Raw genomic sequence first — 72,089 nt, 5'->3', positions numbered from 1 at the left:
TGCAGGCCTATCTCAGCAACCCAGGGTGACCTGCATTCTCCTGGCACAAATTGCTGTGGTGCTGCCGAATTCTTGGGTGCAATTGGAGTCCTGGTGGAGTGTGTCCCAAGTGATCCTCTACTCTGGTGATCCCTGTTTACCAATCTGTTACATAGTCACAGGAGCAAATATAACGGCAGAGACCCACTCTCTTGTAGTTGTATTTCAGTATGTAGTTCTGTGGCCCTGATCAACTCTGGATGCAGGCTGTCCTGGCTGTCTCCTCCCACAGCTGGGTATATAGCTGGCTTTCTGAGCCACTTGGAGATGGTGTGCTGTGGCAGAGAATGTTCCCAATCTGGAGACGGAAACCAGAAGTGAGAGTGGAATTTTTTAACATTGAAATTTCCAAATATATGAAATCTGAAATAGTTCCAGAGCTTAACAGTTCATTACCATGAAGAGCTACACTCTGATCTTAGGCTAAGGCAGTAGCAGGAGGCAGGACTCCACGCCAGACTCTCCCCTTCCACAGCAGGCCAAGGCTTTGAGCTGGTACCTCGATATTCAAGTTTCTATGGCCCATCACCAGTTTCCTATTTATATATACTCATCCTTATTCACCTGCCCAAAGAAGTACATCAGGCAGCCCTCAAAGCCTAAAGGCAAGCTAAGATTTGTATGGAGTATTTTCTGACTGACGATTCAAACTGGAATGTGACTACCTGGCACACTTACTCATGTATACACACAAGTAAGGACATGCATGGGTACAAACATACACACACACACACACACACACACACACACACACACACACACACATGCGCACACAAGTACATGCATGCAGGTAAAGGGAGACAAAAACCAAGCAGAATGGAACCAGCATGGAGCTGTAAGTAGGTAGTGAGGACCATGCAAGGAGACAGGATTGTGGAGAAGCCAAGTCTAATCTGGTGATTTTTCCAAGTATGTATTTTGGATTTATGTTTTATTTTGCTTTGCTTTGCTTTGCTTTGCTTTGATTTGCTTTGCTCTGCTCTGCACTGCTCTGCACTGCTCTGCTCTGCTCTGCTCTGCTCTGCTCTGCTCTGCTCTGCTCTGCTCTGCTCTGCTCTGTTTTGTTTTGCTTTGCTTTGCTTTGCTTTGCACCTGTCTTGATATGTAGTGCTGGCTATCCTAGACTTCACTATGTAGAACATGATAACCACCAGGCTTGACTCCAATTTGTTATATATAAATCCTACTCTTAACTTTGGTTTTCATTCTTAAGCCAAATTAATTAATTCCAGAAGAGAAATGTGAGCTAAATTTCTTTTCTATGTTTTTCACATGAAAACTTAAATATTAATACTTATGTCTATTGAAAGTTCTCAGTCAGTTTAAGCACATTAAACTTCATTTAATGTGTTAAATGAAGACATTGTGTTTTAAATGTGATAAGTAATATGAGTAAAGTAAAACATAAAAAAATAAAAAAAAAAAACAATCCATAGAATAACCGTGCAAAACACTAACAGCCTCAGGCAAAGCAACTCCAATATTAAAGCTCTATGCAGACACTGGTGAGAAGCATCTGTTTTAAATTGGCACATACCCTTTCAAATGAGCCTCCATTTACTGTTTATTTCTACCATCCCAGGTTGGCAAATTTTTCCAAAGCTAATTATAGTCTGTCAGCCAAAATGTATTTTCAGTGGCATTTAACAAATTCTAATCAGTCAGTATTCTGAAATGTGATGTTTAATTGATGTGAATTCAAAGTATTATCACTGTATCCCCTCATATCCATCCTTGGAGTTCAAAAGCTGCCACAGACATCAAATATCCTTTGAACACAAAAGTGATAATGAGAAGAAGAATTTCTTACCAAATGCACAGGATAGAATAGGTTTCTTCCCTGCCCTACATCAAAGAATCTAGGCAAGAAGAACTATTCCAACGGCCAGTGAATCAAAAATTCAGTTTCCTTGCTAAGTAAACAATTTGGAATCCCTGTCTCTTTACAAGTTTGTTTTGTAATCTTTAAGTAACAGTTCAAATGTAGTTTTTATTTGTTTGTTTGTTGCCTCTCTGAACAAGGATGAAATATATCATCTGCTGTAAAAATTATATCATTCTTTTGTAAGGCATTGCCTATGAATATATTTCCTGGGCATGAAGCATGCACCACTGTTAAAAAGATTGTGAAGCAAAGGTTTGATCAGCCGCACCACACATCTTACATGTCACTCCCTAGAATGATGTCTCACACAGTGAGAGAACTAACCATTTCTCTGGTTAGCATGTCAGATTTGACAACTGAAAAAGCCTTCCTGCTCTTCTTCCCTTTAGCTAAGCATATTACCTCTCAAGTGAGCCATACTGTACTTAAAAAAAAAAAAAAAAAAAAAAAAAAAAAAAAAAAAAAAAAAAAAAAAAAAACAGGCAGGAAAATGAAATTTGTTGGATTTTCCTTACTTGCATTTACTCTACTTGAATTTTATGTTACTTGCATTTTACTCTCTGCTTGGACTATCTTAATCTAGTCTGGTTAGATGCTCTGCTTTTCTTATATTTTAGAATTTTAAGTTACCTGTTTTCTCCTGAGTTTTTGATCTTAGCCATTCTGACTGGTATGAGGTGAAATCTCAGGGTTATTTTGATTTGCATTTCCCTGATGACTAAGGATATTGAACATTTCTTTATGTGCTTTTCAGCCATTCGATAGTCCTCAGGTGAAAATTCTTTGTTTAGCTCTGTACCCCATTTTTAAAGGGGGGTATTTGGCTCTCTGAAGTCTACCTTCTTGAGTTCTTTGTATATCTTGGATATAAGCCCTCTGTCGGATGGAGGGTTGGTAAAGATCTTTTCCCAACTTGTTGGTTGCCATTTTGTCCTTTTGACAATATCCTTTGCCTTAAAGTAACTTTGTAGTTTTATGAAGTCCCATTTGTCAATTCTTGATCTTAGAACATAAGCTATTGGTGTTCTGTTGAGGAAATTTTCCCCTGTGCCCATGTCCTCAAGGATCTTCCCCAGTTACTTTTCTATTAATTTCAGTGTGTCTGGTTTTATGTGGAGGTTTTTGATCCACTTGGGCTTGAGCTTTGTACAAGGAGATAAGAATGGATCAATTTGCATTCTTTTGCATGCTGACCTCCAGTTGAACCAGCACAATTTGTTAAAAATGCTATCCTTTTTCCAGGGAGGATATGGAGAAAGAGGAACACTCCTCCACTGCTGGTGAGGATGCAAGCTGGTATTACCACTCTGGAAATCAGTCTGGTACTTCCTCAGAAAACTGGGCATACTTGTGGAGGATCCTGCTATACCAAACCTGAGCATATATATACCCAGAGGATTCTCCAGTATGTAATAAGGATACAAACTCCACTATGTTCATAGCAGCCCTATTTATATTAGCCAGAAGTGGGAAAGAACCCAAATGTCCCTCAAAGGAGGAATAAATACAGAAAATGTGGTATATATACACAATGGAGTACTATTCAGCCATTAGAAACAATGAATTTATGAAATTCTTAGACAAATGGATGGAACTGGAGAACATCATCCTAAGTGAGGCAGCCCAGTCTCAAAAGACCACTCATGGTATGTACTCACTGATAAATGGATATTAGCCTAGAAGCTTGGAATACCCAAGACACAATTCACATATCAAATGATGCCCAAGAAGAAAGAAGGAGTAGCTCCTGGTACTGGAAGGACTCAGTGTAGCAGTGTAGGGGAATACCAGGACAGGGAAGTGGGAAGGGGTGGATTGGGGAACAGGGGGAGGGAAGAGGGCTTATGGGACTTTCAGGGAGGGGGGATCCAGGAAAGGGAAAATCACTTGAAATGTAAATAAAGAATATATTGAATAAAAAATAAAAATATATTATTTCGAGCAAAAAAGAAAGAAAGAAAGAAAGAAAGAAAGAAAGAAAGAAAGAAAGAAAGAAAGAAAAAAAGAAAGAAGGAAAGAATAAAGAAAGAAATTTAAATTACAGCAGCTATTGTACCCTGAACCAACAAGTTGACATTTTTTTTCTCTTTCCTTGTGTGGTTTCATTTGCCATCTTAAAGACCAATCACTATCTAATTATGTTTTAATTAGTATTAGAAAAAAACAAACCTGTTTTGCTTCTCAGTGTTTCACATGTGATTAAATGTTTTAAATGTCTCATCCGTTACAGGTAACCATTTGGGGTTGTATCTCTCCAGCCTTAAATCTTAATCTAAGTAAAAATGACCCCATTGTCTATCCCAAGTCCACAGTGCTTCTCATTCCATTATAACACATCCCATGCAAACATTGGCAGCTAACGAAAGATATCAAAATAATATCTAAACAGTTGGAGGATTATCTCAGTGTTTAAGACTACTACGGATTGCTTTTCCTGGGGACCAGGTTTGATTCCCAGCATCTCACAACTCTCTGAAACTCCAATCTCTGGTGATCAAATATCCTTTTCTAGCTTCTCTAGGCACTAAGTATACATATGCACAGGCAAAACACACACCCCCCACACACACATACACACACTATTTAGTAATATTAATAAATAAAAATATAAAAGCTATAACTAAAATTTAATGAAAGTTTTAAAATATTGAACCCTGAACCTGATCCCATACATATTTACTTGGAGGCAACAAGACTAATTAAACTCACAAAAAGAAGCATTATGTTTGAAATGTGAAGTTCACATTGTCAATGTTCTACTGGCTACTTGCTATAATGGAAAATAAGCATATCTGATTAAGAGTGTTTTCTGGTACTTGTACAGAATGTTTCAGAAGATCTTAGCATATTTGTCAGTGTAGTCAATGAAATATACCCAGTCTTTGCAAATTTTCAAACAAGTATGGGCATACTCCAAACCACTGAGCTGAACAAACTCTCGTGGAAGAAAGTCAGTTCTCTTCTTCACAAGTTGACCTTGGACCTACCTCAATTTATCCAGGCATGAAAATGGAATTTCTAACCATAGCATTCTCTGTTTTCAGGCTTTTGAAACCAAACCAGCCCTTTTCCATTTCTGGATTGTACAGAGATGGCACATGAACCAATGCATCATCAAACTCTACACATCATAAATCTCTATGCTCTTTCTTGTTTGAGGGACATTAATCACTGTAGTCAAAGCAAAGTTATACCTCCTCCCTACTGTTTCCACGAGGATGTCTCCACCTCTGCTCCAAACCTTTCTACTCCCTCGGTCTTCCAGTCTTTTGAAAGTTAGTTAGGTTCATCTTCTCTGACTGAGTACAGACCCAGCAGTGCTCTGTTGTATGTGTGTTGGGGGGCCTCATATCAGCTAGTGGATGCTGCCTCATAGGTGTTCCATGCCTGAGAGATCTATGGAATCCAGGTAGAGTATCAGTCTGGAGATTCCTATGTCTTATTTACATTATAAATATCTGTCTTTTTTTTTTTTTACCACAATTAAGTGTTATTTTTACTTCTTGAGAATGAAATTTCTTCTTGAAATGGATGGAGTATCCTTTTAACATTATTATTCAAACAGATCTAAGCTGAAAAATAATGTATAACAATATAATAAAATATGAAATTGTTACAGCTTCATTTATTTAAATAAACTCTTTTAGTCTTAGTAGCAACACAAGTACGGCTATGTTATTTCCAATTTACTATGGGATACACATTTATTTTTTCTTCCAACTAACTTCTTTATAAGATATAGAAACTCTTAGATGTATACTTCCTGAGAAAAGGCTACCTCCCTTATCATTACAATCTAATAGATATAGGTACAAATTAATGTCAAATCAATAAAATTTGTTACTAATTATAGACATATTTCAATGTTATAATTTACAGAGATAAATCATTGACTACTTAATACATTGTAATACTTTTTAAAATTAAATGAAACTTTCTGCTATTTTATGGATTCTATCAAATAAAAATCAATTATGGAATTAAGCTATAATCCCTAAACTATTTGCTCTCCCACTTCTCATTGTCAACTTTTTGGTTATAGTAGGACAATGACTCTGTTCTCAATGGATATAACAAACTGGAAAGTAAAGAAGATGTATAGTGGAGCCTTTTCCAGAAATGGTCTCTGAAGGTAACATTTGAGGTGACAGAAGTGACGGTCCTTGGGAGATTCAAGGACATCCCAGCATGATACATCTGTACACTATAGGGGACATCAGTGGCAATGTAGTTGATATTAGATAGTGATGGAATGAAAAGTGTTAAAAATATTTAAACAGTGTTTCTGCTCAAGAAAGATTACAGTAAAATTAATTTCCCTTTCTATTTCATGTATTAATCAATATCTTTAGAAGACATGGTACTCGGAATTCTGTATAGTTTGAAGCACTGAAAGACTAATCTTAACTATGTGAATAAGCAGAGACTGGAAATGACAGGATATTCAGTGAGATCAGCCATGTGTACAAAGTAATCTTTACCATAGCTTTTATAAAGGAATTGTGAAAACTTCTATGCTAGTCATTGGTAATGTCATTAATAAAAAGAACATGAATGAATTCACTATGAGATATTGGAAATCTGAGGGAGAAAGTAAATAGAAAACAAACTTAATCACTTATCTTAGACATCAGAACACAACTTTAAAAATACTAAAGAAATATATAATTGTCTCAATTTTTATCTGTCCTTTATAAAATATAGCATTATATTTATTTTTTCTGTGTTGTTTCCATTTATCATCACATGACAAAAATAACTCCAATTAAACATAAATAAAGACTTATTTCATCTAATGTTATTGGAAGAATGGTATCAGTAGAGCTGGAAGAAGCTGCTCTAATGGAATAACAGGAGTGTGAGGGAATAGCTTAAGAAAGAAACAAGCAGCATAGATAATCATAGATTATGTTAAATTGGGGGGGTTCTATACAGAAGAAAAGCAATAATAAAACCCATTAAGTACTTTTTGGTATATGTGAAATATAGAATGAGTGAAGGGTGTTCAAGCTATTTGAAAATACAAGTAATACTTTGCAGGAATGGCAACAATGAACTTTATTTTATATATCAAAACTAATTCATAAATCAAAAATTAATATAATATTATTTACTTAGAAATAATATGATTAATAAATAAAGTACATATTCACTTAGAAACTGAAACTTCTATGACTTTTATTCTCTCTAATAGGGTACAAGTGTCCAACTGAAGAAACTCTTTTTTTAAAAATCATGGGTCTCAATGAATTTAATGTAGAAGAACAAAAACAAGAATATTAGATTTGAAGGAAAGGCTAGAATGGCAAGACACAGGTAGAAAATTGCTTTGGTTCCTCTAAGAAAGGGAACAAAATAGCCATAAGAGCAATAAGGGAGACAATGTGTGGAACAGAATGCTCATCGATATGAAGTAGTAGATAAACTAATTTTCTACAGATTTGCTTTCTAACATTTTATTTTCATGTATATTGTTAGTAGATTTATCCCCCCCCCAATTTATGTATTTGCTAATCCTCTCTTGCTAAGAATTTTGCCTGAAAGAGATAATTAAGCTAAAATTAAAACTTTTAGTGAGGCCCTAATTTAAGAAAATATATATAGCAAAAAGTGCAATAAAGGTCCCAAAGTGCACATGAACAGAGGGAAAACAGTTTTAAGATGTAAAGACAGACTAGCCAGAAGGAAAAAAGAAACCAGAGAAGCTAAGCCAGTGATGCCACGATCTTTGAGGAAATTAGCTTTGTTGATTAAGACATCATCTTTTTGTCTGGTGATACATAAAATAACACCCTTTCATCTATGTGGATAGAAGAGTTGATAGATGATAGAATGATAAACAGATAATAGACATAGAGAAGACAGAGAAAGGGTAGAAAGGATAAATGAAAATATGATAGTGGAGTATCAAGTGATAGATGATAAATAGTAATTAGATTATACATTAGACAGATAGACAGGCAGACAACTAGCTAGACAATCTGATAGAGATGATCCAAAGAGTTAAGTGTAAGGAACATTAATAGCTTGATAGAAACTACATGAGAAAACATCAATAGTTTTGTATGTAATGAGAAGAAAATTATATTATCAACTAATATACATTAACTAAAACATAAATACTTTTCTTTTTTTTTTTTGCTTCAAGAATTTTTTTTATTCAATATAATTTATTTACATTTCAAATGATTTCCCCTTTTCTAGCCCCCCCCCACTCCCCGAAAGTCCCGTAAGCCCCCTTCTCTTCCCCTGTCCTCCCTCCCACCCCTTCCCAGTTCCCCGTTCTGGTTTTGCCAAATACTGTTTCACTGAGTCTTTCCAGAACCAGGGACCACTCCTGCTTTCTTCTTGTATCTCATTTGATGTGTGGATTATGTTTTGGGTATTCCAGTTTTCTTGGTTAATAACCACTTATTAGTGAGTGCATACCATGATTCACCTTTTGAGTCTGGGTTACCTCACTTAGTATGATGTTCTCTAGCTCCATCCATTTGCCTAAGAATTTCATGAATTCATTGTTTCTAATGGTTGAATAGTACTCCATTGTGTAGATATACCACATTTTTTGTATCCACTCTTCTGTTGAGGGATACCTGGGTTCTTTCCAGCATCTGGCAATTATAAACAGGGCTGCTATGAACATAGTAGAGCATGTATCCTTATTACATGGTGGGGAATCCTCTGGGTATATGCCCAGGAGTGGTATAGCAGGATCTTCTGGAAGTGAGGTGCCCAGTTTTCGGAGGAACCGCCAGACTGCTTTCCAGAGTGGTTGTACCAATTTGCAACCCCACCAGCAGTGGAGGAGTGTTCCTCTTTCTCCGCACCCTCTCCAACACCTGCTGTCTCCTGAATTTTTAATCTTAGCCATTCTGACTGGTGTAAGATGAAATCTTAGGGTTGTTTTGATTTGCATTTCCCTAATGACTAATGAAGTTGAGCATTTTTTAAGATGCTTCTCCGCCATCCGAAGTTCTTCAGGTGAGAATTCTTTGTTTAACTCTGTACCCCATTTTTAATAGGGTTGTTCGGTTTTCTGGAGTCTAACTTCTTGAGTTCTTTATATATATTGGATATTAGCCCTCTATCTGATGTAGGATTGGTGAAGATCTTTTCCCAATTTGTTGGTTGCCGATCTGTCCTCTTGATGGTGTCCTTTGCCTTACAGAAACTCTGTAACCTTATGAGGTCCCATTTGTCAATTCTTGCTCTTAGAGCATACGCTATTGGTGTTCTGTTCAGAAACTTTCTCCCTGTACCGATGTCCTCAAGGGTCTTCCCCAGTTTCTTTTCTATTAGCTTCAGAGTGTCTGGCTTTATGTGGAGGTCCTTGATCCATTTGGATTTGAGCTTAGTACAAGGAGACAAGGATGGATCAATTCACATTCTTCTGCATGCTGACCTCCAGTTGAACCAGCACCATTTGTTGAAAAGGCTATCTTTTTTCCATTGGATGTTTTCAGCCTCTTTGTCGAGGATCAAGTGGCCATAGGTGTGTGGGTTCATTTCTGGATCTTCAATCCTGTTCCATTGATCCTCCTGCCTGTCACTGTACCAATACCATGCAGTTTTTAACACTATTGCTCTGTAGTATTGCTTGAGGTCAGGGATACTGATTCCCCCAGATTTTCTTTTGTTGCTGAGAATAGTTTTAGCTATCCTGGATTTTTTGTTGTTCCAGATGAATTTGATAATTGCTCTTTCTAACTCTGTGAAGAATTGAGTTGGGATTTTGGTGGGTATTGCATTGAATCTGTATAGTGCTTTAGGCAAAATGGCCATTTTAACTATATTGATTCTACTGATCCATGAGCATGGGAGGTTTTCCCATTTTTTGAGGTCTTCTTCCATTTCCTTCTTCAGAGTCTTGAAGTTCTTGTAATACAGATTTTTCGCATGTTTGGTAAGAGTCACCCCAAGATACTTTATACTGTTTGTGGCTATTGTGAAGGGGGTCATTTCCCTAATTTCTTTCTCAGCCTGCTTATCCTTTGAGTATAGGAAGGCCACTGATTTGCTTGAGTTGATTTTGTAACCTGCCACTTTGCTGAAGTTGTTTATCAGCTGTAGGAGCTCTCTAGTGGAGTTCTTTGGGTCACTTAGGTAGACGATCATGTCATCTGCAAATAATGATAGTTTGACTTCCTCCTTTCCAATTTGTATCCCTTTGACCTCCTTATGTTGTCGAATTGCCCGAGCTAGTACCTCAAGTACAATATTGAAAAGATAAGGAGAAAGGGGGCAGCCTTGTCTGGTCCCTGATTTCAGTGGGATTGCTTCAAGTTTCTCTCCGTTTAGTTTGATGCTGGCTACCGGTTTGCTGTATATTGCTTTTACTATGTTTAGGTATGGGCCTTGAATTCCTGTTCTCTCCAAGACTTTAAGCATGAAAGGATGCTGAATTTTGTCAAATGCTTTTTCAGCATCCAATGAAATGACCATGTGGTTTTGTTCTTTGAGTTTGTTTATGTAGTGGATTGTATTGATGGATTTCCGTATATTGAACCAACCCTGCATTCGGGGGATAAAGCCTACTTGATCATGGTGGATGATCGTTTTGATGTGTTCTTGGATTCGGTTGGCAAGAATTTTATTGAGTATTTTTGCATCGATGTTCATAAGGGAAATTGGTCTGAAGTTCTCTTTCTTTGTTGGATCTTTGTGTGGCTTTGGTATCAGCGTAATTGTGGCTTCGTAGAAGGAATTGGGTAGTGTTCCTTCTGTTTCTATTTTGTGGAATAGTTTGAAGAGTATTGGTGTTAACTCTTCTTTGAAGGTCTGGTAGAATTCTGCACTGAAGCCATCTGGTCCTGTGCTTTTTTTTGGTTGGAAGACTTTCTATGACTCCTTCTATTTCTTTAGGCTTTATGGGACTGTTTAGATGGTCTAGTTGGTCCTGATTTAATTTTGGTATTTGGTATCTGTCAAGGAAATTGTCCATTTCCTCCAGATTCTCCAGTTGTGTTGAGTACAGGCTCTTGTAGTAGGATCTGATGATTTTTTGGATTTCCTCATTTTCCGTTGTTATGTCTCCCTTTTCATTTCTAAGTTTGTTAATTTGGATACTTTCTCTGTGCCCTTTGGTCAGTCTGGCTAAGGGTTTATCTATCTTGTTGATTTTCTCAAAGAACCAGCTCCTGGTTTTGTTGATTTTTTGTATGGTTCTCTTTGTTTCTACTTGATTGATTTCGGCCCTGAGTTTGATGATTTCCTGCCTTCTACTCCTCCTGGGTGAAATAGCTTCTTTTTGTTCTAGGGCTTTCAGGTGTGTCATTAAGTTGGTAATGTATGCTCTCTCCATTTTCTTTTTGGAGGCACTCAGGGCTATGAGTTTTCCTCTTAGCACTGCTTTCATTGTGTCCCATAGATTTGGGTATGTTGTGTTTTCATTTTCATTGTGTTCTAAAAAGTCTTTAATTTCTTTCTTTATTTCTTCCTTGACCAAGGTGTCATTGAGTAGAGTATTGTTCAATTTCCACGTGTATGTGGGTTTTCTGTTGTTTCTGTTGCTATTGAAGACCACTTTTATTCCATAGTGATCAGATAGGAGGCATGGGATTAGTTCTATCTTCTTATATTTGTTGAGGTCTGTCTTGTGACCAATTATATGGTCGATTTTGGAGAAGGTACCATGAGGTGCTGAAAAAAAGGTATATTCTTTTGTTTTAGGATAGAATGTTCTATATATATATCAGTTAAATCTAATTGGTCCAAAGCTTCAATTAGTTTCATTGTGTCCTTGTTTAGTTTCTGTTTTCCTGATCGGTCCATTGAGGAAAGTGCAGTGTTGAAGTCACCCACAATTATTGTGTTAGGTGCAATGTGTGCTTTGAGTTTTAATAAAGTTTCTTTTATGAAAGAGGGTGCCCTTGCATTTGGAGCATAGATGTTCAGGATTGAGAGTTCTTCTTGTTGTATTTTTCCTTTGACCAGCAAGAAGTGTCCCTCAGAGTCTCTTTTGATGACTTTGGGTTGAAAGTCAATTTTATCTGATATTAAAATGGCTACTCCAGCATGTTTCCTGAGACCATTTGCTTGTAAAATTGTCTTCCAGCCTTTTACTCTAAGGTAGTGTTTGTCTTTGACCCTGAGGTGTGTTTCCTGTAAGCAGCAAAATGTAGGGTCCTGTTTACGTATCCAGTCAGTTAGTCTGTGTCTTTTTATTGGGGCATTGAGTCCATTGATGTTAAGAGATATTAAGGAATAGTGATTGTTACTTCCTATCATTTTTGACGTTATTTTTTAAATTTGATTGCTTAACTTCTTTTGGGTTTGATGAAAGGTTACTATCTTGCTTTTTTCAGGGTGAAGTTTCCCTCTTTGTATTGGTGTTGTCCTCCTATTATCCTTTTTAGGGCTGGGTTTGTGGATAGATATTGGGTGAACTTGGTTTTGTCGTGAAATATCTTAGTTTCTCCATCTATGGTGATTGAGAGTTTTGCTGGATATAGTAGTTTTGGTTGGCATTTGTGTTCTCTTAGAGTCTGCATGAGATCTGCCCAGGACCTTCTAGCCTTCATAGTCTCAGGTGAAAAGTCTGCTGTGATTCTGATAGGTCTTCCTTTATATGTTACTTGGCCTTTTTCTCTTACTGCCTTTAGTATTCTTTCTTTGTTTAGAACATTTGGTGTTTTGATTATTATGTGACGGGAAGTATTTCTGTTCTGGTCCAGTCTGTTTGGAGTTCTGTAGGCTTCTTGTATATTCATGGGCATCTCTCTCTTTAGGTTAGGGAAGTTTTCTTCCATAATTTTATTGAAGATATTTGCTGGCCCTTTAAGTTGTAAATCTTCACTCTCATCTATGCCTATAATCCTTAGGTTTGGTCTTCTCATTGTGTCCTGGATTTCCTGGATATTTTGGGTTACAAGCTTTTTGCATTTTGCATTTTCTTTAACTGTTGAGTCCATGGTTTCTAAGGAATCTTCAGCATCTGAGATTCTTTCTTCTATTTCTTGTATTCTGTTGTTGATATTTGCATCTCTGTCCCCTGATTTCTTCCCAAGGCTTTCTATCTCCAAAGTTGTCTCCTTTTGAGTTTTCTTAGTTGTTTCTACTTCTGTTTTTAGATCCTGGATGGTTTTGCTTAGCTCCTTCACTTGCTTGTTTGTGCTTTCCTGTAATTCTTTAAGAGATTTTTGTGTTTTTTCTTTCATGACCTCAGCCTGTTGACCAAAGTTCTCCAGTATTTCTTTAAGAGATTTTTGTGTTTCGTCTTTCATGACCTCAGCCTGTTGACCAAAGTTCTCCTGTATTTCTTTAAGTGTGTTTTGCATTTCCTCCTTGTTGGCTTTTGTATTCTCCTGGATTTCTTTCAATGATTTTTGTGTTTCCCTTGCAAGGGCTTCTAACTTTTGATCCATTTTCTCCTGAATGTCCTTCATGTGTTCCTGTACCAGCATCATGACCAGTGATTTTAAATCCAAATCTTGTTTTACTGGTGTGATGGGGTATCCAGGACTTGCTGGTAGAGGAGAATTTGGTTCAGATGTTGCCATATTGCCTTGATTTCTGTTAGTGACGTTCCTGCGTTTGCCTTTTGCCATCTAGCTCTCACTGGTGTTACTTGGTCTTGTCAGTGCTGGACTCACCAGTGCAAGCTGCCCCTTCCCCGTTGGCCTCTGGTGCACAGCTTACACTCTGCACTGCCTGTAGACAGGGTGCTGTTGTCCAGGCTGTTCAGATCCCGAAGCAGGCACCTGAAGGCTCCCGCTGGGGCCCGCAGGATTTATTGGAGCACACCGACTTCTCCCAGCTGGCCGCCCGGAAGCCCCCACTAGCCTCTTGAGGGACCTGGAGATGTGGCGGCCACCCAGGCTGATCTGAAGTGGAGAGAGTTGAGCTGGGGGCTTCTGCCTGAGGCCTTGCCCCAGATTGTGTCTGTGGACCAGGTGGAACCCGTGTGCACCCCCAGGGAGCTCCGAAGGTGAATGTTGCTGTGACCTCCCCTGTGCTCCGCTCACTCCGCTGGGCAGCCAATTTCCCCAACCGGGCTGGCGCACACTAGGTTAGCCTTGTCGCCCGGGCCCTGAGTCCAGGCAAACGCCTGGGAGGCCAAGGTCCGAGCAAAGTTCCCCTAGGGCTATGTCTGTTATTTGGGTCCGCCAGGTGACCCGGATGGCGGGCGTGCGCGTCCGCGCTCCCCGAAAGCACCGGGAGAGTCTGTTGTGCTAATAATCTCCTGGGCGGGTTGACACACAGATGGCCCACCAAGCCGCCCAGTTCTTGGGGTCAGTCCTGTGCCTTTTGGGGCCTAGACCCCCGTTTTGTTAGCCTCAGGCTACGCTTGTTAGCAGTCTCTGCCCTCCCGAGCACTCTGGCTCCTGTAGGCAAAATGGCGGCGCGTGCGCCGGCCGGGGCAAAAAAAAAAAACTCCTGGCTGGGTTGGCGCCCCGATGGCCACTCGAACAGCCCAGGGCCTGGGTGCAGGCCAACGCCCGTCTGGCTCAGACCCCTGCGGTGTTGGGCCTAGGATTATGTTTGTGTACCTCAGTCTGACCGATCTCTGGAGCCCGGGATCAAGATGGAGGTGAGTCTCTCCTGACTGGAGGGAAGCCGAGTTCTGAAGTGGCTTCCGTGCAGCGAAAGGCTCCGCAGAACCGCAGTTGCTTGCCGCCCGGCTGGTCAGCGAAGGTCAGTGGTCGTGGGCGCAGGGCCTAACTGGACCCTGTGTCGCCTTGGTTCCACCGCTGATGGCCCTTCAGCTGGAGCAGCCACTGCTACTGCCGCCGCTGCCGCCCAATACTTTTCTTTATATTACTTTTCCACAAAAAATTGTTATGGAAATATCCTGGAAATGTTTGTACTTATTTTATGAGTGAATAGATTTCAAATATGATTTTTCAAACTTATATTTGTTAAAAGTAAAAATATGCTCAACCTTTATAAATTTTTTATATTTTTTCAAAATATCTATAAAGTATGTGTATGTATTCCTATTTGTTTAAAAATATGTAGAGAATTAATGCACTAGCAAAACTACTTAAATATAACTCATTTTTAATTTTTTCTATAAATTAATAAAATGCCAATTATATAATATTATGTATAATTCCTAAGAATATGTTTTTTGTAATACTAGTATTATTTCAGCTTTTTAAAAATAAAAATCTAGCTAGAGGCTATTGTAGAACACCTGAACCACATTCAAATGAAAAAAAAATCAGTGTTGTGGTTATGCAAAATGGCTTCCTCATGAAATTTATTTTCCAAATATGATAATTTTCCAAATGAGTTAAAGAAATATATTTTCTAAAATCAGAGAATTATTTTATAATTAAAGTTTCTCTGCTGCCTTTATAGTTTTAAAAGAAAGTATAGGTGTTAAATATTACAAGAGAGATCAATATTTTTTCTCATGTGGTAAAATATAATGACAAGGTCAATGAAATTGTATGGTATCAGTCATAGCAGTGTATTTGGTTTGTAAAGGTAAAGTGTAAGAAGTGAAGTCAGAAATAAATGTGTATTATGATTTTTATTATGTTTAATAACGAATGATAATGTTAAGAGATATTCATGTTGTATGGAAATTTCCTTTCAAGTTAAAACTATCTTATAGGAAAGCTCATTAAACTTTGGATGGATGCTCAAAAAGACATGGAATAACAGGATTTTCTAAGAACAGGAAAATTATTCAGTCCTGCATGGAAGTAAGTTAAGCTCAGGAAGTAAATAAATCATTGTCAGAAAGTCCCTGAAACTAAACACATTCACTTGGCTCCTCCACCTACAAACCTATAAGCAATAGAGAGTACTGATAGTCACACTCAGACATTAAGTCTGCCTAAAAGTGTCACATAACAACTCAACAACCTAGAAACAACTTTTTATTTTCAACCTATTATATTGCCTGTATATTTTGAAGTATGTTCCAGATTCTCAGTTTTTATGAGCTGTTGTCATTGTGGGGTAGGCTTTGAGCAATGCAACTTTTTATGAGTGATTTATGATTGTATAACTAATTTTCCATCTATAGTCTTGTAAATAACCTCTAATAAAACTGATAGATTTTGTAATAACATGATATCCTATTTTTTTTGGCGTGTAATTCCTTGCTACAGGGTTTCTCTGTATAGCTCTGGCTGTCTTGAAACTCACTCTTTCCAAGCTGGCCTCGAACACAGAAATCTGCCTGCCTTTCCCTCCCAGAGTGCTGGGATTACAGGCACGTGCCACCACTGCCCGGCTGGGAATTTCATATACATAAATATTTTTGGTTAACTACTCAAGTTTAAGAATCATGCTTTGCCAGATACTGGACAAGAGAGAGAGAGACCACCAAGACTTGGAGCAGAGACCTGGTAGATTGGTACTATATTTTAACCATTTCCCACTACATAACAACAATGCACTATCTAGAACTATTTTTTTTTTCTGTGCATAAAATTGTTTTCCTCTAATGCTACAAATATATTATCAGTTACAAAGAAAATCACTTAGGAATACATTTGAACATAGATAATGTTCTTGGTAATTGCTTCATAGACACTTTGCATTTTTCATGTATAATATAAGCCTCATATGCCATTGAGTGTTTGAAGAGCATTAAATTAGTAATTAATTCCAATTACCTGTATTTACCATGAAGACTAAATGGAAAATTTAACATTGCCAGTTTGATGTTTGATTTAAATCTGAATTTCTTGTATTTTATGAATCATGTTGACATGCTATCATGCCAATTGGTTGTCCAATGCCAAACACCCAGCTCTGTAAAATACATACAAGTAACATTGTATCGATTCAAGAGGTTATATTTGGGAATATATAAAAATATACATATACATATATACATATGCATACACATATACATATATTAATGCAATATCAAATATTAACAAGAAGATATCATGAATTTAAAGGAGGGTTAACTACTCTCCCTATAGGTATATGGGAGGGTTTGAAAAAGAGAAAAACAGTAAAATATCAATAATAGATAACAAAAAGATTGCCAAATGAAAAACAGTATTTGAACAGCCACCACAGTAACATGCCTTAAGAGGCTGTGGGAGCACAAAATTAAAAAAGAAAAAAGTATTTGAATGATTTTTTCTTTAATTGAGAAAACCATGTATTCATGTTAATTACACCACTGCTCATAAAAAGTAATCTAAGCACCCTTTGTACCTCTCAACAAATGGATGGATAAATATAATATATACACATAATATTGCTTTATAATTTATACATATTATATTGAAAAATGATACTATTTTAGGAAATTACATGGAGCTGCAGATTATCATGTTATATGAAATAAGCCAACCTCAAAGAAACAAATATCATGATTTTTCTTTCATAAGTAAGGAAAAAGAAGATGGATGTGTAGTTTAAAAGGACCCTTAGGCTGAAGCAGGAGTACAAAAGACCCAGGTGTGTAAGAAGTGGTACTAGAAATGAGAAATATACATAATTATTCCAATTGGCTCAAAATTATTCCAAAACATATCAAACTGAATCAATTTAATAAAAAAAAAAAACACAAGGTAAATTAAAATTTACCACTGTTTCTCCCAGTATACAACTGAAGAATTCTTTAATACTGGCTTTCTGTTTCTGAGAAAGAGTTTTTAAAAAGTCTGTGAATTTTTGTAATTGATGGAAAGTTAGAATTTAGATAGGCAATAGAATCTATAGATAAATACATTCAGAGATAATATATAAATTTTATGTATATGTGTGTTTAAATAGATATATGATAGATATGATAGATAGATGATAGATACATAGGTAGATAGATAGATGATAGATAGATAGATAGATAAATAGATAGATAGATAGATGACAGATAATACACAAAAGCAACCATTAAGCAATTATAAAAATATCATATAAATCAGTTAGAGGAGGTCTTAAGCCACTTCATTTAATAGTTAGAAAAGAATAAAAACAAAACATAAAGAAGTTGGAGCAACATGTATGTAGTGTTTGAACTGAAGAGCTCAGGAAGTTCCTTAATACGCATGTAAATCAGCAAAATCAAGATCATTCTGGATCCATGAAGTACTTATATGTCAGAGAAAACAAAACTATTAAGATTTTCCAGAAATCCAAAAAACCCAGGCAGTAGAGGCACACCATTAATCCCAACACTTCAGAGGCATAGGCAGGCAAATTCATGATGTGGCAACCATCCAGGTTTACAGAGAAACTTTCAGGACATCCGGGGTTCCACAGAGAAACCCTTCCTTGAAACAAACCAATGAACCAACAAAGAAAAGCAATTTAAAGGAACTGAAACATTAGAAAATTTGAGATTAAATATAACCTCTAATTAACTTATTTCTACATAATAAATATCCATCTCTAAAAAGACATTTATTTCACTTAAAGATAGTAGAAATGGCATTACTGATATTGAGTGATATATCCACTAAATCTATCATGCACAAAGAGCTGGGATAATAATTTTATCTGAATGGAACCCCTTAGAACTGAAGAAAAGTAGAATTGATAAAACTTGAAGTTAATTGTGGAATGAGTAGCAAGTCTTCTAATTTACATAGTGCATATTTCTTGAGAACTTTTGGATATGGCTAAATTGATTAAGTGCTTGCTACATAAGAAGGAGGACCAAGCACCCACATAAATCTGGGTGGGGTAGCACATAGTTGTAATGAATGAGTTCAGGAGGTCGACACAAGGTCCTTTGGTCTTGATGTATAGGCATTTTCTAAATAAGAAAAATCCAGGTTTAGTGAGTGAAGCTTTCTCAAAACAGAAGATGGAAAACAAATTAAAAGACCCTCAAAATTAACATTTAATCTTTACCAGAACATTTATGTGCAGACACTTGCCGTTGTGCATCATACTAGTGACAACCACACCCTTTTTTGAGACTCATAAACTAGAATACACAGACACACCAAAAGAGCATTTTTCAGTTGTCCCTTTACTCAACTATTTAAATACACATATATAGTTTGCCTAAAACATTGGTTGACAATATACAAATAAACATGAAACACCAAAGACAATCAATATTTATATTTATGAGTAAGAATAAAAGTGAGATTTTTAATACCAGTGGTGATCTAAAAATGCTTCCTATTTCATTTTTAAAAGTAACAGACTCAGTGTAGCAGTATAAGGCAAAATCAGAACAGGGAAATGGGAAGGGGTGGGTGGGAGAACAGGGGGAGGGAAGGGGGCTTATGTGACTTTCGGGGAGTGGGGGACCAGAAAAGGGGAAATTGTTTGAAATGTAAATAAAAAATATATCAAATAAAATAAAAATACATTGGAAAAAAATTAAAAAATAAAATATATGGCTTCTACTTTGCAACAATCCTTCACCTAGTTATTCCTGAGTGACAGTGGTATGCTCCAACAAGCTTTATGCACTGAGAATATTCCTGAAGCTTTATTAATTATTGGCAAAATGGTAGATATAACACCATTATATATATAATGTTTATATATAAACACCAATATACATAGTGTTTATATTCTGAAAATAATTTAATTGGATTTACCTTTGGAGAAGCCACCAAAATATACCATGTGGTCTGGAATGGTCTCAGATTGGAAGAACACATTTTCAGTTGTAGCAACGTAAGTGGAGAAAAGTTATTTTCAAACAAGTTAAGTTATTGTTTGATGTGTTAGAACAGTCCACATGGAATTTCTTACATGTTTGAATTTCTTATTTTTAAAGATTTATTTATTTATTTTATGTATGAGTACACTGTTACTCTCTTCAGAGATACCACAAAAGGGCATTGGATAACATTACAGATGGTTCTGAGCCATCATGTGGTTGCTGGGAACTGAACTCAGGACCTCTGGAAGAGCACTCAGTGTTCTAAACCACTGAAATGTCCCTTCAGCCCATGTTTGAATTTCTTAATACCAAGTTATTATAGAGTAGTTTTCCTGAGAAGGAAGACTGACATATTTACTTTTATAAATAAGAATTAAATTGAAATGTTCCCCTTTCTTCAAAGGATCCAAGGATCCATACTTTGTTCTTCCTCCTTCTTGGGCATCATTTGATATGTGAATTGTGTCTTGGGTGTTCCAAGCTTCTAGGCTAATATTCACAATATTCACTTATCAGTGAGTGCATATCATGAGTGTTCTTTTGTGATTGGGTTACCTCACTCAGGATGATATTCTCCAGTTTCATCCATTTGTCTAAGAGTTTGATAAATTAATTGTTTTTAATGACTGAAAAGTACTCCATTTAGTATGTATACCACATTTTCTGTATCAATTCCTCCATTGAAGGACATCTGGGTTTTTTTCCAGCTTCTGGCTATTACAAACAGGGCTACTATGAACCTAGTAGAAAATGTGTCCTTATTACATGCAGGAGGTATATGCAGTGGTATAGCAGGCTTCTTTGGTAGTATTATGCCTAGTTTTCTGAGGAACTGCCAGACTGATTTCCAGGGTGGTTTTACCAGCTTGAAATCCCACCAACAGTGGAGGAGTGCTCCTCTTTCTCCACAACCTCTCCAGCACCTGCTGTCTCCTGAGTTCTTTATCTTATCCATTCTGACTGTTGTGAGGTGAAATCTCAGGGTTCTTTTGATTTGTATTTCCCTGATAACTAAACATTTCAAGACAAAAGTTTGATCAGAGTCTAAGGGAAAGACCATCCAGAGACTACCCAACCCAGGAATGCACCCTATATACAGTACAAAACCCAGGCACTATTGTGGGTGCCCACAAGTGCTGACTGACCAGAGCTGGAAATAGCTATCACCTGGGAGGATCTCCTAGTGCATGAAAAATACAGAGGAGAGCACTCTCAGCCAGCCATTGAATTGAGCACAGGGTCCCCAATGGGGGAAGCAAGAGAAAAGACACAAGGAGCTGATGGTGTTTGCTGTGTCATAGGAGGAACAACAATTTGAGTCATCAAGTACTCCTTGAGCTCCCAGGGACAGAGCCATCAACCAGAGAGTACACATGGAGTTACCCTTGGCCTCAGACACATCAGCAGCAGAGGATGGTCTTGTTGGACAACAAATGAGGCAGAGGGCCTTGGTCCTGGAAAGACTGATACAGTAATGTAGAGGAATACCAAGACAGGGAAGCAGGTGTGGGTTGATTGAGGAAGAGGAGATGCCTTATGGGATATTTGGGGGAAGGGAGAAGTGGGAAAAGAGACATCATTTGAGGTATAAATAAAGAATATACCTAATTTTTTAAAAAGTGAAATTTTAATCTCATGACCAGTAGTAATTTAAAAAAGTGCTTTAAGTCTTCAAGTTCTGTTTCTAAAACTAAGTCATAGGCATTTTTGAAGAAGGTATAAAAGCATATAGAATCCACTATGTAGCAATCCTTCATCTAGTTATATGTGAATGATAAGAATATATCCTAACAAATCATGTACAATGAGAATATTCATAGGGGCTGTGTTAATTACAGACCAAAACATGGGGAAGCACAAATATGAATAAAATCACCATATTTATTCAAGGAATAACATTACATAGCACAAATTGACTAAATGAGAGACACATATGGCATAGATGCGGTTTATTCTCTTTCTTTGAGCAGAGAAATTGCACACAATAGATGCTCTGGTTTATTCACTATATAAGACAGTATTGGTATGAGTAGCATCACACAGGAAATGGTTGGAACTTTAAAGTATTGTTCTTATAACATTGGTCAGACTATATGGTGGAAACACTTGTCAAAGTTAGCAGACTATGTGCACAGGATGTGTGAATCTTACTCTTCCCATCTATTACTTGACATAAGTAGCTGTAAATAGAAATTATCCAGGTTTGCACACTTTTTCTCACCATTCTTCGCAGCAATTAAGTAGCAGGATCAATTCAGAAGCAGGATTTGTGAGAGAACAACAGAAGAAGATAAAAAAAGCTACACTTAGATATTAGTTTGATGAAAGTGAAATAGCATTCAGAGTTTGGTCAGTTTGCACAGTTCAGTAGTCTTGGGATAGGATAGCATACTGCATATTTTTAAAACATACATTTCTGGGAGCATATCTCAATGGCACAACACTTTTTTATAATAAATGTAGCAACATTTTTGATAACATCAAAGCCAAAAGGAAAAGTTGAAAATGCGAAAAGATTTTTGAATAAAGCATAATCAATGCTGGTGAGACTAAATATTTTCATTGATTTACATATTACCCAATGTGAAATTGTGTTGAAACTAAACATACCTAAGAAATGTACCACTTTATGTGTCAAATTAAAACTAATTTAAATGGACATAGAAATTAAAGACAAAGATCATTGACTATAGAGGACTAGACTAGAAGGAAGAGACTTAATAGTAAGTGTAAAGAGATCATGTCTTACCAGCAGAAAGCTTGAGATAGAGAAGACAAAAGAAAATCTGTAATCATTGAAATTGTTATGAGAATTTCAAAAAAAGAATCTGATAGTTCAGGCATTTCTACAATGCATTTACAAGGTCCATGTTATATATGCATGAATAATGTATTTGCGCACCATGACATCTATGCATAGCTGCTAAAGAGTGCATGAGAATGAAGACTTAGAGGGTGGCTATAGATCTGGCAGCAACAAAGCTTCGACCCCTCTGAAGATATATGACTTGCTTATACCCATTCTATTTACATCTTGCAGTAAGTTAGTCAGGTAGGAGGTAGAGTCACAATTGTATACATAGGCAATGATTTCTTTATCTCCTAGGATTGTCTGTATATATTCACATGTGTATGTGCATATATCCTATTTTAAACAGTCATATTGGATTGTGGCACATATCAATGATCTCATATCAACCAGTAACATTACTTGAATCAGTGAATATAAACACAGCATTCCATTATACTTGGAATTTGGAATTCTACACATATATTTAGAAGAACACAATTCAGTACATAACAAACAGATATTTGTTATAAACAGAGTTTTAAAATAATCATGATGATAGCGATGGATACTGAGAGTAATGAAAGGAAAGTTTTATGCACTAATCCAGATAAAAACATTTGGAACAATGAGTTATATAATAACTGGAGAATAAAGATAAAGCAACTGAAAAGTAGACAAGTATATAAAAGTTTAATTATTTCAGGGGAAAACTAAGACAACATTGTTTAGAGACTAAATATAGAAGTTGGACTATTGTGGAAGATGACACCATGACACTAAATAGTTTAAATCATCGGAGAATGTGTGTGAGGATGGGTATGGGGAAGAGAGTTATCATGTCATGAAGCAAGAAGAGACACAGCAGTTTGCTTCGCTTAATTCATATGCATTTACCTTGACACTATGCTTTATACCCTTTAGTGTCTATAAAGAAGGTCAAAATCTTTTCTCTAGAAAGATTCTCATTAACTATTTTTTATGATTGAAATGAAATATTTGTATGACTGGGTTATTTGTGTCATCTATTACTTAATGTCATGGGTTCAGAGAAGGTTTCCTCCCAAAATAATTAAAATTTCATTTGTGAATTACTATCTAAAAATAATATAAACAGAATCTAATATTTTATCATTTAATACATCATAAAGCATTCATAAGAGGAAACGGATCCATAATTTTTCAAACACTTCCGCTTTTCCCAAAACCTGAGTAGTGTTTGGAACAGTTGAGATGAGTTATTTATTGGATGAAACACAGTGTGTGCATGATTAATATTTTAGTCATAGTGTGTAGCAATACTCTTACACAGACTAGGCATAAAAATGACTTTTTTGAAAATAAATAGTTAAATAAGTAAATATAATATTCTTTTCAATAATTATAAGACATAACATGTCAGTCACTTGGTAGAATTTTCTTGGAGTACCTTTCATAATGACAAACATTCAATAAAGTTCTGCTTGACACAAGAAGTATAGTAGGCTAATAATAGACTCAAGATTTTTCAGTCCTATTATTGATAGTGAACCATAAAATAATCTGGACTTTGCACATTAAAATCAGGGATCTTAAGAACAAAAAGATCTTACTGATATAAGTGTGTCAGGAGTTAGCATGGATGATTCTTTATATATATATATTGTATATATTATTTATTTACATTTCAAATGTTATACCCTTTCCAATTCCCCCCTTTCTCAGACAGCCCCTATCCCATCCTCCCTCCCCCTACTTCTATGAGGGTGTTCCTCCACCCACTTCCTCCTGCCTAACCTCCATTAATTTCCCTAGCTGGGGGCATCTATCGGGCCTTCATAGAACCAAGGACCTCTCCTCCCATTGATACCTGACAAGGCAATCCTCTGCCACATGTGCTACTAGAGCCATGCATACCCCTTGGTTGATGGCTTAGTCCCTGGGAGCTCTGGGGTGTCTGGTTGGTTGATATTGTTGTTCTTCCAATGAACTTGCAATCCCCTAGCTGCTTTAGTCCTTACTCTAACTCCTCCATTGGGGATCCTGCACTCAGTCCAATGGTTGGCTGTGAGCATTTGCCTCTATTTATAAGGCTCTGGAAGGCCCTCTCAAAAAAAACAGCCATATCAAGCTCCTTTCAGCAAGCATCCATGATAGTTTTGGGGTTGGGTGACTGTGTTTGGGATGACTTTTTCTCTTTTTTTTGTTTTGTTTTTGTTTTTGTTTTTGAAACTGGGTTTCTCTGTATAGCCCTGGCTATTCTGGAACTTACTCTGTAGACCTGTAGACCAGACTGACAATGAACTCAGAAATCTACCTGACTCTGCCTCCCAAGTGATGGGATTACAGGCATGTGACACCACTGCTTGGTTATGTGCCACCACTGCCCAGCTGGGATGATTCTTACAAAGAATTCTTATAAAGAACAAAAATGAAGATCAGATTTACATTGAAGGAGTTTTAACCACAGAAGCTATGACAAAGAACCTGAAGATGTTATACTGCTGGTTTGGAAGATGGGTAGAAAAGATATAAGTAAAGGGAAAAAAAAGCCTCTAGCATCTAGGAAGAAAAATAAATAGATTTCTTTGATGTTCTCAGACACAATACTACAATGTGCACCTATTTAGAATTCTGACAGTCAGAACTTTAGATAATAAATGTTACGCTTTTCATAATAGCTCTCAAAAGAAATTGAGAAGAAACCATGTGGGTTGAGAGATTAAGAAGGAACAACATTTTTTTATTTAGTGACTGTTTAGAGGGATTGTGGGAAGGTGAATTTTATTACCATATATCTTTATCTCTTTCTCTATATATCTATATCTATATCCATGTCTATGTCTCTCTCTGTATATATATGATAGATAGATAGATAGATAGATAGATAGATAGATAGATAGATAGATGCAAGTATGGAGATTCATAATTTTTGCATTTTCTTCATAGTAATTCTTGTATTTGTTTGTGGCCTATTATGATTAAAAGCACAATTTTTTAGCCCTTGTTCTCAATTACAATCTGTATTTTTATTCACTATCTTTTAAATTGTCCATGTTTTTTTTCCATAAAAGACCTTGGCCTATAACTCATTGATTAACTTAATGTGGGTCATCAAATAGTAGTTAGGAAACAATGTTTTATAGCTCTAAGCAAACTTTCTTGCTTAGTGTTGAAATTATGAGCCATACATCAACATCATGTTCATATTTGGTCACTGATTGATGCCCCAGCCTGTGGGGGGCGTTTCAACAGGGGAACCTAGGAGAAAAGGAAAGATGAATAGAGACAAGAAACACGAAGAACAAGGCCAAGACAAACTTTGTTCAAGGCCCCCAAAACTGGATTTTCTCTAGGAACTTATACAGGCAGGGAAGAAGTAAGGCAAGTGGGATTTTCCTTGTATCCTGGGCATTCTGCCAAGGTGAATCTCTGGAAGCTGTAAGATGTTTTCTTCTTCTGGGAGGGCACAGTGACCATTGACCACCCATTCTCTCCAAGGTCTGTAGCTGAGGAGAAGCCAAAACCTAAGCCTATCTTTAAAATGAACTCTAAACATAAAGTAAGGTCAGTTTGACTCCTGGCATCTCCTCCCTTTTTATTTAATTTTTGTGAGGTCGACAAGAAAGCAGACATCTATAGATATCGTTGATGCACAAATGGATATTAACCAAGGGGGGGAAGGAGTGACCCGATCCCTTTCATGGGGAATAGAGGATTGTTCTTCCGACATCTTAGGTGGCTCTTGGTGCCTTTTGCAGAAGAGGGGCAGAGCCTATTTTGGTGAGAGATCCCCACATAATAAAGAGTGGTCCAAGGACTGACACCAACCCCTATGCAGATCAGGTGTGCTTCACGGGAGACTCAGAAGCGGACAATTGGGTCCTCCCCCTGCAATGCCTTGCTTTACACCCCTAGCAGGTGCCCACACTGAGTTGACACAGTACTGAACCACTGTTCATAGTTCTGAGTTTCTATACATCCCCCATGGGGACGATGTCATCACATGGCTCAGCCAGGACTCTATCAGCCAAATCAAGTTGATAATAAAGTACCTGTATGGTTTTGAATGCCTTGGAGTCAAGCTGTTGTCTAGTAAATTCTATACATAAGCAAAGGCCCAACAAGGGGCATCAGGAGGGAAAACATGCCATCAATCAGTGGCAGCTCTAAAAAAAAAAATCTGTCTCTGAAGATCTTTACTCAGCTTATGGAGTTTATGCACCTGTAATTCTATCAGGCCATATTCATTTACATAATAGCAAAGATCTTCCTTAAGAAAAAAAAAACATCCTTATCAGTTGTGAGAAGGACTAAGGCACAACAATTCTGAAAGGCAACTTGGACAAGTAACATTATGTGCCTTTGCAGGGAAGCCAGAGATAAGCAGAGGCCTCTATAGCTAATTGAAATTGTTTAGCTAACATATTGGTGACTATAATAGAATGTCCCAATGATCCACCTGCTAATCTAGAGGACACCACAGAAATCGGGAAAGACCGATTACAAAGGGCAAAAATATGCATGTTTCTCTCTTCTGAAATGTTCAGAAGACAAAAAATTCTGCAGGGGTATGAAAAGTTAGTTGAGGAATTGAGGTAACAGGGAGGCACAACATGGAGGGATCTATATTTTTTGACAAGTATTTAGTGAGGGTGCCATTGCACCAAATAAAATATCCTCTTGGGAAAAAAATATCAGAAGATGGAGTCTGAGTAATAGTGCAACTTCCAGAGTCTGAATAACAAAAGGAAATTTGGGAAGTGGACAATACAGTTCAATCTCAGGAATAGGAGAGGTCTTCATTGATATTACTGTTGTAGAATTTAATGCAAAAGAAGAGGGACAGCTACAAAGGGCAGATGTCCCAACATTGCATACAAAAATACACTAGGAGAGGTTTCCCAATCCTGAAACACTGGCCAACATCAGTCCTTCCCTCAAGAGGGAAATCTAAGAAAATGAATGAGTAGCAGGAGAGAGAGAAATCTGGCTATTAAGCTCTCATTCTGCATTTAAAATGTTAGAATAGACAATGTTAGAATAGACAGCAGATTGTACTTGAATAAGACTGTGCCAGATATAAATCTTGTTACTAGGCAGACTTTCTTTCCTGCTCATATACATGGATCCTTTTACAGGAGAAGTCCAGTGGCTATTCCAAGGGTCCCAAACAACCAAAGTATATCCTGTGGATGACTTAAAGAAAACAAAGGGCAGGCCATGTTCTACCTGGTCTACACTTGAAATCTGTAAAATTTAAATATATGGCTTTTTGACACCCTGAAGTGGGCAATCATCAGTAGCCAATATCTCCCCTTTGATCTGTCCATAATGTGTCCAATTTTCTGCTAAATAAAATCACCATGCAAAGAGGAATGTTGAGTCTGAAGATGTCTGTGGTGTCAGCATTAATTGGAGGCATCCAATAGTGTCAGGGACCGCGGCCACTTTCAATGATTATAATCAGCATCATTCTTTGTCCCAGCATCAGCACACTCTGGCAGCTAGCATGGTCCTTCGCATCCTGCAGAAAAAAACACAAATATGCCCTCTTCCCCACACTCAGGGAGTTTCTTGTCATTGAAATTTTAAATTTTTTGTGGTATACGTAAATATGATTCTCCCCTCTTTTATTTATGAAAATACTGTTTTAAAGTTCTATGGGCCTGTTCCACAATATCTTGTCCTTGAAGGTTATAAGGAATCTCAGTAATATGACTAATATTAAATTGTTAACAAAACATCTCAAATGACTAACTGTAATAGTTATAATATTTGTCTTAATCTTATTTGAAACATCTTGTATAGAAAAACAACATAAGCAATGACAAATTTTAGTTTTAGTTGCTTCTCCTGTTAAAACAGTTGTAAATAGAAAGCATGAAAAGCAGTCAATAATCATATGTATATTTTTTAGTTTTTTAAATCAGAAATATGAGTTACATCTATTTGTCTTGATTAGGTATGAGTCTTCAAGGATTAACACTATTATGTGGTACATGAAGAAGTTGAGGAAACTGAGGACTTTATAGTCTTTATAATTTGACTTGTACATTTTTTAGAAATATCACATTATTGTCATAAGCTACTATTATTGTGATCATGTAAAGACTGAGATCGTTTGATTGATTGTTCTTGTGTAAAGTCTATAATCTCCCAGATAGGTAAACCTGTTGTGGCATTGTCCTCATTAAGGATTCTGGACAATCTACTATGAGCTTTTATGTGTCCTAAAAGCAAGAAACAGTACATGCTTCTTAAATTAAGCTGTATTTGTATAATATTTGAAAATTAGCAATATCTATAAAAATATAATTTTAAGCATTGTAAGCCATGAGCTATCTATTTTAAATATCAGTCTACAAATTAAAAGCTTGATTATTTAATGTTTTAAAAACAGTGGCTGTAGCACATAATTTAATTATTGGTGAAGTAGGAGGAAAATTTAAGAGAATAAACATGTGATCTAATTATATATGTTTCTCTACCATTAGAGGAGCTGTTTATAAATATAGTAAATGTATTTTTTATTGGCCGCATGTATATATTTACAAAAGTTTACATAGAGGCAAATTCTAAAAACTTGTCTTTGGAATAAAGATTATCAAATTTGCCTAAAATGTTTGCTATGAAATAGACCAAATATAAGTATTCTGCAATAACTAATGCAATTGCTGTTTGGAATAAGGAAAAAATATTTCATCAAGTTCTTTTATAAAATATTCTTATGATTCTATCTTACAATTTTGTATTAACATAGCAACAGATTCATAATAGGGTGTTCAAACTTTACTTGAAGGTGAAGAAATATGAATTTACATTAATGGCCCCTTTTGCCAAAGGACTGCTGTGAAACAGCCAACAATTGACTTTTTTGTAAAGTAAATTATCCCTCATCAGTTAATTGTCCAGAGCATTGGCATTTGCATTCCACTTGAGACTACCAAACAGAGGTTTAAATTCTCCTGTGGCAAGCTTAAGGTGAGGTCTTAACAAATTAACATTTTCTCAAAGCTTTTGAAAATCATTTAAATCAAATAAACTATATTTTCTTATTTGAATTTTCCATGCCACAGTTTGTTTAGAATATAACTGATCCACTTGTCTGATTTTTTTTTAATTACAAATATGGATGAGTTAAAATCCTGAGCTTGTGATTGAATTGTAAGCTGCAACTAATAGAACATTGGCAATTTAAATATTTTTAAGTTTCTTTTGTAATAGTAGAGCATGCCCATAATTTTGAAGAACAAACAGTTTTAAATAATCTGTTTTCTTTAAAATTAATATCAAGAGCATTACTTTTACATACAAAGTTTGACTGCCAGTTCTTACTTATGACTGCATGATAGTGTAGCTTTTCATGCATCAGTAAAGAGACATTGTTTTAAATTTTATCTTTTATAAGTCTAGCTTCTAGAATAAGAATTACATAAATATTATCTCAATTTAGAAGTGTCTTTACAGACCTGTTTTTCTGGATTGACTCATGTCACTTGTTCTTTAGAATGACTTTAACCCTGAGTTACCAATTTTAAGCTAACTTTATGTTACCAATGCCATAAATTTTTAATTATATTTAACAACTTATAAGTCAATACTCTATGACCAAGACATGTAAAACATGTTTATATCTTAAAAACCAGTCAGGAATAAAGTGAAGTTGCTATAAACATATACTTATTTAAACTAGACAAAAGTTTCTTACTTTTTTTAACTGTAATTTCAAGAGAAAAGCACCTTGTCACTTGTTGAACCCAATAAACAAAATCACAGAAGTTTTTCTAGGAAAAAAACAGCCATCAGCTCTCTTACCAAAGATGAAAAGCTGTTGGACCCTTTAAGAGTGACTTGTGTAGATTACCAGCTTCTAGCAGGACTTCTCCAGCTGCACTTGATTCCCAGCCATAGTGCAGGGCAATTTATCAGTTTTTGCTGTGCAAATTGAGATTGCCTTTTAAACAAGTTAAACTAAATCAAACAGTGGACAGCCAGCAGATAAAGTTTTAACCATTTTTTAAAACATGGAACACTGAACCACCATCCCAAAGAGTTCCAGCTATCCTACCCAGAACCCAGAACTGAGTATATGTCCAGTAGGATCCAGAGATGAAGCAGGACATCTCCCGCTTTCCACTTTCCTCTTGTTCTAGGAGATACCTGAAATAGCTTATAATCATTGCCTTCTTTTGATTTAACATCCCAGACACAAACAACTGCTTTTCTGAAACCCTCTCTCTCTCTCTCTCTCTCTCTCTCTCTCTCTCTCTCTCTCTCTCTCTCTCTCTCTCTCTCTCTCTCTCTCTCCCTTGTTTAAGACACAACTCTTTTTCTCCTTCTGAGAATTCTGCCAGAGAAGGGAGAAGAGGCACAGTGGCAGCTACTGATAGTTGCTCCCCAGTGCCCTGCTTTTCCAACTTTCTCAATCCTTCTTCAACATGGACAGACCTTCTATTTACATACCTATCACTTTCACTTCCAAAATCCTTGCATAACACAAATATACTTGAGTCAAGAATCTTTGTAGCATATGTTTTTTATTTTTGTTGTTTTTTGTTTTTTAGTCTTTTTATTTTATTTTATATAAAAGTAAAACATTTGTGAAGATCTTATTTTTTTAACCCTTATTCCTCAATCCTTGAGGGTCTCCTTGAGACCATAAAGAAAAGCCTCCTGCTTTACTTAATACCTGTCCCATAATGTGTTGCCTGAGTTACCCCAGATCTTCCACAGACTGGTGTTTCTGTGGTCAGCAACTATCCTAGATCTCCCACAAACAAGCAGCTCTGTGGTAACCAATTATCCCAGATCTCCCACAGAGGAGCGTTTCTGTGGTGACCAATTATCCCAGATTTCCAACAAATTACATGGTGTCTAAGCACTACCTGATGAGTCAGTGGTTCCAAATGATGAGCGGCCGCTCCTTTAAGACAATGTTCTCTGTGATCCTTACTCAGGAAGGGGCCCCACATCTGGTGCCAGTTGCCCTCCCTGTGGGGGGGGGGTGACAGGTGACCCTAGGAGAGAAGGTCAGAGAAAGAGAGACAGGAGACACGAAGAACAAGGCCAAGACCAACTTTGTTCAAGGCCCCCAAAACTGTATTTTCTCTAGGAACTTATACAGGCAGGGAAGAAGTAAGGCAAGTGGATTTTCCATGTAGCCCAGGCATTCTGCCAAGTGAATCTCTGGCAGCTGTAAGATGTTTTCTTCTTCTGGGAGGGCACAGTGACCATTGACCACCGGTTCTCTCCAAGGTCTGTAGCTGAGGAGAAGGCAAAACCTAAGCATATCTTTAAAATGAACTCTAAACATAAAGTAAGGTCAATTTGGCACCTGACAGATTGGAATATAGAACTGAGATGCACTCAACTTTATAAAATCAGAATTTCCACTTTAGTGATTCTCAAATAACCATATTCACATTAAAGTTTGATAACCATTTGTTAGTTTGAATCACTAACTTTTTTTATTTCTCAAAAAGATTTTATTTTCAGAAAAATTAAAATTCAGTTTCAAGACAAATTTAAACCTCACACCTCTTTAACCAAGGCCTTTATCAAGTAATTTTATTATTTCATTTTTTGCTTTCTTTAATTCTGAAGCCTTCGTGAAACTATTTTAAAGTAATTTCTTTTTCAGAGATTAATGGATATTCCAACTCACTGATAATCAGAAAAGGCACAGAATCCCTGACTTTAGCTAAGTCAATAAAGAAAGCATCATTATACCAGTAATACTTAATCCTTAAATTTAAAACATCAACTCACTGTTTAATGGAATGATTTACCTTTAATTATGGTCACTACATTGAGCCTGAGGACAGGGTAGAATTTATGTTACATTCCCATTGCTACCTCACTGCTCTAGCATCCCCCTACAATGAGAATCAAACCTTCTCCCATTGATGTCAGATAAAGGAGTCCTGTCTCCCTCCATGTATACACTTTGGTTAGTGGTTTAGTTTCTGGGAGTTTTGGTCCAGTAGTTGATACTGTTCTTCCTATGTGGTTGCAATCTCCTTTATCTCTTTCAGTCCTTCCCCTAACTCTTCCCTGGGTTCAGTCCCATGGTTGGCTGTGAGTATCTGCATCTATATTGGCCAGGTGCTTAGAGATCCTTTCAGGGAACAGCCATACCAGCCTTCTGTCAGCAAGCACTTCTTAGCATCAGCAATAGTGTCAGTGTTTGGTGTCTGCCAATGGGATGTATCCTTAGTTGTGGCAGTCTCTGGATGGCCCTTCCTCCAGGCTCTGCTCCACTTTTTCTCCCTGTCTTTTCTTTGGAAATGGTTAAAAATTCTGAGAAGGGTGGGTGGGTTCACCCCTCAACTGGAGATAGTCTGTATAGGTTCTATCTCCTCTTTGTTGCATAGTTTGGCTACAGTCATCTCAGTTGGTTCCTGGGAGCCTCACACTTCCCTAGCATCTGGGAGTTAGCCAAAGTTAACTCTCAAATAAATAAATAAATAAATAAATAAATAAATAAATAAATAAATAAAACATAATGGGTTAAGATAGATGTTGACTATTCTGGATCATAGTAAAATAACATGTATCTTCCTAAGAACTATGCCAATATTTTACCAAAAAAACTATATTATATAAAGCTCACAAAATTGTTCTTCCATATATTAAGTAAATTTCCAGATATATATATTAAATTTACTTCTGAAAATAATATAAAAATGAAGCCACTTTAAATATAGCTTCTTTCTCTGCAGTAATAATACCACATCAAATTGGGTTAGAACAAAATATGATCAGAATAAAAAAAGGAGAAAAAAACAGCCGAATAAGAGAATGGAAGTGAAAATATATGACAGGTTATGCCCAAAGAACATTACATACTTTATGAAAAGATTCTTAAATAACATAATAGCATATAAATGAATGAATGGCACTAGAAAACTATTAACTGATGTAATATTCTTATTACAATAATGTTCTCTATTCTGTTTCACATGTTGGAGAATATACAAATGCACTGTAGCAGTGGTTCTCAACCTGTGGATCATGAACACTTGTTGGTCAAAAGACACTTTCAGAGAGATGGCCTATGATCAACAGAAAACTCTAATATTTATATCATGGATCATATAGTAGTATGATATCAACATATGTAACTGTACAATAGAATCTCAGCATTAGGGTTGAGAACCTTTCTCTATAGCATAAATTCACTACATATATTTATTTATTATATATACTATTAAATATAAAATATTATATACGTATAATTATTTTAGGAAGCCTAAACAATTGTTTTAAAAGTAATACACTACACAAATATAGACCAAATTCAAGGCCAAAATAAATCTATGTATGTTTAGAATAGTCATCATGAAACTGCGGAACATAAAAATATTTTTTTCCAGCAGTCTCATTTAATTAGGACTCCCTTCAGCATCTCTGGACCACCCTCCAGCTCCTCCATTGTGACCCCACGCCCACTACAATAGTTGGTTGCTAGCATCTGCCTCTGTATTTGTAAGGCTCTGGAAGGGCCCCTCTGGAGACAACAATGGCATGCTCCTTTTGATACACATTTCTTGTCATCCATAGTAGTGTCAAGGTATGTTGACTGTTTATAGGATGAATCCCTAGGTAGGGCAGTCTCTGAATGGCTTTTACTTCAGTCTCTGCTCCACACATTGTCTCCCTTATTGCTCCTGTTAGTATTTTGTTCCCTATCTCAGAGGAACCAAAGAACCCTCACTTAAGTCCTTCTTCTTCTTGAGCTGTCTGTGCTGGCTGAATTGTAACTAGTTTATTTTGAGCTTTTGGACTAGCATCCACTTATTAGTGATTGCATACCATATGCATTCTTTTGTGATTTGGTTACCTAGCTCAGGATAACACTTTCTAGTTCCATCCATTTGCCTAAGAATTTCATGAAATCATTGTTTTTTTTTTTTTTTGAAATCATTGTTTTTAATAGCTAAATAGTACTCCATTGTGCATATATACCACAGTTTCTGTATCCATTCCTCTGTTGAAGGACAGCTGGGTTCTTTCCAGCTTCTGGATATTATAAATAAGGCAGCTATGAACATAGTGGAGAATGTGTCCTTATTACATGTAGAAGCATCACCTTGGTATGACCAGGAGTGGTATAGCTAGGTCCTTAGGTAGTACTATGTCTAGTTATCTGAGAAATCACCAAACTGATTTCCAGAGTGGTTTTGCAAGTTAGCAATCCCACCAACAATGGAGAAGTGTTCCTTTTCCCCACATCCTCTCCAGCATCTGCTATCCCCTGAGTTTTTCATCTTAGCCATTCTGACTGGTGTGAGGTGGAATCTCAGTGTTGTTTTGATTAGCATTTCTCTGATAAGGATGCTGAATATTTCTTTAGGTGATTTAGAGCCATTCGGGGTACTCTGCTGAGAATTCCCTGTTTAGCTCTGTAGGCTACTTTTTAATAGGGTTATTTGAATCTTTGGTGACTAACTTCTTGTGTTCTTTGTAGAAATTGGATATTAGTTCTTTATTGAATGTAGGGTTAATAAAGATCTTTTCCCAATTTGTTGGTTGTCATTTTGTCCTATTGACAATGGTCTTTGTTTTACAGAAGCTTTACAGTTTTATGAGGTCCCATTTGTCAATTCTTGTTCTTAGAACATAAACCTTTGGTGTTCTGTTCGGGAATTTTTCCACTGTGCCCCATGTGTCTAAGATTCATCCCTACTTTCTCCTCTATAAGCTTCAGTGTGTCTGGTTTTATGTGTAGATCCTTGATCCACTTAGATTTGAGCTTTGTGCAAGGAGGTAAGAATGGGTCGATTTGCATTTTTCTGCATGCAGACCTCCAGTTGATCCAGCACCATTTGTTAAAAATGCCATCTTTTTTCCACTGGATGTTTTTAGCTCCTTTGTCAAATATCAAGTGACTGTACATTTGTGGGTACTTTTCTGGGTCTTCAATTCTATTCCACTGATCTTCCTGTCTGTCTGCATACCAATACCGAACAGTTTTTTATCACTATTGCTCTGTAGTAGAGCTTAAGGTCAGGGATTGTGATTCCCCCAGAGAATCTTTTGTTGTGAAGAATAATTTTTGCTATCTTGGTTTTTTATTTGTTTGTTTGTTTTATTCCAGATGAATTTGAGAATTGCTCTTTCTAGATCAATGAAGAATTGATTTGGGAATTTGAAGGAGATTACATTGAATGTGTAGATTGATTTCAGCAAGATGGCCATTTTTACTGTATTGATCCTGCCAATCCATGAACATGGAAGATCTTTCCATCTTCTGAGACCTTCTTTGATTACTTTCTTCAGAGGCTTGAAGTTCTTGTTATTCAGATCTTTCACTTTTTCGTTAGGGTCACACTTAGGTATGAAATATTATTTGTGGCTATTGTGAAGTGTGTCATTTTCATAATTTCTTTCTCATCTTGTTATCCTTTGAGTAGAGGAAGGCTACTGATTTGCTTGAGTTTTCTTTGTATCCATCCACTTTGCTGAAGCTGTTTATCAGCTTTAGAAGTTCTCTGTTGGAAGTCTTGGGGTGGCTTAAGTATACTATCATATCATCTGCAAGTAGTGATATTTTGACTTCTTCCTTTCCAATTTGTATACCTTTGACCTCCTTTTGTTGCCTGATTGCTCTGGCTAGGATTTCAAGTACTATATTGAATAGATAGAGAGAGAGTGGGTGGCCTTGTCTGGTCCCCGATTTTAGTGGGATTGCTTCATTTCTCTTCATTTATCTTGATGTTGGCTACCAGTTTACAGTATATTGCTTTCACTATGTTTAGGTATGGGACTTGGATTCCCAATCCCTAGAAGACTTTTATCATGAAGGGATATTGGATTTTGTCAAAAGCCTTTTCAGCACCTAATGAAATGACCATGTGTTTTTCCCTTTAGTTTGTTTATTACATTAACGGATTTCTGTATATTGAACTATCCCTGCATCCCTGGGACGAAGCCTACCTGATTGTGGTGAATTATAGTTTTGATGAATTCTTGGATTTGGTTGGCCAGGATTTTGTTCAGTATTTTTGCATCAATGTTCATGAGGGAGATTGGTCTGAAGTTCTCCTTCTTTGTTTGGTCTTTATTTGGTTTAGGTGTAAGTGTTATTGTGGCTTCATTGAATGAGTTGAGTAGTGTTCCTTTAGTTTCTGTTCTGTGGAATAGATTGAAGAGTATTGGTATTAACTCTTCTTTGATGATCTGATAGAACTTCCCACTAAACTTACCTGATTCTGCACTTTTTTTTTGAGGGGAAACTTTTAATGACTGCTTCTATTTCCTCAGGATTTATGGGACTATTTAGATGTTTTATCTGATCCTGTTTTAACATTGGCACCTGGTATGAATCTAGGTTTTCCATTTCATCCAAAATTTCAAACTTTGTTGAGTATAAACCCTTGTTGTAGGATCTGATGAGTTTTTGAATTTCCACAGTTTCTCTTTTTCTGTTTCCCTTTTCATTTAAGATTTTATTAATTTGGATACTGTTTCTGTGCCCTCTAGTTAGTCTGGCTAAGGGTTTATCTATCTTGTTGCTTTTTTTCCTGGTTTTGTTGATTCTTTGTATAGTTCTTTTTGTTTCTGTTTGATTGACTTCAGCCCTGGGTTTGATTGTTTCGTGCTGTTTAATCCTCTTGGATATATTTGCTTCTTTTAGTTCTAGAGTTTTCAAGTGTACTGTCAAGCTGTTAGTGTAGGCTCTCTCTATTCTCTTTTTGGAGGCACACAGAGCTATGAGTTTTCCTCTTAGCATTGCTTTTTATTGTGTCCCATAAATTTTGGTATGATGTGTCTTCATTTTCATTGAATTCTAAAAAGTCTTTAACTTCTTTCTTTATTTCTTCCTTGACCATGCTATAGTTGTTCAAAGTCTACTTGTATGTGTGTTTTTCATTGTTTTTGATTGAGCTTAAGACCAGCCTTAGGATGTGGTGATCTGATAAGGTACATGGAATAATTTCAATATTTCTTTATCTTTGTGGCCCATTTTTTGACCAATTATATGGTCAGTTTTGGAGAAGGTACCATGAGGTGCTGATAAGAAGGTATATTCTTTTGCTTTAGGGTGGAATGTTCTATAAATATCTGTTACATAATTTGGTCCATAACTTTAGTTAGGTGCACTGTATCTCTGTTTAGTTTCTGATTCCATGATTTGTACATTTTTGAGAATGGGGTGTTGACGTCTCCCACTATTATTATGTGGGTGTAATGTGTGCCTTGAGCTTTATTAAAGTTTCTTTTATGAATGTGGGTGTTCTTGCATTTAGAACATAGATGTTCAAAATTGAGAGTTCATCTTGGTAGACTTTTCCTTTGACCTGTATGAAGTGTCCCTCCTTTTCTTTTTTGACAACTTTTGGTTAAAAGTCAATTTTATCTGATGTAAGAATGTCTACTCCAGCTTGTTTCTTGGGACCATTTACTTAGAAATTGTTTTCCAACCATTGACCCTTAAATAGTGACTGTCTTTGTCACTTAGGTGGGTTTCTTGTATGCAACTAAACGTTGGGACCTGCTTACATATCCAGTCTCTTCGTCTATATCTTTTTATAGAGGAATTGAGACCGTTGATATTAAGAGATATTAAGGAAATGTGATTGTTGCTTACTGTTATCTTCTTAGTTAAAGGTGAAATTGTGGTTGTGTAGCTATCTTCTATTGGGTTTATTGAAAGATTACTTATTGATTTTTCTACGAAGCGGTTTCCTGCCTTGTGTTGGTAATTTTCACCCATTTTCCTTTGCAGAGCTGGAATTGTGGAAAGATATTATGTAGATTTGCTTTTGTCATGGAATGTCTTGCTTTCTCCATCTATGGTAATTGAAAGTTTTGCTGGGTATACTAGTCTGGGCTGATATTTATGTTCTCTTAGGGTCTGTATGATATCTGCCCAGTATCTTCTGGTTTCATGGTCTCTAGTGTGAAGTCTGGTGTAATTCTGATAGGTATGCCTTTATGTTACTTGACCTTTTTCTCTTACTATTTTTAATATTCTTTCCTTTTTAGTGCATTTGGTGTTTTGATTATTATGTGAAGGAAGGAATTTCTGCTCTGGTCCAATCTGTTTGGAGTTCTGTAGGCTTCTTGTTTGTTTAAGGGCATCTCTTTCTTTAGGTTAGTCAAGTATTTATCTATAATTTTGTGGAATATTTACTGGGTCTTTAAGATGTAAATCCTCACTTTCTTCTATACCAATAATCCTTAGGTTTGGTCTTCACACTGTGTCCTTGTTTCCCTGGATGTTTTGGGTTACAAGCTTTTTGCATTTTGTACTTTCTTTGACTGTTGAGTCTATGTTTTCTATGGAATCCTCAGCATCCAAGATTCTTACTTCTATCTCTTGTATTCTGTTGTTGATGCTTGCATCTATGACTCCTGAATTCTTTCCAAGTTTTTCTATCTTCAGAGAGGTCTGTCTCACTTTGTGATTTTTTTTATTGTCTCTATTTGCATTTTTTGATCCTGGATAGTTTTGTTCAGTTCCTTCACTTGTTTGCTTATTTTTTTTTCTTGAAATTCTTTAAGGAATTTTTGTGTTTCCTCTTTAAGGGCTTCTACCTATTGACCTATGTTCTTCTGTGTTTCTTTTAGGGATTTTTGTGATTCCTCTTTAAGGGCTTCTGCATATTGACCCATGTTCTCCCATAATTCCCTATGGATTTTTGTATTGCCTCTCTAAGGTCTTTTACCTGTTGTCCCATGTTATTCTGTATTTCTTTAAGGGATTTTTGTGTGTGTGTGTGTTTCCTCTATAAGGGTTTCTACCTTTTGATCCATGTTCTCTTTTATTTCTTTAATGGATTTTTGTGCTTTCTCTTTAACGGTTACTACCTGTTGACCCATGTTCTCCTGTATTTCTTTAAGGGAATTATTTATGTCCTTCTTGAAGTCCATCAGCAATATGATATGTGATTTTAAATCTAACTCTTGCTTTTCTGATGTGATGGAATATCTAGGATTTGCTGTTGTGAGGGAACTGGATTCTGATGGTGCCATGTTGCCATAGTTTCTGTTGGTAATGATCTTGCATTTGCCTTTGACCATCTTGTTATCTTTGGTGTTAGCTGGCCTTGATATCTCTATATTCTCTGTCTTGCGTTTCTGTACTCCAGGAATTCCCTTTCTCTCCAATGCACTGCAAACAGCTGGTTCTCCAGTAAGTATCAGGTGATGGGGTCTACCCTGTGGCAGACTTGGCAAGGGTCGAATGTTCTGCAGGATGCTAGTTCTCAAATGTTCTGCTCCGCCTGATCTTGAATGCCCTGCTGATGCTGGTTCTCAAATGCCCTGCTTCTGCCAGTTTGAATGACCTGCTTGTGCCAGTTATTCTATGCCCTGCTCCTGCCAGTTCTCTAGAAAGTATCAGGAGGTAGGATCCTCCTTGTGTCAAAAGTGGCACAGTTCTACCATATCCAATGGGAAAGGGGCAGTTGCAGAGAAGGAGGGAAGGGTAGAAGGGAAGGAAGGGGAGTGGTGATCTGGAGGTTGCTGGGTAGTGAGTTCCAGAGTGGCTCTGGGCCTCTAGAAGTGGGGGTGACCTTTACCAAATGCCCTGATCCTGCCAGTTCTTTAGAGAGTATCAGGAAGTAGGATCCTCCCTGTGTCAGAAGTGGTGGGGGTCTACCACATCTGATGGAACGAGGCAGTGGCAGGGGAGCCATTACTTAATTTTATACACTCCATATTTTATTTCCTCCACACCCTTGGTCCACCCTCCAACTGTTCCACATCCTGTACTTCCTCTCCACCCCCTGTCTCCTTGTGGATGTCCCACCCCTCACCCTACCTGGCCTCTAAACTCATTGGGGCCTCCAGTCTCTTGAGGGTTAGGTGCATCAAAACAGAACGAGCAGTGCTCTACTGCATTTGGGTTGGGGGCCTCATATCAGCACTAGCTGTATGTTGCCTCTTTGGTGGTCCAGTGTTTGAGATATTTTTGGGGTCCTAATTAAATGAGACTGCTGGTCCTTCTGCAAGATTGTCCTTCTCCTCAGCTTCCTTCATCCTTCCCTAGTCCAAAAACAGGGGTCAGCTGCTTCTGTCCATTGGTAGGGTGCAAATATCTGCATCTGATTCTTTCAGCTGCTTCTCAGGTCTTCTGGAGTGCAGTCATGCTCAGTCCATTTTTGTGAGCACTCCATAGCCGCAGTAATAGTAATAGTAATAGTAGTAGCAGTAGCAGTAGCAGTAGCAGCAGCAGCAGCAGCAGCAGCAGCAGCAGCAGTAGCAGTAGTAGTAGTAATAGTAATAGTAATAGTAATAGTAATAGTAATAGTAATAGCAGCAGTAGTAATAGTAATAGTAATAGTAATAGTAATAGTAATAGTGTCAGGACTTGGGACCCTCTCTTGAGTTTGATCCCACTTTGGGTCTGTCTCTTGACCTTCTTTTCCTCAAGCTCCTCTCCATTTCCATCCCTGTAAATTCTTTCAGATAGGAACAATTATGGGTCAGAATTGTCATTGCGTGACGGGCCCCCTCTCCCTCATTTGATGCCTTGTCTTCCTGTTGGAAGTGTGGGCTCTAGAAGTTCCCTTTCTTTTCTTTTTTTTTTTATTCGATATAATTTATTTACATTTCAAATGATTTCCCCTTTTATAGCCCCCCCCCACTCCCTGAAAGTCCCGTAAGCCTCCTTCTCTTCCCCTGTCCTCCCACCCACCCCCTCCCACTTCCCCGTTCTGGTTTTGCCGAATACGGTTTCACTGAGTCTTTCCAGAACCAGGGACCGCTCCTCCTTTCTTCTTGTATCTCATTTGATGTGTGGATTATGTTTTGGGTATTCCAGTTTTCTAGGTTAATAACCACTTATTAGTGAGTGCATACCATGATTCACCTTTTGAGTCTGGGTTACCTCACTTAGTATGATGTTCTCTAGCTCCATTCATTTGCCTAAGAATTTCATGAATTTGTTGTTTCTAATGGCTGAATAGTACTCCATTGTGTAGATATACCACATTTTTTGCATCCACTCTTCTGTTGAGGGATACCTAGGTTCTTTCCAGCATCTGGCAGTTATAAATAGGGCTGCTATGAACATAGTAGAGCATGTATCCTTATTACATGGTGGGGAATCCTCTGGGTATATGCCCAGGAGTGGTATAGCAGGATCTTCTGGAAGTGAGGTGCCCAGTTTTCGGAGGAACCGCCAGACTGATTTCCAGAGTGGTTGTACCAATTTGCAACCCCACCAGCAGTGGAGGAGTGTTCCTCTTTCTCCACACCCTCTCCAACACCTGCTGTCTCCTGAATTTTTAATCTTAGCCATTCTGACTGGTATAAGATGAAATCTTAGTGTTGTTTTGATTTGCATTTCCCTAATGACTAATGAAGTTGAGCATTTTTTAAGATGTTTCTCCGCCATCCGAAATTCTTCAGGTGAGAATTCTTTGTTTAACTCTGTACCCCATTTTTTAATAGGGTTGTTTGGTTTTCTGGAGTCTAACTTCTTGAGTTCTTTATATATATTGGATATTAGCCCTCTATCTGATGTAGGATTGGTGAAGATCTTTTCCCAATTTGTTGGTTGCCGATCTGTCCTCTTGATGGTGTCCTTTGCCTTACAGGAACTCTGTAACCTTATGAGGTCCCATTTGTCAATTCTTGCTCTTAGAGCATACGCTATTGGTGTTCTGTTCAGAAACTTTCTCCCTGTACCGATGTCCTCAAGGGTCTTCCCCAGTTTCTTTTCTAGTAGCTTCAGAGTGTCTGGCTTTATGTGGAGGTCCTTGATCCATTTGGATTTGAGCTTAGTACAAGGAGACAAGGATGGATCAATTCCCATTCTTCTGCATGCTGACCTCCAGTTGAACCAGCACCATTTGTTAAAAAGGCTATCTTTTCCATTGGATGTTTTCAGCCTCTTTGTCGAGGATCAAGTGGCCATAGGTGTGTGGGTTCATTTCTGGATCTTCAATCCTGTTCCATTGATCCTCCTGCCTGTCACTGTACCAATACCATGCAGTTTTTAACACTATTGCTCTGTAGTATTGCTTGAGGTCAGGGATACTGATTCCCCCAGATTTTCTTTTGTTGCTGAGAATAGTTTTAGCTATCCTGGGATTTTTGTTGTTCCAGATGAATTTGATAATTGCTCTTTCTAACTCTGTGAAGAATTGAGTTGGGATTTTGATGGGTATTGCATTGAATCTGTATATTGCTTTTGGCAAAATGGCCATTTTAACTATATTGATTCTACTGATCCATGAGCATATCCCGGGAATGCAGGGTTGGTTCAATATACGGAAATCCATCAATACAATCCACTACATAAACAAACTCAAAGAACAAAACCACATGGTCATTTCATTGGATGCTAAAAAAGCATTTGACAAAATTCAGCATCCTTTCATGCTTAAAGTCTTGGAGAGAACAGGAATTCAAGGCCCATACCTAAACATAGTAAAAGCAATATACAGCAAACCGGTAGCCAGCATCAAACTAAATGGAGAGAAACTTGAAGCAATCCCACTGAAATCAGGGACCAGACAAGGCTGCCCCCTTTCTCCTTATCTTTTCAATATTGTACCGGAGGTACTAGCTCGGGCAATTCGACAACATAAGGAGGTCAAAGGGATACAAATTGGAAAGGAGGAAGTCAAACTATCATTATTTGCAGACGACATGATAGTCTACCTAAGTGACCCAAAAAACTCCACTAGAGAGCTCCTACAGCTGATAAACAACTTCAGCAAAGTGGCAGGTTATAAAATCAACTCAAGCAAATCAGTGGCCTTCCTATACTCAAAGGATAAGCAGGCTGAGAAAGAAATTAGGGAAATGACCCCCTTCACAATAGCCACAAACAATATAAAGTATCTTGGGGTGACTCTTACCAAACATGTGAAAGATCTGTATGACAAGAACTTCAAGACTCTGAAGAAGGAAATGGAAGAAGACCTCAAAAAATGGGAAAACCTCCCATGCTCATGGATCGGTAGAATCAATATAGAAGTTCCCTTTCCGTACTGTAGGTCATTTCATCTATGGTGCCTCCCTTTGAGTCCTGAGAGTCTCTCACTTCCCACATCTGTGGTGTACTCTGGAGGGTCCCTCCAACCTCCTATCTTCCACGGTTGCCTGCTTTCTCTCTTTATGCTGGTCCTCAGGGCTTCAGTCCTTCCCCTCACCCATATTTATTTATTATATTTATTTTTAGTTTGTGCTTCTCTGTAGATGTATGTATTATGCATATATTTATGTTGCCTGGGGGAGTGCATGTCACAGAGCATGGACAGAGGTCAATATTTATCTAAATAAACTTAAAACATAGCATGTCAGTATCTTAGATGGGGTACAAGGATGAAAGGTTTAGCATATGTCATAAAAGTGATGTCATAATGATGCCTGCATGAGGAGTACAGCACTTCATGAGCAGTCCTGCTTACCTTCTCCTTATGAATTAGAATACTGTGACCAAATTATCCACATGTCAGACTTCAGTTTAGAATCCTGCTTATACCATGCCTTATACATGCACCCATATGGGTGCTGCTAACTTCAAATTCATAACTTAGGTAAAGAAGCTGATAGAAGGCCCCAGTGTACTTACATGTAAATGTTATCTAAGTGATATTTTTATATCATAAGTTAAAGATGCTGATTGTAATTTCTTCTCACCCCACTTTTGCTGCAGTACCAGAACCTGTCTACATTATGAATATCTCAAATGTCTTTTTGCAAAATTATACACTTCAGTGCCTCAAGAGTAGTTCACTCCAAAGATTAATGTAAGAAATTCACCCTATGAGTTAACATTAAAGCCTAGCCAGTACTGAAATATGAAGAGACTCCACATTATTAAAATAAAAACAGAAAGAGGGGAATAAACTTATAAAGATAAATTTATCTTTATTTTATATGTATGAGAACTTTTTCTGCTTGTATGTGTTTATACCATGTCTGAATATGGTGTCCATGGGAGCAAGAAGACTGTGACAAACACCCTGAAAATGGAGTGACAGATGGTTTTGTGTCACCCTGTGGATAGTTTATTAGTAATAGCTGCAAATATTCTTATCTACAGAGACATTTCTCTAAGAGGACTTCTGAATATAAAAATAAAGTGATATATACTTTATAAAATCTTATATGAACCCTTTGTAACACTTGCTTCTAAAACTTTCTAGCATCCTTCTATTTCTTAAAAATGGATTATCAAAGCAGACAAAACACAATTAGCTTAATATCATTTTCCCACTTTGTTGGATCTTTTCTTTACATTTCAAATGTTATCACCTTTTAAAGTCTCCTCTCTGGAAATTCTCTATCCTCTTCGCACTCAACCTGACTCTATGAGGGTGCTCCCACACCCACCTACCCACTCATACATTCCTGTTCTGGAATTCCCCTACACTAGGGGCATCAGATCCCCTTAGGCCCAAAGGCCTCACTTCCCACTGATGTATAACAAGGCCATCATCTGTCACATACATGACCTGAACCATGGGTCCCTTCATGTATACTCTTTGGTGGATGGTTCAGTCCCTGGGAGCTCCAGTTGGGTCTCGCCAGTTGACACTGTTGCTTCCCCCATCGCCCAATGGGTCTGCAAACCCTCTTAGCTCCTTCAGTCCCTTCTCCAACGCCTCCATAAGGGACCTTGTGCTCAGTCCAATGGCTGGATAAAAGCAGCTGCCTTTGTGTTTGTCAGGCTCTAGTATAGCCTCTCAGGAGACAACTATATCAGGCTCTTGTCAGCAAGAACTTCTTGACATCCAAAATAGTGTCTGCTTTTGGTAATTGTGTATGGGATGGATCCAAAGGGTTGTGCAGTCCCTTGATGGCCTTTCCTTCCATCTGGACTTTGTCTCCAAATATCATCCTGTCAGTATTGTGTTCCCCTTTCTAAAAAACACTGAAGCATCCACACTTTGAGTCTTCATTCTTCTTGAGGTTCATGTGGTCTGTGAGTTGTATCTTCTTCAGTATTCTGAACTTTGGGCTAATATATATTTATCAGTGAAGGCATACCATGTGTGTTCTTTTATGATCGTGTGAGAACACTCAGGGTATTTTCAAGTTCCATCAACTTGCCTGAGAATTTCATGAAGTCATTTTTTAACAGCTGAGTGGTATTCCATTATGTAAATATACAACATATTCTGAATTCATTCCTCTGTTGAGGGACATCTGGGTTGTTTCCAGATTCTGGTTATTATAAATATAGCTGCTATGAACATAATGGAGCATTTGTCCTTATTACATGTTAAAACATCTTCTGGGTATTTGACCAGGAATCATATATCTGGGTCATCAGGATGTACAAAGTCCAATTTTCTGAGGAAACACCAGACTGACTTCCAGGGTGGTTGTACCAGCTTGCAATCCTACAAGCAATGGAGGTGTGCTCCTCTTTCTCCACATCCACACCAGCATCTGATATCACCTGAGATTTTTTTATTCGATATATTCTTTATTTACATTTCAAATGATTTTCCCTTTCCTGGAATCCCTCCTTCCTGAAAGTTCCATAATCCCTCTTCCCTCCCCCTGTTCCCTAATCCATCCCTTCCCACTTCCATGTTCTGGTATTCCCCTACACTGCTGCACTGAGCCTTTTCAGAACCAGGGGCCACACCTTCCTTCTTCTTGGGCATCATTTGATATATGGATAGTGTCTTGGGTATTCCAACCTTCTAGGCTAATATCCACTTTTCAGTGAGTGGATACCATGAGTATTCTTTTGAGACAGGGTAATTGGTACAGTGACAGGAAGGTGGATCAGTGGAATAGGATTGAAGACCCAGAAATGAATCCACACACCTATGGTCACTTGATCTTCGACAAAGGGGCTGAAAACATCCAATGGAAAAAAGATAGCCTTTTCAACAAATGGTGCTGGTTCAACTGGAGGTCAGCATGCAGAAGAATGCAAATTGATCCATTCTTATCTCCTTGTACTAAACTCAACTCCAAGTTGATCAAGGACCTCCACATAAAGCCAGACACACTGAAACTAATAGAAAAGAGACTGGGGAAGACCCTTGAGGATATGGGCACGGGGGAAAGTTCCTGAACAGAACACCAATAGCTTATGCTCTGAGTTCAAGAATTGATAAATGGTACCTCATAAAATTACAAAATTTCTGTAAGGCAAAGGACACTGTCAAAAGCACAAGATGGCACCCAACAGATTGGGAAAAGATCTTCACCAGCCCTACATCCAACAGAGGGTTAATATCCAATATATACAGAGAACTCAAGAAATTAGAACCTTAAGAAATGTTCAACATCATTAGTCATTAGGGAAATGCAAATCAAAACAACCCTGAGATTTCACCTCACACCAGTCAGAATGGCTAAGATTAAAAACTCAGGAGACTGGAGGTGTTGCCAAGGATGTGGAGAAAGAAGAACACTCCTCCACTGCTGGTGGGATTTCATGGTGGTATCACCTGAGATTTTTATCTTAGCTATTCTGACTGATACAAGTTGAAATCTTAGGGCTGTATGATTTGCATTTCCCTGATGACTAAGGATGTTGAACATTTCTTTAGGTACTTCTATGTAATTCAAGTTTCCTCCATTGAGAATTCTGTTTAGGTCTGTTCCCCATTTTCAATAGGGCTATTTGGTTCTCTGGTATCTGACATCTTAAGTTTTTAGTATATATTGGATGTTAGCCCTCTATAGGAAAGATCATTTTCCAACCTTTTGATTGCTGTTTTGTCTTTAACAGTTGTGATAGGTTGTATATGCTTGTACCATGGAGTGGAACTATTAGAAGGTGTGGCCTTTTTGGAAGAAGTGTGTCACAATGGGATGGCCTTGAAGAACTTCCTTCTGAGCATGACCAATCTGTTCCTGGGTTCCTTTGGATAAAGATGTATAATGCTCAGCTCCTCCTGCACCATGCCTGCCTGGATGCTGCTATGCTTCTGCCATGACAACAATGGACTGAACCACTGAAATTGTAAGCGAGGCCACATTAAACATTGACTTTGATAAAACTTGTATTCATAATGGTGTCTATTCACAGCAGTAAAACCCTAACTAAGACAGAAGTGTTCTTTACCTTACAGAACCATTTCTATTTAATGAAGTCTGATATGTCCATTCTTAATCTTAGAGCATAAGCCATAGGTGTTCTGCATAAAAACTTTACCCTGTGCCCATGTGTTCAAGGCCTTTCTCCACTTTTTCTTCTACTGGATTCAGTGAATCTGGTTTTATGTGGAGGAATTTGAGCTTTGGACTTAAGCTTTTAACAGGGAGATAAGAATGGGTCAGTTTTCTTTTTTTTTTTTACGTGTTGACCTCCAGTTAAACCAGCAACATTTGTTGAAAATTCTGTCATTTTTTTTTCATTTGGTGGTTTTAGATGCTTTGAAAAAGATTAAGTGACCATAGGTGGTTGGGTTTGTTTCTGGGTCTTCAATTCTATTGCACTGTTCTACCTGCCTATCACTCTACCAATAACATACAGTTTTATTATGATTGCTCTGTAATACAGCTTAAGATCAGGAATGGTGATTCCCTCAGATGTTCTTTTATTGTTGAGAATAATGTTCACTATCCCGGGTTTTTGTTATTACAAACGAATTTGAGAATTGCTCTTTTTAACTCATGGAAAATTTGAGTTGGAATTTGATGGGAATTGCATTGAATTTGTAGATGGTTTTCAACAAGATGGCTATTTTTACTTTATTAATCCTTCCAATCCATGAGCATGAGAGATCTTTTCATCTTCTGAGGTCTTCATTGATTTCTTTCTTCAGAGACTTGATGTTCTTATCATAAGGATATTTCACTTGCTTTGTTAGAGTCACACCAAAGTATTTTGTATTATTTTTGACTAATGTAAAGGGTTTCATTTCCCTAATTTATCTCTCAGCCTTTTTATCCTTTAAGTATAGGAAGGCTACTGATTTGTTTGAGTTAATTTTATATCCAAACACTTTGCTGAAGTTGATTATCAGCTGTTGGAGTTCTCTAGTGGAATTTTGGGGGAAACTTATGTGTACTATAATACCATCTTCAAAGAGTGATATTTTGATTTCTTCTATTCTATTTTGTATAATTTTCACCTCCTTTTGTTTTGTTGATTAAGTGCTCTGGCTAGGACTTAATTACTATGTAATTACTATATTAACAGGTAGGAAGAAAGTGAGCATCCTTGTCTAGTCACTAATTTTAGTGGGTTGCTTTAAGTTTCCCTCAATTTAGTTTGATATTTGCTACTGGTTTGCTATATATTGCTTTTACTATGTTTAGAAATGCGCTTTGAATTCCTGTTCTTCTCAAGACTTTTAACATGAAAGGATGTTGCCTTTTGTAGAATGCTTTCTAAATGTCTAATTAAATGATCATATGTTTTTCTTTGCATTTATCTATGTAGGGGATTACATTGATGGATTTCTGTATATTGAAACATCTCTGCATTTCTGGGAAGAAGTTTACTTGATCATGGTGAATGATGGTTTTGATGTGTTCTTGGATTCACTTCACAATAATTTCATTGAATGTTTTTGCATCTATAAGGAAAATAGGTCTGAAGTTCTCTTTCTTTGTTGGGTCTTTGTGGAGTTTTGGGGCAACTTCATAGACTGAATTCGGTAGTGTTCCCTCTGTTTCTATTTTGTGGAATAGTTTGAAGAGTATTGGTGTTAGATCTTCTTTGAATGTCTGATAGAATTCTGCACTAAACCCTGGGATGTTTTTGGTTCAGAGACTTTTAAGGAGTACTATTTCTTTAGGGATTATGGGACTATTTGGAGGGTTTATCCAATCCTGACTTAACTTTGATACCTAGAAACTGTCTAGAAAATTTTCCATTTCATCCAGATTTCCAGTTCTGATGAGAATTTACTAGGATCTGATGATTATTTGAATTTCCTCAGTTTCTGTTGACATACCACCCTTTTTATTTTTGAGTTTGTTAAATTGGATACTGTCTCTGTGTCCTCTGGTTAGTCTGGTTTGAGGTTTATCTATCATGTTGATTTTCTTAAATAACCAGCTTCTAGGTTTTATCTTTTTATTCTTTGTATAGTTCTTTTTTAATGTTTATTTTTTTATTTGCATTGCAAATGATTTCCCCTTTTCTGGGTCCCCACTCCCCGCAAGTCCCATAAGCCCTCTTCTGTCCCCCTATTCTTCCATCCATCCCTTCCCACTTCCCTGATTTCAGCCCTGATTTTATTTCCTGCCCTCTACTCCTCTTTGGTGTACTTGCTTCTTTTTGTTCTAGAACCTTCAGATGTGCTGTCAAACTGCTAGTGTATGCTTTTTTCAAGGTGCTTTTTGGAGGCACTCAGAGGTATAAGTTTTCCTCTTAGCACTGCTTTCATCAGTCCCTATAAGTTTGGGTATGTTGTGCCTTCATTTTTATTATATTCAAAAAAGTCTTTAATTTAATTCTTTATTTCTTCCTCGACCAAGTTACTGTTGAGTAGAATGTTTTTCAGTTTCACTGTGTATGTGAGCTTTCTGTTGTTTCTGTTGTTATTGAAGACCAGCCTTAGTCCATGGTGATTCAATAGTATGCATGGGGTTATTTCAATCTTCTGGATTTGTTGAGGCCTGTTTTGTGACTAATTATGTGTTCAATTTTGGAGAAGGTACCATGAAGTGCTGATTAGGTATTTTCTTTTGTTTTAGGATGAAATGTTCTATTGATGTCTGTTAAATCCATTAGGATCATAACTTCTGTTAGTTTCACTGTGTCTCTATTTATTTTCTATTTCCATGATCTGTCCATTGATGAGAGTGTGGTGTTGCAGTCTCTCACTATTATTGCATGAGGTGCAATGTGTGCTTAGAGGTTTAATAAAGTTATTTTTATGACTATGGTTGCCTTGCATTTTGAGCATAAATGTTCAGAATTGAGAGTTCTTCTTGGTAGATCTTTCTTTTGACAAGTATGAAATATTCATCCTTATCTTTTTTGATAATTTTGGTTGAAAGTCAATGTTATTAGATATTAGAATAGCTATTCCCACTGATTTCTTTGGATCAATTCCTTGGAAAATTGTTTTCCAGCCCTTTACTCTGAGATATTGTTTGTCTTTGATACTGAGATGTAAAGATGTGTTTTCTAAATGCAGCATAATGCTGGGTCCTGTTTATGTATCCAGTCTATGTCTTTTTTGGGGGAATTGAATCCATTGATATTAAGATATATTAAAAAATAGTGATTGTTGCTTCCTAATAGTTTTGTTTTAACAGGTGGAATTATGTTAGCGTGGTTGTCTTCTGTGTTTGTTGAAAGAAGATTACTTTCTTCCTTTTTATCAAGTGTAGTTTCCCTCCTCATGTTGAAGTTTTCCATCAATTATCCTTTGTAGGACTGAATTTGTGGAAATATATTGAATAATTTGGTTTTGTTATGGAATATCTTCATTTCTCCATCTATATTAACTGAGGGTTTGATAGGTATAGTAGCTTGGGCTGGCATTTTTGTACTTTTAGGGTCCTTATGAAATCTTCCCAGGATCCTTGTCTCTGTTCAAAAGTATGGTGTAATAATGATAGGTCTGCCTGTATAATTTACTTGACCTTCTTTTACTGCATTTAATATTCTTTCTTTGTATTTTGCATTTGGCGTTTTAAGTAAGTATTATGTGATGGAAGGAATTTCTTTTCTGGTCCCAGCTATTTAGAGTTCTGTAGGCTTCTTGTATATTTATGGACATCTGCTTTTTTGTTTTGTTTTGTTTTGTTTTGTTTTGTTTTGTTTTGTTTTGTTTTGTTTTGGGAGGATTAGGTTAAGGAAGTTTTCTTCCATAAATTTTGTTGAAGATATTTATCTGCCCTTTAAGTTGGGAATCTTCACTCTCTTCTATACCTTTTATCCTTGTTTGGTCTTATTTTTTCATAAATTTTTCTTGATGTTTTGGATTAGGAGCTTTTTGAATTTTGCATTTTCTTTGACTGCTGTGTCAATGTTTTCTATGGTATCTTCTGCACTTAAGAATCTCTCTTTTATCTCTTGTATTATGCTGGTGATAGTTGTGATACTATGACTCCTGATCTCTCTCCTAGGTTTTCTAATTGCAGGGTTATCACCCTTTGTGATTTCTTTATTGTATTTATTTCCATTTTTAGGTCCTGGATGGTTTTGTTCAATTCCTTCACCTGTTTGATGGTGTTTTCCTCCAAGAGTTTACTTTTTTCTCATTAAGGGTTTCTAACTGTTTACCTGTGTTATCCTGTATTTTTTAAGGGAGTTTTTATGTCCTTTTTAAAGTTCTTTATCATCATCATGAGATGAGATTTTTAATTCAGCGTCTTGTTTTTTGCTGTCTTGGGGTGTCCATGGCAAACTGTGGTGGAAGAACTTCATTCTGATGATGCCAAGTAGACTTAGTATATGTTGTTTATGTTCTTGCCCTTGCTCATTGCCATCTGGTTATCTATGGTATTAGCAGGTCTTTCTTTCTCTGACTGGCTTGTTTCTCTTGCAAGGCTGTGTGTCAGGACTCCAGGTAGAACAGTTCTCTTTGGAAGAAATTTGGGTATGGAGAACTGTGGCACAGGAATAGCTCCAAGGCACAAATGGAAACCAGAAGTATTCTGTTCCTGGCTGTTCCTTGGTTCCTGTGCCCTGATGGCTCTGTGCGGGTCCTTCTTGGACCAGGAATTTGAGCAGAAATGGTGGTCTTAATTCTGCTCACAGGTATGTCAGCACTCATGGGAGACTAGCTCTCTCTTGGAGGTATGTGGGTATGGAGTGCTATGACACAGGATTAACTCCAAGAGCAGAAGGAAGCGGGAAGGATTCTGTCTCAGGCTGTTCCTTAGTTCCTGTGTGTTGAAGGCTCTAGGTGGGTCCCTCTGAGCAGAAGTGGTGACCGTACCTGTGCTCACAGGAGTTTCAGCATTCCTGGGAGACCAACTCTTTCCCAGTGGCATTTGTATATAGAGAGCAGTAGCACAGGATCAGCTCCAGGTGCTGTGGCACAGGATCAGTTCCTGGAGCAGATGGAAACCAGAAGGATCCCAGGTCCCAGGCTGCTCCTTGATTCCTATGTCCTGAGGGTTCTGGGCAGGTCCCTCAGAGCAGAAGTAGTGGTCTTACCTGTGCTCACATGTGTGTCAGCACTCCTCTTAGCTTAACATCTTAGTGATGAATTCGTAGTTCTAAGAACAGTTTTCTTTATTGTCAAAATTTGGTTTAAGCTTATATGTCCACATAAATAAAATCAGTACTAGATTAATGGATACCAAATAGATAGTAGGCTTCTGCAACTGATTTAAATAAAAACAGATTACAAAAGTACACTGTTGGTTAATATACCTTTGAAATTAAGTTGTTTTATGTTCTTTCAAAATGAGACCATTTATTCTGTTATGTAATGACTCTTTTAATCTATAGCAAATAATGAATGACACATTTTAACCAAGTGTGATACCAGCTTCTCATAGTTTTGTCACTGCATAGTTTATAATCCAAAATTCACTCCACATGATTAATTAGGAGGAAAGACAAGGATTTCTCATAGGATTTCATTTGATGAAAATGACAATAAATTTCATATTTTATATTAGAGATTGCCAGTGGAACAATTTAATGGTCTTCTACCTGAGTGCAGTGGCGTTTAGGTTTGAGGGGAGCTACTTACTTCCCAGTAGACAAGACAAAAGCTAGAGGAAGAGGCTAGGATCCTAATACACCCCTTCATGGCATGGTACAGTGGCATAACTTCTTTAAATTGGAGCAAATTTCCTAATTTTTCCAACACCTCCAATAATAACATAGAGCGACGAATCAAGTTGCCACATGTGAGACTTTGGAAGACATTTGAGAACGAAGCTACAAGAGGTATTAGCTAACTAATTATGTAGAGCTGTGAGCCCAGGGCTTCAAGCACAATCATTTATAAAACTGACTATCACCAATACTTATGGAGCTCTTAATATAAAGACATTTAACCTTACTTCGGTCAATTACAATCGAGTACCTCTCAGGCTGATTCTAAGAAGAGTACTAATACATCCTGATTCAATTGAACTAGTATGTTTAAAAAAATCTCTCTTCTATGACTCACTGAACCATAAGGAAGACAAAAGTGGAATACATGTTAGATCATCATAGCAATTTCCCCTAAATAAGCAGTGGTAATTGATGAAGTACACTTTGGCCATTGTACTATTCTCCAAAGCTCACTTTATAGAATGGACTTTGCTTTTTTCTTTGAATTTTGAAAGCAAAGAAAATACAATTCCTTTTACAATGGACAAGTTGCAGAATAGTTGGGCTTATAGAGATAACTATAGAACAGTCATAATGAGGTCTGCAATTGAAAGTACTACTTAAAGCAAAGGAGACTAACTGAAAATTTTTCAGTAAGTCGTATTTTCATTCTAGAAAGTAAACTCTGAGTTCAGAGGTAACATTCAAAATGCAACCTGAAAGATAATTGGAACAGTGCAATGTTACTCCTTTGATTATATATATATATATATATATATATATATATATATATATATATATACTTTATTTATACATTCCTATCTCCTTAATATCCCTCAAACTCTTGTGCTCCACACATGACCTCTTTTACTTTAATTATGTCATATCCATATACGAACAATATATAACTAAAACTCATGGAGTTTATTTAATATTACTTGTGTGGATATGCTTTAGGGGCTGACTACTTGGTACTGGAAAAATCTATTGGAGATACATCCTTGAGGATGAATGGTCTCTCTCTCTCTCTCTCTCTCTCTCTCCTGTATAAATTGCCTGAAGTTCTGAGTATAAAAGTAAGGTCTTGAAATTTTTCTCATATCAATGTTGAATTAGCAACTGGTATTGTCACTATTTAGGCTTCGTTTAGCAATCATATTGTTGACATTTCATGGTTGCGGCTTCCCTGTCAAACAAAAAAGACACTATCTTACTTCTGGATCTTAGAATTTTCTGCTGTCTCCTCTATGATGTTCCCTGTAACTTTCAGTGTGGGAGTAACGTTGTAGACATACCCTTTGAGATTGGACAATACACAATCAGTCATTACTTGAATGTTTGCAAGTTGTAGCATTCATTAATGGTCTGTGATATAAAAAGAAGCTTTTTTTGATGAGGAGTAAGAGCTAAATTTCTTTGTAGGTATAACGGCAAGTATTTAGAATGAAGTTAGACATTATACTTGTTTAGAAAATTGGCAGTAGTATTTACTGTTCTAGGCTCCATGACCTTTCCAGATAACTTAAGGGTAGCTAGCTAGGTTTATAATACTAATAACAAATTGCATCTTATTGAGATGGCTGTATTTCAGTTTTGCAGTTCTTTCATGCCACCAGGATATAATTGCTATTATTCACCCTTGGTGATCTCTTGCCACATTGCTAATTGTTGTGGTTCCTGACATCCTTATGTCAGGAATTGGGCAGGATTATTCATTGATTATTCTCCCTGATCTTTTATCTGTAAGAATTCTGTAGAATCAGTATACGATTACATCTGTAAGGTAAGTAAGAAGACTTAGAATGACTATTGCATATATACATATGATTCCAAGAGAATGACTATATAATAGAATTAGGACAGTAACTCAGTAATATTGATGCTAAACAATGAGTTTCAAAATGGAGTAGTGCATACAAATAGATCCAGTTCTCCAGGGATCTTCCTGTAAACAAATAGAATGCAATCAGTTTCTAATCATAGACCCAAACTATCTGACAAAGAGAAAAATAAACCACATGCTTTGGCCATTCCAAACACCCCTTATTTCTCCCTGAAAAAGATTAGTGGTCTGAAATATGTTCCCACAGGTCATGCCATGAATTATAGTATTATTATAGCAAGAAATAACATATATTAGAGTTTTAAGAAGCCAAAATATCTAGACATGATGAGCAAAGAACAAGATGATAAACTTATACTTTGTTTGCAGGTAAATAATATACATTCTAAGAATTTAAGAAATTTTAAGAATCTAAGAACAACAACAGCAGCAGCAGCAACAGCAGGATCTCCATAATAAAGAAAATCTGTTGGTTAGTACTCTCATGAGCTCACAACCATCTGTATGTAACTCCAACTCTTCTAATGCATCCATCATCATCTGGCCGTAGTCAGTACCAGAAATGTAAACATATATACAGGTACAGCAAACTGAAATAAAGTGATTTAAATAATATTCGTGATGTACTGAAACATATTAGGATCATCTGTAAAACTTAACATGGCTTCATGAGATCTGGGCAGACTCTTTATTAACAGACTTTCATTCTCTCAGAGGAAAAGGGAAGTGGTGTAGAATGGAGGGACCCAGCAAGGAAGGGACTTTATGGAGGAGCAGCATTTGGAATATACTTAATTAATTAATTAATTAATTAATTAATTAAAATAATAATTATACAGAAAAATACTATGCAGACTAAGCAGAAATTTAAAGCATCATTTCCTTCTTTAGTACATATTCTTTAGAATTATATTTTTTCTAGTGTTAGCTAAGACAAAGACTTTAATTTCTTTTTTGATAAATGAGTTGGCACACAAGAACTGATGGAAACTTCAGGCAGAGATTGGACAATCCCTTAGAAGAGGAGGGAAAAGGATTGTAGGAGCCAAACAGATCAAGGACACCACAATAAAACCCACAGAACCAAATAGCCTGAGTCCATAAGGGCTCATAGAGAGTAAACTGCCACCAAAGAAAATAAATAGCATAAACCTTGGCCTTCACTTAACATAACATTTGTGCAGTGTGTCTTCATGAACACAGGAGCAAAGGCTCTCTCTGATTACATTGCCTGCCTTTAAATCCCCTGAATGCATAGTCTAACCTCAACAGTTGAAGATGTGCCTCATCTTACTAAACTTGATATGCATTGACTGGTTGATATTCATTGAGCCTAGCTTCTTATTTAAAGGGAGGAAGAATGGATTGTGAGGTGGGAGTAGAAGAGAAAGGGGGAAATGCTGTTAGTATATAAAAATATGAGTAGCAGTCAAAATTATTCTAAAGATCATTTATACTTATATACACAAACATGTTAAATATGGAATTAAAAGAACCGTAATTTTGGCATTCAATACTTTGAAAATGAAATGGGAAGTAACAACAAATTTTGTAATTTAGGTATTTTAAGAGGTGGGACACAATGATTTGTCCTGCAGTAAAACAAAACAAAAAACAGAGAGCAATAAAAACTAGTTATGTGGAATCAGTTACTATGAACTTATAAAACTTAATAAAAAATATACAGTATTCATATGTCTTTACAATTGAAACAGGAGAATGGTGTAATGAAATGAAAAGAGCAAATGTGATTTAGATTTTTTCCTTTGTGATTGACACAGAAAACCATCTATTTCAATGGGAATTTTTAATAGATTATCTGTATCTTGTATTTTTTTTCCTTTGATTATAATTTTTTTCTACTTGAGAGAAGGAAGCAGCGAGCTCAGAGAAGAGAAAATAAAGGATGGGTGTTTTGAGAAAAGTTATTTTATCTATTTTGTTCCATCTTTTCTTTTTTAACAGTTCCATAAAAATTCCTATTAAGATGTACCCAGAATGGCCTCAAACTAGTGATCCTCCTGCCTCTTCCTGTTTCATCAAATCCTATCACCATGCACCACCACAATCAGCATTAGCATATTTCCAGAATTTCCTTTAAACTCACATTTAGTACCTAGAGCTTTAATTAAAGTTTTAGAATTATTAATTTTGTATTTCGTTTTTAGATTATTTTTGTAATTTCAATTAAAGAAAATTGTCTTTTTTATTTGATGTATTTTTATTTACATTTCAAATGATTTCCCCTTTTCTGACTCCCCACTCCCCGAAAGTCCCATAAGCCCTCTTCTCTACCCCACAAGTGAAAGATCTGTAGGACAAGAACTTCAAGTCTCTGAAGAAGGAAATGGAAGAAGACCTCAGAAAATGGAAAAATCTTCCATGCTCGTGGATTGGCAGGATTAATATAGTTAAAATGGCCATTTTGCCAAAAAGAAATATACAGATTCAACGCAATACCCATCAAAATCCCAACTCAGTTCTTCATAGAGTTAGAAAGAGCAATTCTCAAATTCATCTGGAATAACAAAAAACCCAGGATAGCTAAAACTATTCTCAACAGCAAAAGAAATTCTGGGGGAATCAGTATCCCAGACCTCAAGCAGTATTACAGAGCAATAGGAATTAAAAACTGCATGGTATTGGTACAGTGACAGGCAGGCAGATCAATGGAATAGGATGAAGGTCCAGAAATGAACTCACACATCTATGGCGACTTGAATTTCAACAAAGGGGCTAAAAATATCCAGTGGAAAAAAGATAGCCTTTTCAACAAATGATGCTGGTTCAACTGAAGGTCAGCATTCAGAAGAATGGGAATGGATCCATTCTTATCTCCTTGTACTAAGCTCAACTCCAAATGGATCAAGGACTTACACACACTGAAGCTAATAGAAAAGAAACTGGGGAAGACCCTTGAGGACATTAGAACAGGGGGAAAGTTCCTGAACAGAACACCAATAGCGTATGCTCTAAGATCAAGAATTGACAAATGGGACCTCATAAAATTACAAAGTTTCTGTAAAGCAAAGGACACCATCAAAAGAACAAATTGTCAATCAACAAATTGGGAAAAGATCTTCACCAACTCTACATCCAACAGAGGGTTAATATCCAGTATATACAAAGAACTCAAGAAGTTAGACCACAGAAAACCAAATAACCCTATTAAAAAATGGGGTGCAGAGCTAAACAAAGAACTTTCAGCTGAAAAAACATCAGATGGCTGAGAAGCATCTTAAAAAATGGTCAACATCATTAATCATTAGGGAAATGCAAATCAAAACAACCATGAGATTTCACCTTACACCAGTCATAATGGCTAAGATTAAAAATTCAGGAGACTGGAGATGTTGGCGAGGATGTGAAGAAAGAGGAACACTCCTCCACTGCTGGTGGGAATGCAGATTGGTACAACCACTCTGGAAATCAGTCTGGTGGTCCCTCAAAAAACTGGGCAAGTCACTTCTTAGGGACCCTACTAAAGAAAAATTTCTATTCACTGGACTTCTACTTTAGCATGCATAATCACTACCAATTTAGGATCAATTGTTTCTCTTTAAGAAAAGGATAATGCTAAGTTTTTTCAGTTTCATTTCCCCATTTTTTTTTTACCTACTGAAAAGTTGAATAAAGATTAGTAAAGATCTTTTCTCAATCTGTTAGTTGCTGTTTTGTTCTTTTGATTGTGTCCTTTTCATTACAGAAGCTTTGCAATTTTATGAGGTCCCATTTGTCAATTCTTGATCTTAGAGCATAAGCCACAGGTTTTCTATTCAAGAAAATTTCCCCTGTGCCCATGTGCTTGAGGCTCTCCCCAACTTTCATTTCTATTAGTTTCAGTGTATCTGATTTTATCTGGAGGTCCTTGAACCACTTGGACTTGAGCTTTGTACAAGAAGATAAGAATAGATCAATTTGAGTTGATTTTATAACCTGCCAATTTGCTGACGTTGTTTATCAGCTGTAGGAGTTCTCTAGTGGATTTTTTTGGGTCACTTAGGTAGAATATCATATCATCTGCAAATAGTAATACTTTGAATTCTTGATTTCCAATTTGTATCACTTTAACGTCCTTATGTTGTCTATTTGCCCAAGCTAGTACCTCAAGTACAATATTGAAAGATAAGGAGACAGGGGGCAGCCTTGTCTAGTCCCTGATTTTAGTGGGATTGCTTCAAGTTTCTCTCCATTTAGTTTGATGCTAGCTACCAGTTAGCTATCACTTCCAGAGGATCCTGCTATACCACTCCTGGACATACACCCAGAGAATTTCCCAGCAGGTAATAAAGATATGTGCTCCACTATGTTCATCGCAGCCATATTTATAATAGCCAGAACCTGGAAAGAACCCAGGTATTCCTCAGCAGAAGAATGGATGCAAAAAATGTGGTGTATATACACAATGGAGAACTATTCAGCCATTAGAAACAATGAATTCATAAAATTCTTAGACAAATGGATGGAGCTAGAGAATATAATACTAAGTGAGGTAACCCAGTCTCAAAAGATTAATCATGCTATGCACTCACTTATAAGTGGGTATTAGCCTAGAAATTTGGAATTCCCAAAATATAATTCACACATCAAATGATGTACAAGAAGAATGGAGGAGTGGCCTGGTTCTGGAAAGACTCAGTGTAGCACTATAGGGCAAAACCAGAACAGGGAAGTGGGAAGGGGTGGATGGGAGAACAGGGAGAGGGAAGAGGGCTTATGGGACTTTTGGGGAATGGGGGTCAGAAAAGGGGAAATCATTTGAAAGGTAAATAAAAAATATATCGATAAAAAACAGAATAGATCAATTTGCATTCTTCTGCATGCTAACTGCCAGTTGAACTAGCACCATTTGTTGAAAAGGCTATCTCTTTTCCACTGGATAGTTTTAGCTCATTTGTCAAAGATCAAATGACCGTAGGTATGTAGGTTCATTTCTGGGTCATCAATTCCATTCCATTAATCTACCTGCCTGTCTCTGTACCAATACCGTGAAATTTTTATCACTATTGTTCTGTAATACATCTTGATATCAGAGATGGTGATTCCCCCAGAAGTTCTTTTATTTTTGAGAATAGTTTTTATTATAGTGGGCTTTTTGTTATTCCAAATGAATTTGCAAATTGGCTTTCTATCTCTTTGAAGAATGAAGTTGGAATTTTGATGGGGATTGCATTGAATCTGTAGATTGCTTTGGCAAGATGGCCATTTTCACTATATTCATCCTGCCAATCCATGAGCATGGGAGATCATTCTATCTTCTGAGATCTTAAATTGACAAATGGGACCTCATAAAATTACAAAGTTTCTGTAAGGCAAAGGACACCATCAAAAGGACAAATCGGCAACCAACAAATTGGGAAAAGATCTTCACCAATCCTACATCAGATAGAGGGCTAATATCAAATATATATAAAGAACTCAAGAAGTTAGACTCCAGAAAACCAAACAACCCTATTAAAATGGGGTACAGAGTTAAACAAAGAATTCTCACCTGAAGAATTTCGGATGGCGGAGAAACATCTTAAAAAATGCTCAACTTCATTAGTCATTAGGGAAATGCAAATCAAAACAACCCTGAGATTTCACCTTGCACCAGGCAGAATGGCTAAGATTAAAAATTCAGGAGACAGCAGGTGTTGGCAAGGATGTGGAGAAAGAGGAACACTCCTCCACTGCTGGTGGGGTTGCAAATTTGTACAACTACTCTGGAAATCAGTCTGGCGGTTCCTCTGAAAACTGGGCACCTCACTTCCAGAAGATCCTGCTATACCACTCCTGGGCATATACCCAAAAGATTCCCCAGCATGTAATAAGGGTACATGTTCCACTATGTTCATAGCAGCCCTATTTATAATTGCCAGAAGTTGGAAAGAACCCAGGTATCCCTCAACAGAATAGTGGATGCAAAAATGTGGTATATATACACAATGGAGTACTATTCAGCCATTAGAAACAATGAATTCATGAAATTCTTAGACAAATGAATGGAGCTGGAGAACATCATACTAAGTGAGCTAACCCAGACTCAAAAGGTGAATCATGGTATGCACTCACTAATAAGTGGATATTAACCTAGAAAACTGGAATACCGAAAACATAATCCACACATCAAATGAGGTACAAGAAGAATGGAGGAGTGGCCCCTGGTTCTGGAACGACTCAGTGAAGCAGTATAGAACAAAATCAGAACAGGGAAGTGGGAAGGGTTGGGTGGGAAAACAGGGGGAGGGAAGGGGGTTGATGGGACTTTTGGGGAGTGGGGGTCCAGAAAAGGGGAAATCATTTGAAATGTAAATAAATATATCAATAAATTAAAAAAAATGTACATGGAGGGACCCATGGCTCCAGCAGCACAGGTAGCAGAAGAAGGCCTTGTCAGACATCATTAAGAGGTGAGGTCCTTCCTGAGAAGGCTCTTTGCCCTAGTGTAGGTGAATACCTGGACAGGGAAGTGGGAGTGGGTGGGTTAGTAAGCAGGAAGTATTGGAGGGGATAGGAGGTTTTCAAGGGGAAACAAGGAAAGGAGAAAACATTTGAAATTCGGTAAAGTTTAAAATAAAGTTGAATTAAAGTATGAAATTAATAAAGTCAAAACCAGGGAGAAAGCAAGGCCTAAGGATGCCTTTTCTAATTACAACATTCTCTTCTTTAAAACAATGTAAAGAAATCCATTTGGAATGACTTGAATGGTATGTCACCAGATACATATAAGACAATGATTATCACAGCCACATGGATGTGACTATAACCCAAGTGATAAACAGGCAAGCTGAAGCACTTTGTTAGCAAAATGATCTTAAAATCTTCTATGTAATGCTCGGTGAGAGTTTTAACTTTGATATCATTGATTTGAATTAAGCAGTATCATTAACTACACAGAATCTTGGAGTTTTGTTGCCTTCCCAGACATATGTCACAGATTTTCAGGTTAGAGTCCATGGCTCCTGGATCACAATGTGCCTTCCAGTTCCTGAGAGACCAATGTGTTCCCTCAGGCAGTGAAGCACTCAGGCCTCTTTGTGTTTCTCTGTATGTTCCCTTGCTAGTCAAGGAAACATGAAAGCTTGAAAGGACAATTGCTCTTAGACATTAATCTTGTGTACCCTGTATAACTTGCAAACATCATTTTATCCTGGCAATACAACTGTATTGATCCTGGAAATGGCCACTGTGTTCTGTTTTTGATAAAGGTATAAAAAGTCTGAGTGCTCTTAATAAAATTGGGACAGCCTCACTTGTGCTATGATTCCTTCAACCTGGCCTGATTTAATTCCTTGCAGCCATATTAGATGACCTTTGCCAAGTACGTAAACACAGAAACGTATATTAATAAAAGTGCATATTATATCATATTAATATTTTAATAGTCTACTATATGAAATGTATTTCTCATTATATGGTACCATTCATTATAATCGATGTGTGGTTTTATGACCATTTGTTATATACAACACTTAATCGATTATTTATTTAAAAGATTACTTAATTTACATTGCTGTGTCTTATAAATTAAGATTGAAAAACGCAAATAGTAGTGTTATTATTTAGAGGCCTAATATCAATTTTTTACTTCAAATAAAATAACCCAGAAGTAAGCAAACTATCCAGTGTATCAAGTTTTTAATCTCAGTTTAATATTCACTGACTTTTAAGGAAAGACACAGTATGATTCATTACAAGATTTAAACAATATTGCAAACTCACATGTATGAATAATTACACTGGGAATGATTCCACAAAACTTCTGGGAAAATTGAGTTGTTAGTAGATCATTATATTGCCATAATTTGGTCATCAGCTATTTAGTTTTTAGTATGTAGTTACAAATTTTTTAGGTAATAATGAAATGTTTGTTACTGTTGTTAAATATGGTTAACTCTATTAGTCTCATATCATCTTTTGTTCTCCATTGCAAACTTTAAACTGGATAACTAATAAGCTGGCTATTTCATTATCACCTTCAAATAAAGAAGATAAGAGAAAGAAGCAATACATGAATTTAAGAGAAAAAGGCAATACATTAATTTAATAATAAATTCATAGCGACCTGATAGTCAAGAAGGTGTGTAGACAGAAATCCTATTTGCTTCCAAGATGTGGACCATAGTCTTTTAGGTTAATTGAAGGGGTATTTTCTGATAAGAGAAACATTTTGGTGAGAAAATTTGCATCCAAAGAATGAGTCTTTTTATGTCTCAAACAGGTTTGCTAGCATTTAGCAATCTTTTCACTATTTATCTTCACAACCCATTTTTGTTTATTTGTTATGTTATATATGGGGAGTTTGCATGATTTAATCTTACAAACCACATTAATGCAAATAACACAAACATCTAAAATTTATCATTATGTCTTCTATATGAATATTTTATTTTTTAAATCCTAATAAAAATCATTTCTCCCTTCCCTTTTCTTCCTCATTAACCCTTCCAGATATTCCTCCATGCTCTCTTTCAAATTTATGGTGACTTTCTTCCCATTAACTGCTATTACATGCTTTTCTGTATATTTATTTACATATATATTCCTATGTGCATCTTGATTAATCAGTTTTACTTTTATGTATGTTTCTAGGGATAACCATTTGGTATTGACATTCTTTCCTCTGGATAAGATATTTCTCCTGCTATCAGCACTCCTTAGTTGCCTATAGTTTGTTGTGTAAGGTTGAGACCTCTAGGCCTTTCTCCTTTTAGTTTGCTATATCTATTGGTGTGTACCTTGTCCAGCTCATTTTTGAGAAGTCAGAGATATAGCTTCTGACATTCCTGGGAGGCAGAATCTTGCAATAAATGCCCTGATCTTGTGGCTCTTACAATATTTCCATGCCATCTTCCACAAAGCTTACTGAGCATTAGGTGCAGGAGAGTTTTCTATATCTAATATACCTTGAACAAATACCACTATCCTATACTCATAAAGAATCAAACATGAGGTGATGGATAGGTTTCTCATCCTTTAGTAGTACTTACTGCTCTTACAGAGGTTGACAGCTTGCTCATGATGGCTTACAAGCAACTATAATTCCAATTCCAGCAGATCCACTGCACTCTTCTAACTGCCACAGACACCAGATACTCATGTAAAGCACTAATATATACAAATATACACACAAAAAAAGCAAATATAAAAATATTAGAAAACATGAACAACTAAGTAACAATTTCACATTAAGGTAACTTAGACTAGTCTTGCATCAAAATTTCTTGTAGCATAATAATGGAAATTTAATCTATAAATACAAAACCAGATGTTTAAAGAAATTATATGTGTGTGTATGTGTATGTATGTGTGTGTGAGTATGTGTGCATGTGTGATCTATTATAAATAGAAATAAAAATTCAAAGAGAAAATTTAGATTCTAGTGTTTGGAATGACTCTTAGTTGCAAGAGTGCTTACCTATCACACACAAATCATATGTTGAAGCAAGCACAGCCTGAATCCAGGCCTGGTGGTTCTTCTCAGGATTTCAGCACTAAGGAGATAGAAACAAGAGGGTTAGATTGCCCATGTCATCCTTTGTTACATAGAGAGCTTATGGTTAGCCTAGGATACATGAGTCTCTGTCCCTGTATCTCTCTCTCTCTCTCTCTCTCTCTCTCTCTCTCTCTCTCTCTTTCTAATACACATACACATACATACATACATACACACATGAGTACTCTACATAGTAAATTATGATAGAGAAATATGAACAATGGCTATAATATAAGGATGAACATTTATGCACATTTTGTAGAATATTTTAAAGATTCCAGATATGCTTTATATTTCATATTTTGAGGCCAAGTATGATATTTTTAACATCACACCCTTAAGAATAAATATCAAATAAACATGATTCATTTCACAAGGTCTAGTCTCCACTGAGCTCAGTTCCAAGCCAGTGGATCTTTCAACACCTGAGTGGTTCTACTCTCACTCCAGCTAATTTCACATACAGTATTTCTCTCCTATAACACCCTAAAGAAGATGCATACTTTTATCATAACATAAACACTACAGGCTGTGGAAATGGTGATGCCTCAGCATGAAAAGCATTTACCCAAAAGCCTGGCAAACTTAAGTTCTAAGCCTCAGAATTCAGTAAGGTAGCAATGTAGATCACTCTGCCACCAATAGATTTCCTGTTGTGCCCTCTGGAAGAATGAGGCAAAAGCAACTTCTCATTAAATGAGATGTATTTTATTAAGCGTTTATTAATAACATCAACTCGGGAAAATTGGGTTCACTAAATGTTTCAAATCAGGTCCCTCCAGCTTCCAACCACTATGATAATGGGGGAAAAGGTACATACCTGTCAGCATTAATGTCTGGGCAGCATTCTGAGCACCCCTGTATCAGTAGCCAATCACCCTGAGATCTCTGCCAGGAGCCTTCCAATAGATATTGTCACAGCAATCTCAGCACTAGGGCAACAGTTAGCTCCTGAGGGCTGTAGCCTGTTTCCTTGACTGATCCAATCATGCTCAGGGGTTCTCCTGTCAGTTTAAGTCAAGCAAGGCTTTTTCTGCTGGTGTTTGCTGCCACTTCACTGACAGCTTGGATCAGAACGGTGTCTAATTGCCTTTAGGTCTTGTGTCTCTGGGAAAACTGTTTGGGAGGAGTAAGTTCCTGGCTGCCAAATAGCTCCAATTCGGTATCCTTCCTAACCCTATCACCAGGTAAAATGGAAAGGAGACAATTACTTCAACATAGACTTCTCCTCACCTCCTCACAGAAGCTTGGCACATCTCACTCCACACGAACACATATAATATAGTAATAAATAATGATTGTACTGGCTGGTTTTGTGTGTCAACTTGACACAGGCTGGAGTTATCACAGAGAGAGGAGTTTCAATTGGGGAAGTGCCTCCATGAGATCCAGCTGTGGGGCATTTTCTCAATAAGTGATCAAGGGGGAGGGCCCCTTGTGGGTGGTACCATCCCTGGGCTGGTATTCTTGGGTTCTATAAGAGAGCAGGCTGCGCAAGCCAGGGGAAGCAAGCCAGTAAGGACCATCCCTCCATGGCCTCTGCATCAGCTCCTGCTTTCAATCCTGCTTGAGTTCCAGTCCTGACTTCCTTTTGTGATGTACAGCAATGCAGAAATGTAAGCTGAATAAACCCTTTCCTCCTCAACTTGCTTCTTCGTCATGATGTTTGGCAACAAGACAAATTGGTGCCAGCATAGTAGGGCATTCCTGTGACAACCTGACCGTGTTTTGGGAGGACTGTGGAAGGACTTTGGAACTTTGAGCTAGAAAAGCCATTAGGATATTAAGAGCTCTGTGGAAAATTCTGTAGGAGCTTGGAAGACAATGTTAAGAACAGTGCAGAAGATGGAGGCCTGGCTTGTGAAATTTCAGAGGGAAGATTAAAGACTCTTAAAGGGGCCATGTTTTGATTGTAAGGATTCTGTGGTTTTGGTTAGCTGGAGCTGAAGAATCAGCTGTAATTAACAAGATACCAGAACCATTAAAGCAAACCTTTCTGTTACCGGGACTATTGATGCTGGTTAGCTGGAGCTAAGAAATTAGCGGTGATTAAGAATAGGGGGACGGAAGAGGGCTTATGGGAAAAGGGGAAATCATTTGCAATGTAAATAAAAATAAAATAAAATAAAGTAAAATTAAAAAAAAGAAGAAGAGACCAGCATCACTGAGGTAAAAATCTTCTGGGAAGTGTTTTCTGAGAGCACAGAGACTGTGTCCCAGAGATAGCCACAGTTGTATTTTGTGCTGTGACTAGACTTGGTACTGTGTAAGAGTCATCCAGATGGTTCTGGTTTTGAAGGCATGAAGGAGTCATGAAGAGCAGCTGAGGCTCTTGGCACAGTGAGAGGCCATGGAAAGCTATTGGTGACGGTGCAGCCTCAGTTGAAATTGATGGCCCAGGACTTGAAGGGGTCATGCATAGGTGCAGAGGCTTGTCACCATGAAGAGAGCCTATGAGAGGCTATTGGTGAAGCCTAATTACAGTGGGAGATAGCAGTGTTTTGGAGATTCCAGTACCATGCGATGACCACCAAGAATAGCAGCAGTAGTGGAGTACAGGCACCTGGAGACTAGAAGACAAGCTCTGTGCTACAAAGGGCAGAGCTGGAGAAGTGACCCAAGCCCTTGTAGGAGCCTGGAAGATTGTGAGTTGGATCCGAGACATTGAACCATTGGAGTTTTGAGGTTTGCTTTTGGTTGTGACTGTGCCCTGATATGTTACCCTCTTGAAGGAAGAAAGTATTTTAGTGGAGCCCACACTTAAGAGACTTTGACTTTTTAAAAGATTTTGAATTTTAAAGATACTGGACATTTTAAAGTGATTGAACTTTTAATATGCAAAGACTGTGGGACTTTTAACGGAATTTAGATTTTGGGGATGAATAAGAAAATAAGGGTTGAGGCTGAATAGTGATGTGTTTGTGTGTCAAGTTGACAAGGGGTCAATTGTACTGGCTGGTTTTGTGTGTCAACTTGACACAGGCTGGAGTTATCACAGAGAAAGGAGTTTCAGTTGGGGAAGTGCCTCCATGAGATCCATGGGGCATTTTCTCAATTAGTGATCAAGGGGAGAGGGCCCCTTGTGGATGGTGCCATCCCTAGGCTGGTATTCTTGGGTTCAATAAGAGAGCAGCCTGAGAAAGCCAGGGGAAGCAAGCCAGTAAGGAACATCTCTCCATGGCCTCTGCATCAGCTCCTGTTTTCTTTTCTTTTCTTGTTTTTTTTTTTAATTCTTTTTTTATTCAATATATTTTTTAATTTACATTTCAAAGGATTTCCCCTTTTCTAGACCCCCACTCCCCGAAAGTTCCATCAGCCCCCTTCCCTCCCCCTGTTTTCCCACCCAACCCTTCCCACTTCCCTGTTCCAGTTTTGCCCTATACTGCTTCACTGAGTCTGGAAGCGGCTACTCCTTCATTCTTCTTGTACCTCATTTGGTGTGTGGATTATGTTTTTGGTATTCCAGTTTTCTAGGTTAATATCCACTTATTAGTAAGTGCATACCATGATTCATCTTTTGAGTCTTGGTTACCTCACTTAGTATGATGTTCTCCAGCTCCATCCATTTGCCTAAGAATTTCAAGAATTCATTGTTTCTAATGGCTGAATAGTACTCCATTGTGTATATATACCACATTTTTTGCATCCACTCTTCTGTTGAGGGATGCCTGGGTTTTTTCCAGCTTCTGGCAATTATAAATAGGGCTGCTATGAACATAGTGGAACATGTATCCTTATTACATGCTGGGGAATCTTCTGGGTATATGCCCAGGAGTGGTATAGCAGGATCTTCTGGAAGTGAGGTGCCCAGTTTTCTGAGGATCCACCAGACTGATTTCCAGAGTGGTTGTACCAATTTGCAACCCCACCAGGAGTGGAGGAGTATTCCTCTTTCTCCACACCTTCTCCAACACCTGCTGTCTCCTGAATTTTTAATCTTAGCCATTCTGACTGGTGTAAGATGAAATCTCAGGGTTGTTTTGATTTGCATTTCCCTAATGACTAATGAAGTTGTAGCTCCTGTGTTCAACCCTGCTTGAGTTCCAGTCCTGACTTTCTTTTGTGATGAACAGCAATGCAGAAGTGTAAGCTGAATAAACCCTTTCCTCCCCAACTTGCTTGTTGGTCATGATGTTTGTGCAGGAAGAGAAAACCCGACTAAGACAATGATGATGATGATGATGATGATGATGATGATGATGATGATAAAGTTTATACAAATAAATAATATATAAGCTTAACCATGAAAAGGTAAATCTGCATGGGCATAATTAATACATAATTTTAAAATTATTTTTTTAAGATAAAAAGGAAGATGAGAGATTTTCTCCAATAATTCTTCTTTTACACTTTATGTACTGATCACAGACCCTACCCACCTCTCTTCCCAGTTCCAATCTTACCAATTTATCACTCCAATTGCTTCCCCTCCCTTCTACTTAGAAAAGGGAAGTCTTGTAGAGAAACTTTTTTAAAAAAAAAAAGAAAGTAAATGTATGTGAATAATTGAAATATGTAGTTATTTCTTTTGTTATTTTTAATATTTTATTCCATATATTTTATTTACATTTCAAATGATTTCCCCTTTCTTGGTTCCCCACTCTCCAAAAGTCCCATAAGCCCTCTTTCCTTCCCCTCTTCCCCCATCCACCCCTTACCACATCCCTGATCTGGTATTGTCATATACTGCTACACTGAGCCTTTCCAGAACCAGGGGCCACTTCTCCGTTCTTCTTGGACATCATTTGATATGTGGATTATGTCTTGGTTATTCCAAGTTTCTAGGCTAATATCCACTTATCAGTGAGTGCATACCATGATTGATCTTTGGAGACTAGGTTACCTCACTTAGTATGATGTTCTCCAGCTCCATCCAATTGCCTAAGAATTTCATGAATTCATTGCTTCTAATGGCTGAATAGTACTCCATTGTGTATATATACCACATATTTTTGTATCCATTCCTCTGTTGAGGAACATCTGGGTTCTATCCAGCTTCTGGCTATTATAAATAGGGTTGCTATGAACATAGTGGAACATGTTTCCTTATTACATGCTGGGGAATCCTCAGGGTATATGCCCAGGAGTGCTATAGCAGGGTCCTCTGGCAGTGACGTACCCAGTTTTCTGAGGAACCATCAGACTGATTTCCAGAGTGGTTGTACCAATTTGCAACCCACCAGCACTGGAGGAGTGTTCCTCGTTCTCTACATCCTCGCCAACACCTGCTGTCTCCTGAGTTTTTAATCTTAGCCATTCTGACTGGTGTGAGGTGAAATCTCAGGGTTATTTTGATTTGCATTTCCTGAAGAAGTCAAACTGTCACTATTTGCACATGATATGATAGTATACTTAAGTGACCCAAAAAACTCCACCAGAGAACTCCTGCAGCTTATAATTTCATTAAAGTAGCAGGTTATAAAATCAATTCAAGCAAATCAGTTGCCTTCCCTAAACTCAAAGGATAAGAAGGCTGAAAACGAAATTAGGGAAATGACACCATTCACAATAAGCCACAAACAATATAAAGTACCTTGGTGTGACTCCGACCAAACAAGTGAAATTTCTGTATGACAAGCACTACAAGTCTCTGAAGAGGGAAATGGAAGAAGATCTCAGAAAATGGAAAAAACTGCCATGCTCGTGGATTGGCAGAATTAATATAGTTAAAATGGCCATCTTGCCAAAAGCAATATATAGATTCAACACAATACCCATCAAAATCCCAACTCAGTTCTTCACAGAGTTAGAAAGAGCAATTCTCAAATTCATCTGGAATAACAAAAAAACCAGGATAGCTAAAATTATTCTCAACAGCAAAAGAACTTCAGGGGGAATCAGTATCCTGTACCTCAAGCAGTATTACAGAACAATAGTGTAAAAACTGAATGGTATTGGTACAGTGACAGGCCGCCAGATTAATGAAATAGGATTGAAGATTGAGAAATGAACCCACACACCTATGGTCACTTGATCTTCAACAAAAGGGCTGAAAACATCCAGTGGAAAAAAGATAGTCTTTTCAACTGGAGGTCAGCATGCAGAAGAATTTGAATTGATCCATCCTTATCTCCTTGTACTAACCTCAACTCCAAGTGGATCAAAGACCTCAACATAAAGCCAGACACACCAAAACTATTAGAAAAGAAACCGGGGAAGGCCCTTGAGGACATCACTACAGGGGGAAAGTTCCTGAACAGAATACCAATAGCTTATGCTCTAAGATCAAGAATTGACAAATGGGACCTCATAAAATTACAAACTTTCTGTAAGGCAAAGGACACCATCAAAAGGACAAATCAGCAACCAACAGATTGGGAAAAGATCTTCACCAATCCTACATCTGACAAAGGGCTATTATCCAATATATATAAAGAACTCAAGACCCCAAGCTGGAGAGTTGGTTCAGCAGTTAAGAGCACTGACTACAATTCCAAAGGTCCTGAGTTCAAATGCCAGCAACCACATGGTGGCTCACAATGACAAATAATGAGATTGGATGCCCTCTTCTGGTGTGTCTGAAGATAGCTATAGTGTATTTACATATAATAAATTAATCTTTAATTTAAAAAAAAGAAGTTAAACCCCAGAAAACAAAATAACCATATTGAAAATTGGGGTACAGAACTAAACAAGAATTTTCAGCTAAAGAACTTCAGATGGCTGAGAAGCATCTCAAAAGATTGTTATTTTCTTTCACAATCTGTTGGCTGACATTTTGTCCTTTTGACAGTGTCCTTTGCCTTACAGAAACTTTGTAGTTTTATGAGGTCCCATTTGTCAATTCTTGATTTTTGAGCATAAGCTATTGGTGTTCTATTCAGGAACTTTTCCCCTGTGCCCATGTCCTCAAGGGTCTTCTCCAGTTTCTTTTCGAATAGTTTCAGTGTGTCAGGTTTTATGTGGAGGTCCTTGATCCATTTGGAGTTGAGCTTAGTACAAGGAGATAAGAATGGATCGATTCGCATTCTTCTGCATGCTGACCTCCAATTGAACCAGCACCATTTGTTGAAAAGACTATCTTTTTTCCACTGGATGATTTAAGGCCCTTTGTTGAAGATCAAGTTATCATAGGTGTGTTGTTCCATTTCTGGTCTTCAATCCTATTCTATCGATCCGCTTGCCTGATATTGTACAAATACCATGCAGTTTTTATCAATATTGCTCTGTAGTAAAGTTTAAAGTCTGGGATACTGAATTCCCCCCGAAGTTATTTTACTGTTGAGAATAGTTTTAACTATCCTGGGTTTTTTGTTATTCCAGATGAATTTGAGAATTGCTCTTTCTAGCTCTATGTAGAACTGGGTTGGGATTTTTATGGGGATAGCATTGAATCTGTAGATTGCCTTTGGCATGATGGCTATTTTAACTATATTAATTCTGCCATTCCATGAGTATGGAAGATTTTTCCATTTTCTGAGATCTTCTTCGATTTCCTTTTTCAGAGGTCTGAAGTTCTTGTCGTATAGGTCTTTCACTTGTTTGGTTAGAGTCACTCCAAGATACTTTATGCTGTTTGTAGCTATTGTGAAGGGAGTCATTTCCCTAATTTCATTCTCAGTCTGCTTATCCTTTGAATATATAAAGACTACTGATTTGCTTGCATTGATTTTGTAGCTAGCCACCTTGCTGAAGTTGTTTATCAGCTGTAGGATTTCTCTAGAAGAGTTTTTAGGGTCACTTGAGTATACTATCTGCAAATAGTGATAGTTTGACTTCTTCCTTTCCAATTTGTATCCCTTTGACTTCCTCATGTTGTCTAATTGCTCTAGCTAGAACTTCAAGAACTATATTGAAAGGATATGGAGAGAGGGGGCTGCATTGTCTAGTCCCTGATTTTAGTGGGATTGCTTAAAGTTTCTCTCCATTTAGTTGGATGTTGGCTACCAGTGTGCTCTATATTGCTTTTA

This window comes from Apodemus sylvaticus, chromosome 4 (assembly GCF_947179515.1).
Source record: "Apodemus sylvaticus chromosome 4, mApoSyl1.1, whole genome shotgun sequence".
NCBI lineage: Eukaryota > Metazoa > Chordata > Mammalia > Rodentia > Muridae > Apodemus > Apodemus sylvaticus.
Note: the sequence above shows the minus strand (reverse complement) of the source record.